Source organism: Thermobia domestica, unplaced genomic scaffold (assembly GCF_964235325.1).
Source record: "Thermobia domestica unplaced genomic scaffold, izTheDome1.hap1.1 HAP1_SCAFFOLD_441, whole genome shotgun sequence".
Classification (NCBI taxonomy): Eukaryota; Metazoa; Arthropoda; class Insecta; order Zygentoma; family Lepismatidae; genus Thermobia; species Thermobia domestica.
In genome coordinates, this window is record NW_027656151.1 from 1,362 (window position 1) to 73,450 (window position 72,089).

At 35.0% G+C, this 72,089-nt stretch overlaps 1 long non-coding RNA gene across 1 annotated transcript; it reads left to right on the top strand.

The window, feature by feature from the left end:
* Positions 1–321: 321 nt before the first annotated feature.
* LOC145676863 (uncharacterized) lies at positions 322–38,206 on the top strand. The gene is made up of 3 exons (XR_014129493.1): positions 322–404; positions 6,098–6,146; positions 38,163–38,206. It is a non-coding gene; the product is annotated as an uncharacterized LOC145676863 (long non-coding RNA).
* The last annotated feature ends 33,883 nt before the right edge of the window (positions 38,207–72,089 follow it).

Consider the following 72,089-nt stretch of genomic DNA (forward strand, 5'->3'; position numbering starts at 1 on the left):
GAAAAAAGGGGGCGAAGAAATGTATGTAAGAAGGGCGGGGTGTGAAGCATTTGTATCGCGGCAGAGACTTCTGTGTCGAGCTCTAATAATAATAATAATAATAATAATAATAATAATAATAATAATAATAATAATAATAATAATAAACTTAACAAATTTTTAAAAATCAAAATAAATGTACGATACTTAGATACGTTACAAAAAATATTAAGTAACAAAAAGACAAAATAATACTCTTTTCATAGTTATATTTGCAACAATGCATCAGTTGTCATAACAATATTTAAACTTAAATTCAGTAATCATTAAAAATAAAACCAACCGGGTTCTAGTGCCCGCGTCTATAAAGAAGGTGTATCGCGTGACATCGAAATGGAATTAAATGAAAGCAGTGTACACAGCGGGTAAGTAGGATCGCTTAATCTCTGTCTGATTGTGAACTTTTTAATCATATAATTAAGGCTACAGATAATTTTCCAACAAATGAAAAAATATATATATAATTTCTTCAAAAAATTGGGATCACATCGAACATCTAATACATTTATGCAAAACAATTTAAATTTATAAAACTGCAATAGTGTAACTTGTGAAATATAATTACATTCATTTAACATAAAAGGGTCAATCCATGCAAAGTGACCGAGAAAAAAGAAAAATTGCTGCTCGACCTTTTCAAAAAACAATTAATTATTTTACATCCCTTGGCGACATAGCGACTGCTGCCATTTTGCGTTTCTTTTTTCGATTTTAGGCGTTGACGTTGTTTTGAATATCTCAGCATTGACCTACCAAATTGAAAATTGCTTGACATCCCTAACTCGTGCAGAGGTGAAACTTTGACCTCTTAACATTTTTGCCTAAAACCACTTGAAGGGAATGATATCAGGGTCTACAGTAGCAACATTTTTGGACATTGAAGACATGTTTTTGATGAAGACATGTTTTGAAGAGGAAACAATTGACGTAGAAGTTTGAATTTGTGTGTGCATGTCGTCCGGGGTCATAAGTTAATACACAAAAATTTACAGACCTGTAGCTGCTTCCAAAGGCCTTAAAAAAAAGGGGGGGAATTATGCCAATTTGGCATATTTCACCGTCCAATATCTCCAATGGGCCTGGATGAAAAAATCTGAAATTTTGAGAATAGTTAGTTCTTTAGCATACCATGACACGCAACAAAGCGCGTTTTGTGTTTTTGAGCGGAAGGGGGTCAAAGTATTAAGTAATGACTTCGTACTCTAGGAGGTGTTTTGTTCATAAATTCAACTGGAAATTTGTTGTTGTGAAGAAAAATAAAGTAGGATGAATGGTTAGTCCAGTCCAGTCAAGGCTCTCAAGCTCGTTTCTTTCCTCTAGTTGTAACACTGTCTTATCACACCCACAGCAGCTGGTGAAGAATGCCGCTATCAGCAGAAGGCGAGGAAAGTCAAAATGCACACTTGGCAAAAAAAAAAAAAAAAAAAAAAAAAAAAATCCGTGAGTACTCCTTGCTCTTGCTGCTTGCTATATCAATGATATTCAATCATTATTATTCTTGTTTTAACTGTCAACTCATGCAGGAGACTGTTGTATAATTATATAATTTTAAGCGATGTTCAAAATATGAATTTGAAAATGAACAGAGTTGTTTTCAACATTGGGGGGACATATTTGAGACTTATTTTGGGGGGAAGGAGATGACACTCATATTACGGTAGATGAATCTGATTACTGAGGTGAACCTGTTGTATATTATATACTGGTATCAGGCGATGTAGATGAAGTAGTAGTACACATCAGTATTACAAATCAATGGCGTGAACTCATTATTTCAAATTGATTTATTGGGGGACAGTCCCATCCAGTTCCAAGATTGGGGGTACATGTCCCTTTCATCCCCCCGGGACTTGCGCCAGTGCTGCGAAGCATAGTATTTGTCACATTCTCGTGGAATATCCGGAATACTCAGACGTTAGAGAGCGTTTAGGGATAACTAACAATGCTGACCAATAATATTAGGTAGATTTTGGGGAATAACTCTGTTTTTAGTTACCATACTCTCGTTTTTGTTTGTAAGATGGGGATAGTTAACGGTTTACAAAGCTTTTTAGTTTTTACCTGATTATTATTATTATTATTATTATTATTATTATTATTATTATTATTATTATTATTATTATTATTATTATTATTATTATATTAATAATAACTGTTCTAATTTTATTTCATCTTCCTGTTTTATTAAATTTTTCATTGAGCTTATTAAGTATGTCTGTAAATATCATATTACTGATTGATAATCCGTTAAACTTGTCACTTATTGCATCGTGCTATATATATTTTAGACGGTTTCGGCTGCTTTACCTGCAATCATCAATAGATTTTTGAATACTTTATTGGAGAATCATCTCTCATCACAAAATGAAGTGACATTTTGCACTTTCCTGTGAACACTAATTGAAAAAAGATGTCACAAATCTTCAGCAAAATTCTTGTTCTTGAAACACTCTTCAAGCACGATTTCCTGTTTAAACTTGATAATGAAATTTGTACTTCTTTGACATTTACGAAGTAAAACACTGCTTTCTAATACTCTATACATATTAAGTGGAAGTTTAACTAATTATATTAACATACATGAAATAAGTACTGTTATATAATTGCTACTGATTTTTGACATTATTATGGTTAACTTACAACAAAACAAATAAGTGGGACATGAAATAAATGAAATGTAAGAAAGATACATAAATTACATTATGTTGACTGTAAAAATAAATGAATCAGTAGTTTTGAAAAGGTTTTGAGTCAGAAAATTTAGATTTTACTTTAGTCTAACGTCTTATTTATTTATTTTAGAACACCAATTGCTCACAACAAGTTCTTCATTTCGTATAATGACAAGAAAAATCTACTTTTTCAAACAAAAGTCGATCATTTCATGTCTATCAGGATTTTGAAAAATAAGCAGTTTTTGTATATCTTTTCATAACTATTTTTCTGACATGACTAGAGCAACCCAAAAGCATAAAAAGCATAATAGCGATTTACACATATGGTTGGTACCTTTTACATGGTTGTGGTTGTCTAAGGGTCCAGAAGAAACTAATTTTAAAAACATATTAAAGCATAATTTTAGAAAATAAAGCATAAAGCATAATTTAAAATATATAGCACAATTCTTGAAAAATTCTGTTTAACTGCCAGTTTAACATACTGTATTAATATTTTTTTTAAAAGAAAAAACAATATTTACAGCACAAAATTATTGAGAACATAACAATGCAACAATGAAAAGCTTATTTTTATTCCTGTAAACTTCTTTTCGGTGTAATCCTTTGATGTGGAGAAAAAAAGTAAAAGAAGAAGAAGACTTTCCACCAACAATGAATATTATACAAGAACTCCACACTGTATTGTTATGTATACCTCTTGAACTGAGCACTTTCTTTACTTTTTGGTGGCATCTTTTACTTTCCCTTTCTGTATATACGCACCTCTAAGGTGCACACAAGTAATAAGAAAAACAGACTCGAGCAGATATCTCTTTACAGTGCATTAAGTAGAAAGTTCATTAAATATGAAAGAAATTGGTTGCATAAAATATTAATAAATAGATCAAGATATTTAATATAGAGTAAATATTATACATTATACACGATTAATGTAAAACAATGATTGAAATTAACAATAAAGCATAATTTGGAAAAAATAAAGCATAATTAAACAAAAAATAAAGCATAATGTGGGTTGCTCTACTTATGACCTTTTCAAAACTACTGATTTAGATGAACCATGCTCACTAAACATACAGCATTATTAGTATATCAATGATTGACTCTAATATTTATACGAAAATTGGAATGTCTATTATAATGTAGGAACTAAAATACGAATATTTGTATTTTAATCCCTTTCCAATTTCAAATTTTCTTCTTTTTTCTTAAACACATCTCAGTCTCTCTCTTTTTTTTTTTTTTTACTTGAAATAAGTTCCTCTAATTTGGGAATACTATCAAATAGGTAGCATGAAATTGTGAATACTGACAAAATTAGAGAAGATGGAATGGTATCATATTAATCTATTGGGAAATACAGACCTGATTGGAGAAGATTTATAATTAAGAAAAAATAGAAATAGTGTAGCACCGGTCAAAAGTTTAAGACCACCTCAAATTTCAATGAACCACTACTGTGGACCTTCTATTTGGCACATTAACTTCCCAGCTGTGTATCACAGGTACTCCTGTCTAAAGCATAAAATTTGATAATTGGATTGCTGTCTGAGAGATACTGCAGATTATATGTCTAATTATATTTCTTAAAATGGACATCAAAAAAGGCATTTCGTAATAGATATTGCATAATGTAAACAAAAAGCTGGTACATGAGACAATATTTTGAATTTATTTGAAAGATATACACATAGGAGGACAATGCAGTGACAAATTTGAATGGATAACAAGTTGTAAATGTTTTGTGGTTCTTTCTAGCTTGTTGATATGTTAACGTTTAAAAAGCGAAAAGTAATTTTGAAAAGTGTTTACAACGGCCTTTATACGTCCTGTGTTCATATTGTCATTCAATGGAAGCGAGAGGCCGCGGTGGTTCAGTGGTAGAGCGTTCACCTCTGATACATGGGGTCACAGGTTCAAACCCTGCTCCCGCCAAGTGAACTTTGTGGTGGACAAACACCGTGTGCATGGGTTTTCTCGGGGTTCTCCCGTTTCCTTTCACGTTCTTCATCCCACCATTTCATCCCATTTCTCATCATCACCGTCTCCTTTAGCCTAGCCGGCATAATCGTGGAACGTAAAACTCAAAAATTTCGTTTTCAATGGAAGCGTAGTGCTCGTTGTTACTGATCCAATGAGTGACAGTTGGTCATACGAAGTTTTTGAGAGCGCTTTTTAAAATACAGTTACTTTTGTGTTTTTAAACCTTTATATATCAACAAACAAGAAAGAACACAAAACATTTACAACTTCTTGTCTTCTTAAACTGATGCCACTGCCTTATGCCACTGCCTTCTATGTGTACAGGGTGATTATAATTAAAGTCCCACTTTCAAAATGCTGTAAAAAAAACTGATCGAAATGACTCTTGAACTGAACGTACTTAAAGAAACGATATGGCGAAGAAAAAGGTTCCAAAGTGTGTCAATAGATAGTGCTGTACGACCTTGCAGCGGCGGATGGGCTTTCTACTAACAGTGCCACAAGTGTTGATTGACTTAGAAGTTATTTTTTCTTCACAAAACCGAAACATTCATGCCCATTGAACAGTACAGTTGGTTTAATGTGTAACTTATGCCAAAGCCGACGTATTTCTATTCAAAATGTCACTTGTAGCCGAATTCACTTTCGTTATGCAGCTTACAGCGCCATCTATTGATACATTTTGGAACTTTTTTCTTATGCCATACCGTTTCTCCTTTCTTCAAGTACTTAAAGTCATTCTGACCAATGGTTCTTTTTTTAACAGCATTTTGAAAGTGGCACTTTAATTATAATCACCCTATGTATATGTCAAATAAAACCAAAATATTGCCTCATCTTTCAGCCTTTGTTTACATTATGCAATATCTATTACAAAATGATTTTTTTTGGTATCCACTTGAAGAATTATAAATTAGACAAAAAATCTGTAGTACCTCTCAGACCGCAATCCAACTGTTGTCAAATTCTTTGCTTTGAACAGAAGTACCTGTGATGCACAGCTAAGAAGTTAATGTGCCAAATAGAAGATTCATAGTAGATGTTCACTGAAATCCGCAGCAGGCCCGTATTCAGGGGGTCTAGACCCCCTAAATTTTTACTGCCCCCTAAAATTTTCACGATAGGTTTGCAAATGAACTATAATATGGTGATGAACTATAATATAGTTGGATTGGGCCCCCTAACTTCTACGTGCCCTCCCTACATTTTTGGGCTGGTTACCGGCCTCATCCGCGGTGGTCTCGTGAATTTTTGACTGGTACTGTATTTTTACAGTTAATTTGAATTAGTAATTAAATTCCCAAAATACAGGAACTTGAGGATCGATTAAGTAATATACTATGAACAGATGCTGTGTTTCTATTTTATATTCACTTATTTACAACTTATTCTTACAGATTTTTCCATCTTGTGTTGGGCCTGTAGTTTACCTCTGTTGTCGTCTCGGTGAGTACTTACGTTTTTGCTTTTCAGTTTCTGTATACACATCGAAAGTTTCTGATAGAGTAGCAAATTAATTTCTCGGGTAAATCTGTAATAGTGACTGTATAAAATAAGGCTTTGTAGATCTTAAAATAGGCGTATACAGTAAAATATTAGTGCAGGAATTTTAGGTCAAAATTAGGGGTTTATACAAAAAATTCATACAAACAAGGAACTTTGCACAGTTATAGTACTTGACCTCCTTATCTACATACTAAGATTGACGTTGAGCTTTGACCGCCATATTTTAAAAATGGCCGCCGATTTTAAGTTTTTCGCCGATATCTCCACAATGAGTAGAACGTAAACTATAAAGAGTGATGATATGTAGAGAATGGAAAAACACATATTTTTGTGTATAATACATAGTTTTAAGTTATGGGAACTGTATTTTGTGCTGATAGTACGGTTTCTCTGGCAGAATTCGATCACCGTATATTATATATTTACTCAAATTATGCATTAAAATGAAGATATAAAATGAAGATATATATATTATAAGTGGCTTGTAAATCACACAGTAATAACATTTGTAAATCAAGTGGCGGTTCGTAAAGTTTAAAATAAATGTAATTAATTTGTAGTAGACATAAACGTTTATTGAGCATAGTTTATTTTTCTTAACAAATCTCTAACTTTGACTTAATATTTCTGCATCGTTTATATTGGTTTGAAAGCTGCCACTACCTTCTAATATCTAAGGATGCTAAAAATACATTAGAATACAAGAACTTATACTGAAAATTATTATTAAAAATATGTTCTAAAGCTTGTTCTTTTGTCTATGTAATTTAAATATTAAATGCATATAATCCATCCTCATTTTGTTGGAAAGTAGAATATCTGGGTAGTTATCACACAAAACACCCTGGCAATAACCGCTCATGGGCGAACAAGACAGTCCAGCGTTGAGACAAACACAATTCTTCTTACAATTATCTTTACACCCACAAGATATTATGTGCAATAACTCAGAAGTAGCAGGTTCCAGATCTGAGTAAGAAGGCAGCAATTTACCTACACCGGCCCGTAAAGTGATAATTTGTAATCCCAAAAATTTAATTTGTTGTTTAATGTGTTGTCGCGCTAGAAAAAAAGCTTATGCCTGTTACATCATTTTATTGTCAGTTTTTTACGCTACTGTATAATTCAGAAAAACGGTATGATTATAGTTAATATCCATGGCATCTTTTGGAAGCATTCGTGTTCCTCACAAACAAAATTGTATAATTTAGTTTTGTTTAAAGAAAGCATTCTTTATTCCTTACACAGGCTTATGATTGCATTTCTTGCACTTGAGGATATGAAAAAAAAGAGGAGAAAGAGAGAGAGAGAGAGAGAGAGAGAGAGAGAGAGAGAGAGAGAGACAATACTCTAAAAAGAAACACACACAAATACTAGAACACTAATTTAACATCAGCTTTATCTTCATGACGAGTTATTCTACTTCGTTCGCTGTAACTGTAAGGCTGTAGGTCGCGCATGTTTTTTTTCTGTTCCTGACTCATAGACACACTCGAAGGAATTGAAGTTCGTCTGCTGTGAAGAAACGGAGAGGGGAGAATAAGCGTACCATACCATAAACTGATAACAATTGCTGTTACTAATAACACTCTAATCTTGAATAAATACGTCTATTAAAAGATACTATCAATAAGATATTTCCATATTATATTGTTTCGGTTCTTGTTAACATGAAAATTATGCACTTTCTATAATGTTCTGTAAAAAAAAAAGATGGATGGGATGGGATTCGATCTGGTGTCAAAACAGTATAAGAACTAAAGTCCGCCGCGCTACTGACTTTTTTTTTTTAATTTCCGGAAAACATGTTACATGACCAAGCTATTTAGCATATCACATTGATGCTTTGTAGACGTGATATTGTCACTGAACAATGTTAATTTACAAAGAAATTGAAAGGTACAATAACAAAGAAAAAATCAATTGTCAAATATTACCTGTAAAAAGCGAGCGAAGAGTTGTTGTTCTTGAGATTGAGTGAAAGTCTTTTTTCTTACCCTGTTGAGATACTCTACATATAGGCGAGGATCACAATAAGGTCTGTATTGGTCTATAAAAAGAATAGTAGTACCAATTAACCAAACTACTGCATGTCGTTTCATAGGAGGATACCACTGAAAGTCAGGGAAGAAGAGAATAGTAGATGTAAAGGCGGACGCTGGACAGCGGCAAATTAGTCCGAGAAAGCCGCATAGCCTCTGCCACACAGGTTGAGTGTTAACACAAGAAGTATAGCGATGCTCCAGAGTATCTATGTGCGAACACAAGTCACAAAGTTCGGATGTACTGCGACCTATTTTAGCAAGTCGTACGTTGGTAACTACGAGATTATTCACAATGCTATACCAAACGTCCGTGGCTCGTCCCATGAGGTATGGTGCATGAATTGTTTTCCAAATAATCATCCAATTACGCTCTGGTGTTCGTTGCTGGCATAGGGGTATGACACTTTGAATAGTCGGCGCAAGTAACACAGTATAGAGGAGTTTTGGGGTCCAATGTTCCGGCATATCCTCAAAAGGCACTGTGGACCATGCGAGTGCTAACTGTAAAATATACGAAGGACACACATTTGGAAAGCGAACATATGCGGGATTGTTGTTAGGCCAGAGATGAGGCACCCAACAATGAAGCTATTGCGCTGTCTGTGGTGCCAATAGTTCAGTGTCCATATGCATCTTGGCTGTGGCCATATATAATGCTAGGCATTTGTGTCGGACACTAAAAAGATCAAAACCTCCTTGATTACATTGAAGATAGAGCACCTGCCTTTTCACACGAAACATGTAAGTTTTCCAAATGAACCATCCATAGAGTGAATCAATTTGGCGCGCATATTTTTCTGGCAATGGAAAAAGGCGGGCAGTGAACCATAACTTTGAGCTGACATACACATTTAAATATTGAATTTTCTGAGCAAGCGTGAGAGAGCGCAGGCGAGTGTCTGCCAGATGCATACGCAAAGTTCGAAGTAATGGGCTCCATACGTGATCATAGGAAGGAGTCAGGTCAGCTGTGAAAGGAACACCTAAAATAGTCTTGTTAGTTGTGTGATCAAATGCTTGGAACAAATGTTCTGGTAACAAAGTATGAAAGTTGTTTACAGAAAGGATGGTTGTTTTCCGCATGTTGAGATGAAGGCCGCTTGCGCGCGAGAACAGCTCCACTTGCTGTGACGCACACATGAGTTGTTGAGAGGTTGAGCAAGAAATAGTTAGATCATCCATGAAGGCAATGGCTGTTAATTGCCGAAAGGGATGAGTGTCGCCCGCATTAAGCGTCGACAATCGATGGAGTAAAGGCTCAAGGGCAAGACAAAACAGAAGACCTGAAAACGAACATCCTTGACGAACTCCTCGAAGGAGTTCAAACGGTGGAAGAAGATGCCCATTTATTTGTAGCTGCGAGGTCGCTCCTGCGTATATGTGACGTATTACAGATATAATTTGGGCAGGAAAGTTGTATCCTTGCAAGACCCTGTATAAATAGTCGTGTGACACGGTGTCGAAAGCTTTGTGGAAATCGCAAGCTAATAAACCTACTGGGAGTCGTTTAAATTTGAAATAGGCTAGAATATCTCGAATGGTTGCAAGAGCTGTATGGATGTTCCGTTCAGAATGAAGCGCCGTTTGAGCTGAACTGATGTAAGGTTGGACAATCTTCTTGATACGTTGAGTCATCATAGCAGTGAAGATTTTATAGTCTGTATTGAGCAGAGTGATAGGTCGATAGTCAGCAACTCCAGTTTGGTTTCCTCCTTTGGGTATTAAAATAATGATTCCTTCGTGCTGATACATTGGACCACCTTGCAACAAAAAGTTATATATATTGCATAGGGTCGGACCTAGTAAAGGAAAAAATGACACATAAAGCTGGTAGATCAATCCATCTCTTCCAGGCGCCGTGCATCGCTTGACCGTGCGGAGAACGTCCTGTATTTCTTGAACCGTGACAGGTGTGATAAGTTGTTGTCGTTCTTCATCGGAAAGGCTGTGTGGAATGCTGGCAACAAAGGGATCTGACAACGAGGTATCGCATTGCTGAAGTGAGTACAGTTGGGTATAAAATTCCTGAAAATGGGCATAGAGTCCATCAGCTGTCGTAAAGGTTATGCCAGTCGTGGACGTCACCTCTGTGATACATTGTAAATTTTGGCGTCGTAACCTATGTATGTAATGGTATAAGGAGACAGGTTCCGCAACCATTCTGCCTGGTGTCCCTTCGTGAACGCAGACACTGAGAGAATGTTCCAACTGTAGCTGTTTTAAGTGATGTTTCACTCGCATGATGGCGGCCATATTTGAAATACTGCTTGGTTGTTTCCAGAGATCGCATAAGGTGGCATATAAGAATTCAAAAGTTTCTCTATATCTCTGACGTTTTTGTTTGCCCATTCCTTGAAAAAACAAACGAATTTGGGGTTTGACAAAATGACACCACCACATATTTATATTCGGATAAACTGTCTGGGTACGTGTCCACTGTTCCCATCTATAAGCAAAGAGTTGTTGTATTACGTCATCAGTTAAGAGCTGACTATTTAATTTCCAAAAAGGACGACCATACAACCGGGGAATGTTCTGAGGAAATCGCAATATGAGCTTTAATGATGAGTGATCCGAAAAGCTCAAAGGTAAATTTTGAATGTCAAACACGCTAGAAAGATATTCTTTTGAAATAAAACACATATCTAAGCGAGACTGAACTCGCGCCGACTTATATGTGGCTTGGTGATTATGATGAGTATATAACCAAATATCAGCGAGACCTAGTTGAGTGACGAACTTTTGGAAAGCTAAACATGGATTAAAAATACCAGTTGTGTCCTGGGGGACATAATACAGTTTGTGTCCCCGAGAAGAAGGAGTGGGTAACGTGTGGTGGGTAACAGTGATACAACCTCTTCCGCATAAAAGCGCTCGCGGGCCACACGTTGAGCTGTTCCAGAAGGCCCGTAAACACAGAGGATACACAACTTGTCTACGACACAACTAATCGCTCTACAAGACGAGGAGAGTTGTATGTGTGAAGCTACTAGTCCTCGTTTTAATAAAATTGCTGTACCTAACACGTTGGGAGCCACATTCGTTATTGCTGTATAATTGTAAACAAATGATAGATCACTAAAGGTCAGTTCTTGAAGGCAATATATGTCACAATCTTGCTCGAGTAAAAACTGGGCTAAAACCTGTTTATTGGCCATGCTACTAAGAGAATTAATGTTCAAAGTCATATATGAACGTCCGTTAACACTGGCTATCATCTTATAAACACATAAGATATAAACAAAAACATGTTTTAAAACGCCTATCCAAACAGTGACCCTTGTATAGACATAGCACCAAAACGTCCAACCGCCGTAACTGGAGGCGATTAATAGTAAACAGAACACAATCGTAACTCACCTGTTTATGTGTGTGAACAAGGCAAGAAATATTGCTCGGGAGTACAGGCTGTGGACCATGGAACAATCATAACACTAACCCCAATAATAATAAGAATAAAAACACTGCCACAGTGCGACAAGAACCAGAAGCACGTTATAATCACAAACACCTTGGATTCCTTCTTGTTGTGTAGCGCTTATCTAGACACAACTTCCGTACACCATAGACTCACAGTTAACATCCTGAAGGTCACCTTGAAACTCACGTTCTTTTGTTTTTCGTTTTTTAACATGTTTTACGGATAATATTGGAGAAACACTATGTACGGCACTACTCGCGTCACTAGAAGGTGGAGGGGAGAGAGAACGAGCCGACATATCCGTGTTAATGTCATGCTCATCCGTTAGTGCCACGGTCGTCTGTTCTGGAAGCACGTTAGGAGTAGGAGATAGGCTTCTATCACGAAGGTCGTGGATGCAATCATCGTTGTTGGTATTTTGCATATTCTGGTTCTTTTCGTCGTTAACTTCCTTGAGTATGGTTCGAGGTTTTAGTACACTAGCCATAGTTTGCGATGTCAACATTAGCGGTGGAAATTCTGTGGCCGTAAGAGCGGGAGGTTCTGGGACGGAGTCCCGCGTATCATCCACACTGGGAACTAGGGAAATGGGATTTCGGGCAGGTCCCGAATTTGTTTCATGTAACGTGGACACTTTCCGAAGATCCGTCATCACTGCTGGTTCGATGTCTGGGTTCATTAGACGAGCTGGACGCCGGCGCTTTGGGCAGAAAGAGATAAGATGTTGCAAGGAACCACAAAAATGGCAAGTTTGAAGTTGACCTCCGTAAGATACACAGCATTTCACAGTATCAATAATGAGTCTGGTAGGAATGTGTTTTTTCAAGGTCATAGAAAACACTCGATTGCCATTATAGATACGTGTAGGAAAAATAGTATTCCATACTTCATGCTCAATTTTGAGTATGTCACCATAGTCACTTAACACTTGAGACACTTTCTCATCGGGATAATCGAAAGGGAGGTCCATGATCTTTACACGGGTAACATGTACTTGTGCATCCAGAATGTAAACATCACTGGTGGTCTGATCGAAATGGGTAAAAGACAGTTTTTCCGGTGCGTGGTCGAGAAATTGTTTATGTAAGGCACTAGTTTTGAATTGAATGTACATGCTGTAGTCCTCATTGTGCAATTGTAAGGCTTGATGATCCTGGAATATATTCTCGAAATGTATACATAACCAGGAATATAAATCGGCTGGCGAAGGTCGTTTACTGCGCGTGGTTTTGTCAAAAACAAATTTGACTGAGTTTTTCCTATGTTCTTGCATTGCTGGTCTCGAACTTGATTACAGTACTTCTCAAACACAAAACAAAAATCACTGAATTAGAGTGCACACACTAAATGTAAGAAAAACAAAGTCACTTGCTTAAACAAACTTAGTAACACAGGTATTCGGAGCTGTACTTCCACACGTCCGCTCCGTTCAACCGTCTGTCGACTTGACCACACAGACTACCTTTTATTGCCTGACTTTCTCTTAATAAATAAATGCTCATGGCTATAAAGCATGTCACTTCGAAACTTAAGACACCAGTGTACTACATCTTGGTTACAGAAGCTAATTTATATTTGATAGACAATTTACACCCTAGGTTTAAGCAAATAATGCAATATTTTACTCCACTTTCCAGTTCCTTGATTCAACTCTCCCCTACCAATCGTTTTATTCCCTCTGCAATCGTGCTTTGCTACTGCAAAAATTCCTCGCAAGGATTATTGCCAATATACACAAAACCGAGCATAATTTTGTTTTTTGCTTATAGTTTTTTTATTATTTTATTTATTTATTTATTTTTTTTTGGAAATGCCTTCTTAGATGGATTGCTTTCTATTATCTCCACTTACTAATAACTGAATTTTAACCACAAACGTAAGGAAAATGGAATAATTGCGAAAAATCGTGGATTACAGTATACGCGCAATTTGTTTTGAGCATGAGGGTACATTTATTAATGTAGGATTATCTTAATTTAGTGGCGTAATTAGTTTTATTGCGCCCTGGATCGATCGATCATCGATTTACTCATATCCGTCCCCTGCCCCACGCATTTCAGCTGCTGTGTAATATATAGGGGTAAAAGTGGATCTGAAAAGGTAAGGGATGTTAGGTACCTTCATGACGTCACGCTGTCCTGTCTATTTATACCCATTCTAATTTTTTAGGAACTGGGGAGACGCCGTATATTTTTTGGAGGCGGGGGACATTCCCCGCGTTTCCCTCACTTTTACCGCTGGTTATATATATAGGTGGAACCCGGAAGGGGGCGCTCATTGCAATGACTCATTATGCGAAACTTTCACTAGGCAGCTAGCTAGACAAACATTGCAGTGACGAGTGTCCGGGTATCGCCCAGTGGGGCGTCTCTCTCCGTGAGGAGTAAAATATATCCGTAGTCCGTAGTAGTAGTCCGTAATGAAGCGCTTGTTCCAAGGCTGTGGGAAAAAAGTTTCAAATTTCTCTCAAAAGGAAGATTCTGAGTGCGTTCTCCACTCATTGCAGATAATGTATGCGTTTCCAGTTCATGGTAATCCTTGATTCTTTCGTGTTGAACAACGTGGCTTTCCTCAGTGCCGCCTCCAGAAGGCGGGGATAAACACTTATTATGAAGCACTGCAGTTCATATGTTTAGTTAACGAATCGAATATCGAAAAATGACTCAAGTTTATTTTTCAGACCTGGTCCCCTCCTCAACAATTCCAGAATCAGCCCCCGGTTACCAATTAACTGCTTATAGTCATAATTAGAGGTCTGCGCGGATGCGGATATCCGCGGATATATCCGCATCAAAATGGGTATTTGCGGATATGTATCTATTTTCTGTGCGGATAGCGGATAAGGTTGCGGATAATGTTTCCTACATTTTTCTACCTAAAAATGCTGTGAATTTTCTGATAATGGTGGAAAGAGCACTAGAAACGTTCGTTTTGAATTAAGTTTTAAAACCAGTTGAAAAATACTAAAATCAAAATACAAGTGTGTTTGAAGCTTGTGGCTCAGTGACAGCGAAGAGACAAAAAATGACACGAGAGATTTGTCCTTTTATTGCTGTTTTCAATATTTTTAGAAGCCGTTTTGTAGGTGAATGACATCTCTGACCTAAACAGAAAGAAACGACAGGCCCCATCGCTACTCCTCAAGTACCGCTCTTTGCTGTAAAAAAGAAAAATAATTGCCGCCAAACCCCTCTGATAAAGCTGAAAATTTTCAGACCATTCGCCTTGAAGAGGAAGAAATGTCTTCAAATAAAGTTTTTCTAGCCTGAGAGGTCAGGAACCAAAACCCTAATTTAAAACAACGCATCCCCTTCCGTAAACTGAAAACTGGTCAGCAGAATTATCTTTGCCTTTTGTGACAAACTGGAGAAGCGCGTAGGTCACCGAAACAGTAAACAAATCACATCATACGCTCATCTTTCTCTCTCCCTCTCACTTAAAAAAAAAGAAAAAGAAAAAATATTCTTCACTGTTTCCTTTGAAGTACAGCAGATACTGAATGCATATTTGCAACCCCACAGATGTCTTTCTTCGGTGAAATGCCACGGACCTCAATGAACATTCCGAGGCATTGGAGTTTTATAACAGTAATTGTTTCTCTCTTTCTTTCTTCTTATGTGTATATGTATGTATGTTCTGGGCCTCTGGTAAAGAAAGAAAGAACAACCAATGCGTTTTTTCTCCTAGCCTAGATGTGTCCAACAATGAGTGGGGGCTGCAAAGAAAAGCAGTAAATTCTAAACCTCCTCTATTGCCTCTTCCCGAAATTAAAGTCATAGACTCCTATTTGTATTCGAAGTTATTTTCACTTCTAGTTTCAGTAAAAGCGTAGTTATGAAAGCTTGAGTTAATTTTGAGTTTAACGCCCCGTTCAGCAGCGAGGCTATATGAGACGTGGACCTACTGGTTAACGTGGAATCCGAACCACATGAGCTCCCACCGGGAATTGAACCCGGGTCTCCCACGCCAAGGCGCTTACGCTAACCGCTTAGCCACGAATGAGCTTGGTCGTGAAAGCATGCATTGTATTGCGTTGTTAGTTTCGTCACTTATTATTTTTTTTTAATTTAGTGCAATTACTGATGCTAGTATCAGTTCGGGATATGTGGATGTGTTTGCGGTCCTGTGTGTGTGTGTGTTTTTTTTTTATTTCTTAATAACGATTATTTCTATTTCGCCTTTGTGTTTTGAACAAATGTGCCTTTTTTAATGAATAATGATGAAGTTTATAAACTTAGTGACGTGCTCTAAAATTAGTTGATTGAGGCGATATTACCTACGTGGCATTATTTTGGTCCGATATCTGTATTTGAAGATCTTGGGTAAGTACATAAATCGTTCATTAATTTCTAATTTGTATCTCCACGGTTTATATTGCATTTTATTTATCGTAGTTGGTATTTGATAACAAGGAAACTGATATAATATATTGTTTCGTTTGATTCAGAAAACTACGTGTATTATAGAATATGTAAGTTGTTTATATTTGCTACCTCATTATCTGGGGGTGCGGGTGCGGATAGAGATGTTGTGGATGCGGGTGCGGATAGAGATGCTGCGGATGCGGTACGGATGCGGATGCGATATTTTGTATCCGCGCAGACCTCTAGTCATAGTGTATTTATAACAAGATTCCTTCCACTTTAAAAAAACAAAACATCTGGTTTCAATAAAGCAGTCAAGTTCTACCTACTCGAGCACTGTTTCTATTCTGTAGAAGAATATCTCGCCTGTAGTAAATAATGTTTATAGTATATATATTTTGTATATCTATAATGTAAAGTTTTATTAATTGTTATGTTGTTTTATATCGATGTATGTAAATTAGAATAATGAAAAATTGTACCTTTTTTGTTTTACATAAATTCACACTATTTTAATATTGCATGTAGATTTGAATCTATACATATGTACACATTCAATGTTATGACGTGTCCAACTCAGACGTTCACGTTGTGAACAATTTGTATGAAAAAGGATGAAAATAAATACAATACAATACAATACAATACCTTTTGAAATGTTTTCAAATGTTCTTTGCATAAGGAGAAGTTTTCCGTATTCTTTTTTTCGCTCTTGCGTCCTTTTACTGTGCGCCCTGGAGCAACTGCTCCACTCGCTGCATTGTTACGCCACTGTCTTAATTCGTTTAAATTTATAGAGAATTTACGTGTGACTCATATATCCACGAATGTATTAATAGTCTTGATGATTATGCATATTTTGACACTCTCATCTGAACCGTCATTAGGTTTCTTCACATTTTCACACATTGTAACACCATTTTATAACCTAAACATGCTTTATGCGGGCTCGTTCGCAGAGCTTGGAGGGGGGTGTTACATAAAGTTTGGGAGGGTAACACCCCTCCATTGGGGGGGGTCTGTCGGAATCCCTGAATTTTACAATTTTCTTCAAGTTCATTAATTTTAACTTTATAACAAATCACGTTTCCCTGTACTAAAAGTTTTGAAAGTTTCAATGAAATTTTGTGTATTTATATGGTCCAGATTATATAGCCACGCAGTTTTGCCTCTTTTCTGTTCTCAGCTAGCGTAGTGAATTCCTGGTCAAACCATGGTTTGTTCCTTTGTATTTCCACGTGCCTCGGTTTCTCTCATGCTGAAATTTTAATTCTATCCTAATTTCAACACTAGTGCATTCAGATCCTTTTAAAACTGATCTTTGGTGGCTAAGCGGTTACCGTACGCGCCTCTGGCGTGGGAGACTCGGGTTCGATTCCCGGCGGAAGCTCATGTGGTTCGGATTTCACGTTAATCAATAAGTCCACGTCTCATATAGCTTCGCTGCTGAACGAGACGCTAAACTCAAAATCAACTCAACCTTCTAAAACCGAGAATCTATTCGACACTTCAATCTGATATACTCCTTTCGCCTGCCTCTCTGTTAAAATAAACAAATATATAAACGTATCCGTTTTAGGTGATGAATATTTTCTTTATTTAAGAGGCCTCATCCAGACGAAATTAAAATACCGCTAATTTTTCAGTAATTATGTGATATCTTCAAATAGATAAAAGATAATAGTGAAACAAAAGCGTCCTAGACAATATTATTTTGCGTGAGGTACAGTTATCACAAGTCACTTAGTGGCTTTCCGTTTTCAGCCGTTTAGAAACGCGAAAAGAAATGCCGATTTTCAAAATGGCTCGAAATCGAAAGCAGATAAATGAGTCGTGATAACGGTATCTCATGTAAAATGATGTTGTCTAGGATGCTCTTGTTCCACATTTCGATTATCTTTTATCTATTTGAAGATATCAGAAAATTACTGTAAAATTAGCGGTATTTTAATTTCGCCGGGATGAGGCCTCTTAACGATAATCTCTCTCTTATTATCGCTCCTACTAAGTACTGTACTGATTAGTCAGCTTCTCTAAATGATCGAGCATCAATTATGCTAGATTGTCTTCTTCTATCTACTAAAACATGATCAATTTGATTGTGTGTTTTTCCACCTGATGAGATCCAAGTATAGGTCTATTATGAACGTCGTGATGTGAGAATTTTGTTCGCGATAAGGTTTCTGGACGCGAAGTTCTCGAGTCTAACGCCGCTGTCATTTCTTTCTTTATCTAATTTCATTCTCTATAAATAATCTTTTCGTCTTACCTTCGCATTGAAATTCCCTAATAGAATTTTTATATAGAATCACAGGAGGTAATCAAATCCCATTCTATTTGTTCGTATAAACTGTCTTTTATATCGTCATTCTTATCTTCTGTTGGAACATTTACAATAATAATATGACGCCACCGACCCTTAAAAGTAATAAAAGAAAGTCTATCGTTAACAAAATTCAAACCGTTTAGTTGTCTGTTCCTAGTTGGTGATCCTTATTTCCTTTCGCGTAAAAGAACGTAAAATTTTCGGACTGCATTGCTTCCTTTCCTTCCCATCTAACTTCTTGAGCTTCTGCTAGGTACCTCCTATATTTTTTTAAACTCCTTTGTTACGGATTTTAACGCGAATGCCCTATGAAGACTTCTTATATTCCATGTTCCAAATCTCATGGAACTTCAGATTATAACTCCATTTTAAAATTCAATTCAAACGGATTAGTCCTTTTTTCCAGTGATAGAGTCATTTTCATTTTTGTATATTAGATGAGTGCACGGTATAAAGCAGCATCAAAATTGTTACCGCTCTACAATAAATTTCCTTTGGCTTCTGTCATCTCCTTTATGTATGAGAAATTTAATTACCGAATGAGGCACCAAAGTCTTCGTTTCTCACTCTTTGCTTAACCTTCTGCGAATGTCAGTATCAAATCAATCAACCAGTCGGTAATACGATATACTATAAGCCAAAGACATACAGAATTACTCATCAGGGCAATCTTACTAGACCAAAATCAACGCTTTTCTTAATTAAAATATTTAGTACTTTCGTTACGCAACACATTTATTTTCTTAAGTTGACTATCTGTATTTAGTTCTTTTGGTCTGCACTGCCCAGTATAACTCCCTTCTAAAGAAAGAATCACTTAAAGACTTCTACAGTATTCAAAGACAACCCACTGGGGACAGTAATACTCCCGGAAGTAGTTTTTTCGCGCGCTACTCTATTCAGCTGTTTTAAGTTGGGGCAGTGGCGGCCGGTGGATTGTGGTTTCGAGTGTTGCAGTACGATCGGAGACAGAAGATATAAAGTGGACTCATTGACTAATCAGCATAAATTTAGATGCAAATGCTATGTGACATGTGAAATTAAATAAAATTCTGTTTTTAAAAAATAGAAAAATGCAGAACATTTAATCCGATTAATCACCTTATTTAATTAGTAAGTTCATTCTTCTAGCTAAGGATAGAAGTCAGTGGAGAGCTTTTGTGAACACGGCATTGAATCTCCGGGTTCCATAGGCCATGGAGTTAGTTAGTTAGTTAAGTTCATTCTTCTCTCTTTGATTGGAACAAATCTGCCTAATACATGCTGGTTGAACTCTAGTATTCTTATTGTCAGGTCTTTTTCGATGGAAAGCATAACCAATGGTGATAACCTTTCTTGGGACATTCAATTTCTTGAAAATGTCAATTCTTTTTGATGTTAAAAAAAAAAAAAAACTTTTCTTCTTTTACTGACGCCATAGGTACAGTTAATATTAATTTCAGAAGCTTTGTAGATTCACTAAATATTTTTTCTAGATTATTGTGAACAATTCATTCTAGCAAACTCAGTCCCTGACAGTGATCCGAATTCCTCTTCAGTGTAGACTGAAGAGAGTTCGTAGCAGATATTAATGTTATTAAAAAAATGTACATTGAACACGCTTTATTCACAATTTATCTAGGAAAATTGAAAATAAATTGTGGAAATGTATCTAGTGCACACAACATTACTGCCATAAGATGTCCTGTAAATTTAAACCTTTTTTTTTTTTCAACACTCTCCTGAATTGCACTTTGCTTGTTTTGTCTAAGCCTTAATTGTAAGTTTTTCCTCCGTTGAAAGCTGGGCAATTTTTTTGTAAGTTATTTACAGAAGTCATGGTATGCAATTCATTCAGAATTTGTAGGTTATGTACAGAATTAAAGCACACACAATAAAATTAAATCTAATAACTAATAACCAAAACAGCTGATACAAGAGATACTGGTATATGAATTGCAAATGTTACATATTCATACATAGGGCTGTAAACTGGCCGGCTTTTCATTGGCCTGGTCGGAAAAATTGCTGTTATTTTGATTAAAGCCGGTAACGGGTATAAACTTCTCACCAGCCCCTTTATAACCTTTCTTTTTTCTTCAAATTTGTATCTAGTTCGAAGTAATCATCTATCAACGATTAATATATTTTGTTCACCTGTTTAGAAAATTTTATAGAGATGACAGGGACTGTATGAGGGAAAATTTGAAATTTACTTTCAAGGAATTACATTTATTAAAAGTGGAAAAATCAATTTCCTATAGTTGAAATAGAGACTATATGTTTAAAGAGTGAATTTCATTTTCCAAATCCAAAATTGTCACGTACAGATTATTATACTTTTGTTCATCTGTTTCGATAATTTTAAAGAAATGGTAGTTACTGGTAAATACAATAAATTGATCAATGCCAATTGATCAATTTCAGTTTCTCATTTATAGTACAATATATATATTAAGCTTATTAGTGAATGTTCTAAGGACATACAGAATATAAAATATGTGTTAATGCACTTTTGTTCACGATAGTACATTTCCTTTCCATGGATAGGCCCGAACAGAGATACTTCACGCTGAGACTTATATCATAGAGAATTTTGAGGAAGTGCCGTTTTTTTTTATTTTACAGAGTTGGAAACCCTATTCATATATCAACACACACGCACACACATGTGCGTAAAAGAAAAAAAAACTACATTCCAAATCATCCGTCTTGGTTGTTACGCAATGCACGGTGAACACAATATACATCCAAATGAGGCGAAACAATGTTTATCAACGTTCTGGAAAGCAACCTTGAAACCCACCAGACATTGGAACATGTTAGCTGGGAGGGGTCCAAAGTATTTGAGGAAGGTCCAATACGTCTACGTAATAACGAACCTGTCTTATACTGCACCCGAAAAGGTAATTCTTAATTACTGTCACCTATATTTTTAGGGGGAAAAAATGATAGAACGATTTCTATAAGAAAAGAAAGAGTACATGGTGAGGTGTAAAATAAAATATTTAGCGTACATCAATCATTTCTCTGTTAAACAAGTATAGTTCGTTAGAAAAGTTTACAAATGTTAGTCAAGTTTCGAAATTTTTGGGAGGTCCGGGCCCGGTGGAACCCCCTCGTGGCTACACCTCTGAGCATTGCTAACTAGTCCCAAATTCAATGTAGCGTTTCCCACTATACAGTTTTATCAAGAGTATAAAATATACTTATTTTATTTAAAAAAAAAATGTATATACTAAAATACTATCCACAGAGGGGGGGGGGGGATTCTGCATATTGACTTATTAATATTTGGTTCACAAATTACTGTAGAAGAAACCTTCATTATCGATATAAGCTAAGAATTAACTTGTAAATGCGGATCTACTTTCATTTGATTTCTGCTCTACTACATATTTTCTTTCTTACTATGTAATCCTGCTATCACTTTTTTAAAATTGTTATTATATTGATCTGCTTCAGTATAAGTACCGTAATTTAAAAAATATGAATGCATAAAAACAAATTCCATTTGTTAATTGCTAGTGAAATAAAATTCAGAAATCTTATTTAGCGCGAAAAGCCTTCTCGTTCACTGGAAACTGTGCTGTGTTGCAGAAGCACTGCAACGACCAGTCCCTTTAACTTCTGAGATAGGGGAAAGGAGACTTAACATTTGCTCCAATTCTCGCGCTGAAGGAATCTGGTCGTTGCATGCTCGCTGCAACACAATATAAATTAGAGACTCTGTGACGAATTATTTTTCGCTTTTTAAAACGGATTAACGGAATGGACAGTTACAGAAGTAAAAAATATGCTATTTAAAGTGTATATATGCGACTATTAAAAAGTACTTTTTTCTGTTCTTTACTACTATTACTAATAATATGTTTTTCTTGAAATACTTTGGTCGTTGCGCAACGCTGCAACACTAACATTAGCCGCCACTGAGTTAAGGTGGAACAAAAGGAGCCCTGCGGGGCTACTAACCATTTCCTATTACTACTACTACTACTACTACTACTACTACTACTACTACTACTACTCATCCTACTACTACTACTACTCATCCTACTACTGCTGCTGCTACTACTACTACTACTCATCCTACTACTACTACTATTACTACTTATCTGCACAAAAGTAAGTAAATCACTATTCGAGCATTGTTTTCATATTATTTTAATATGAAAAAAGTGTTATGAATTTTTAAAAAAAGTAAAAAAAAAAACTTTTCTTGGGCTGTTTGAACCAACGCCAAAACCGATTCCTGCTACTAACTCGTATCACTAGCACGCTCGGCCACGAGGGTCAACAGCAGCATGTGTTTGATTTCTGCTATATGTGTGCTACGTGGCAAGAAACGGATAACGCCAACCAATCAAAACCTGTATTTAGTTCCTACTTCCGGGAACATTACTCTCCTGAGCTAGTCCTTATTCATAGCTATATCAAACTGTATTCAAAATGATTTAATTGAATCTGTTGTTAGCGCGCTCAATAAGAAAATTAAACAGTAATTAGAAAAATCCGACTTTTTGTCACATTAGCTAATAAGACAACTGACGTCTCAAATAAATTACAATTCTCTTGTTTATCGATGTACGATTGAAGGGATGGTGGTAAAAGAAAAAAGTTTGTATGGTTCCAAGATTTGAGAATGAAATAACGACATTGTTTACTAGTCTCATTTTAAGGTATATTGAAAATTTTTCAAATAACGGCGAAAAATATCGCTGCACAGAACAAAATGACGATCTCTTCATTACATGGTGCCACAAGCATTATTTGTTCACTGTTATGCATGCCAATTAAATTTAACACTGCTCCAAAGTGCTTCATGTATCCCTAAATGTCGTATCTCCTTTGCTACTCTTAGTGGGATTGCAGGTTTTTCACCAAATCAGCAAAGCATACACAATTTCTTGATGAATTTATAGGTAGATATTTACCACACGTCTACCCAGCACGATGGAATTACTTGTTACGATTTGTCAATACTATTTATGAAAATAAAGAGTGAGGTCTATCTAGTTTCTCTTAACATGTTGAAGCATCAGTCAAAGGTAGAATATATTTTATTTAAGAAAATTTCTCAAATTTAGAGAACTTTCAATTTCCCTTTCTTCTTGCAACTTTTCATAGAATATTTTCTCGATTTGATGATGTATTGCTTAGTTTCCTTACTGCAATATCTTCATTAAATATTCGTTATTGCAGAAGGCAGGTAACAGAAATGCAAAATACTGTGAAATAACAGAAAGCGTTTTCAAACGCTACATACAGAAACAATTTCTGATCTTGGGCTCCCAGAAAAACGAAACAGAAATCTTTCTCTAGACATTACAACCAAATACAGAAGATTATACGAAATTTTTCAGAATATCGAAACACAAGACTAGAATTACGGAAAACTTTCCTTTTTGCGCTTACTAGAATCTTCAAAGTAAAGCGCTAATATTCGCACTTTCCCAAATGATGGTTTTAAAAGTTTAAGTGAAATTTTTGGTTGCTACTTCGACGAAATTTGTCTAAAAACAAGTTAATCATAGCGTACAGTTATGCCAGATATACACTATAGCAGACTTTCCCTATCTGGGATACGCGGACTCCCAAGGGCCCGCAAGACGATCTCAGAGGGTCCGCAAGCCAATCTGAGCAAGGCAAACACAATGGTAAGAAACGCCATTTTAAGTTAAATGATCGAATTAATAATGATAAATTCTAACATGGGGAAGAAATATAAAAACTAACCGTATATATTGCAAGGGGTCCTTTACATGTATTGTAGACTCTAAGGGGACCGCGGTGTGGAAAAGGTTGGGAAAGGCTGCACAGACAAAATCTCAACGTGTATCGCATCAGATCGTATGTCATTTCCTATGTTCTAAACGATCCTATGAGATTTCTCCTGAGCTCCTTCGTGGCTAAGCGGATAGCGTTTGGACCTTTGGCGAGGGAGTCCCGGATTCGATTCTCGCCGTGGAGCTCATGTGGTTCGGATTCCACGTTAATCAGTAGGCCCACGTCTCATTTAGCCTCGCTGCTGAACGTGACGTTAAACTCAAAATCAATTCAACTCAACTCATGAGATTTCTCGTGTTTAGAGTACGCTCTATTTCGGAAAGAAAATTAGTAAGATTTCGATTTAAGTGACATCCATGTGAGAGAAAGTATGCTTTTTCCCGAGCTAGTTCTGCCACTATTCATTAAAGTATTGGTATGAATGTATGATTATGATTTTTAATATTATAAGTATTATCAAATAAAAATAGTAAGAAGGAAAAGACTTGACTACATTGCTGCTTGGATAATTCGTTCGATCACCACTCGTCCAGCTGCAAGGGCTCGAGCTAATGCAGATGCAGTGCTGCATTTAATGCTAGATGGCAATCGTCGCTCTGATTAGTGTGACCACACAGCAAAAATATTTCGTACTAACCTATGCAGAAAAAAAGTACTAGATCTGGGGGAAAAGTACCAAAATTTTATCTGCTCCCGTTTCACCCAATTTATGACATTTTATGCTATTAATATCTTATTAGAAGGTTTCCGGCAGCACCCGCTCCCCTGTGGGTGGTGACCTTCCACATTCTTGAAAGAACTGCAACTTTAAATTTTTTACAGTCAAAATTCGATACAAACCGTGCAAACCACTTACAACTTCCAAATTTTGACTTTACACCTCCAAACTAAAAATCCTGGCGGAATCCCTGCTTAATTGCAGTGGCGAAGCATAATTCCACAAGTAGGGTAGGCTTGATAAACTAATAACAGAAAATCATTTAATGTATCATAAAATGTTTAAAACTATAGTCAGCATTCTATTTTCCTTATTGAGTTAAACCAAAATAAACTACCAAACCTATTTATTAAAAAGGAAAACTTTTTTAGCTGTATATCTAACACTGTTTAAATTTATGTGTATATATACATAGTAGTTTTTTGTTTAACAAGAAAGAATAAATATTTATATAAGCAAATGGATACGGAAAGTTGCCTATTATTATTATTATTATTATTATTATTATTATTATTATTATTATTATTATTATTATTATTATTATTATTATTATTATTCAACAAATATTTACATGGAGGAAAACGCGCAATGTGTATTAATGGAATATTCCCATTTAGCTCCACTACAAATATTTTGAAGTGCAGTTCATATTTTCTTTTGTCTGGGATTTGCAGGGGGGATGAGGGAATTTCCTCCTCACTTGCTATTTTCATTTCTTGCAAATTTGAAACTGGAGGGAGAGAAAAAGTAAGTGCATTCTTAAGTTAACTATTGTCAAATTTGTTGAATAAGCATTTGTTACTTGCCTGAAACAAAATCGTAAATGGAAAACTCGACTAAAATTTCACAGAAATATTATTATTTTATCCTATACGGTAATGTTTGGTGAATTTATACGTATATGCGTTTAATGTATCAGACTTACTGTATATTCTACAAACTATTATGATCCAGGCCCCATGTAGGAAAAAAAAACAGCTACTCTGAATACCTCCTGAGAGTATATACCAAAATTAAACAAATTATCACTAATAGAAACATATAATTGTACACAGAAACTTCTTACTCCGTGTTAAGAAATCATTTTATAACATATTAGCTTTGAAATATGCCTTCAGCGCTATAACTAAACTCCCAGAGGCGAGCCTTCGCACCTTCCCAACAATGCGTGCAATCTCCAGTGATAATAGCTTCGCTCCCTGAGCAGAACCGCCCATAAACCTGTCTAGCGAGATCGTGAGGCTCAGAAGAAAGGGTCTCCTAGTGTTTCCAACCTATTTTGTTAACGAAAAAACCGAAATGTTGAAGTATTGACTTTATTTTATAGGAAACCAAATATAAAGAAAATATACGGTAGAAAACAGAGTAGGCCCGGCCTCAGAGCATCATACTACGCTTCGTCACAGCTTAATTATCGTATTACAACTCATTGTAAAACCACAAAAGTAACACAAGTATGACAAATATAGAGGATGTCGAAAAAAAAAGAAATGTCATAAAATTGGCTTATTGAGAAAATCGAGTTTTAATTACTTAATACTCTTCTGTTTAAACGGATCACCAAATATGTAATATTGTTTACTGTGGACATTTATTAGTTTTAAGCCTTTGTTCTTGGACACATTTGTACTTCCTGTTTTCTCCAATAGAATGAATTGTAAGTTGCCAGAAATCCTTCTTGTTGGAGGAGGCGATTGGACAGCACCTATGTCCCACTTCCGCTCTTGTAAATTCCACTGTTAAAAAAAAAAAAAAAAAAAACGCAGAACAGTGAAATTTTCGTACATTGCCAAAGTTTCATAATATTCCTTTCTCTCTCCCAAATGTATTTATGAGGAAAGAAGAGGAGAAAAGTACTCGATTTGTTGATGAACGTATTAGAACACTTAAAATATTATAAAAGGTACTAAATCTAGTACGAAAGTGGTCACATTGGCTCTGATTGTGATATGTAAACAATCTATCCATATTGCCTTCGAATATTTTCGCCCACTTGGAAATTTGTCCAGTCTCGAATTTTGTATTTTTACGCTGTCACATTCAGCTCGGTAGCCTATCTACAGCCATGAGCGGAGATAGGAATTGTCTGTTGGGGGAGCAGACCTTTTGGTCGGTCTCGGACCTTTCATTTCAGGAATAAAGATAGTCATGAAGTCAGGTATAAAGATGGTGAAGTTATCAAAAAGTCGGGGGAAGCAATGCACCCATAGCTCCGCCCATGCCTACAGCTCATTGAGTTGAGTTGATTTTGAGTTTAACGTTCCGTTCAGCAGTGAGGCTATATGAGACGTGGACCTACTGATTAACGTGGAACCCGAACCACATGAGCTCCCGCCGGGAATCGAACCCGGGTCTCCCACGCCAAAGACACGTACTACAGCTCATTGACTTCGCCGCATTTCTAGTTTTCCGATGATAGGGCCACTCGTAATGTCGTTCAGTGCCCTATTTGTACCATTATTTATGATTTCTATGCATTTAATTTGTACCTAGCCAACGAAACACACTAAACTTAACTTCACTACCAAACTGGTCGTGCATATATCACCTCATCCGGTGATGATTAATCACACTCGTCGAGGCCACCGTGTTGACCACAGGGTTGACAACTTTTCTTAGGGAAAATCGGGACTGGACTGGACAATCCGTGTTGTAGCCCTCTCCGACCCCCCCCCCCCCCGAGGACGACTACACGCACGGCAAGTCGTTAAAAAAATGTAAATAACCAGCTAATAATGAACCTAAATGAATGCGACGCCTTATTCTTTTATTTTCCCACCCACTGCTCATCACTAGGTATAAGCAATATATGCAACAAATTCAAACCAAACAGCTGCAATTTACTTAATATAAACAAGGTTTAGAGAGAAAACTATATACAACGAAAAGTAGCCGAAACAATAGCAAGGAAAACTAACATTTAAATAAAACTAACAGATTTTCAAAGAAAATGAAAACAATTCAACAATATTTAGAGTCGTTATAACAAAATATGTAGAAAACAAAGAAAACAATTACAATAATTCTTTTATATAACAATCTACCAGTTGCCAAGCGATTTTTTCAAACAAAATTTAAAAAAAAACGTGTTCGGTAGATTTTAATTATTGAGTATTGCGGCAAGTGGGTTTATATTAATTTCTGTGCTCATATTGCACACCGTGATTAGTTGTAAAGAACTATATTTCACTTAAAGAAATAAGCACGTACGTTGTTCGTAGCAATACCTTCAGAGAATATACACCAACCCATGCACTGCGGCATTGAAGTAAATAGGAACCCCATCAGCATCTCTTACGACACGTGAGTGTATTACCAATTCTTTATTGTAATAATAGTAATGATTCAGTTTTTAGTGTTATATTTTCATGATCCACTATACCTACTGTACATAAAAAATTCCTTTTATTAACGTTGTATAATTCAGTTTGCATTATACATAATTGAGTTGGTTGAAAGTGAATTTACTAGGAATGCATATTTAAATACCGTTTAATTGATTTTAAAAATCTTACTTTTACATTTTATGTGGTATATATACTAGTTTCATGGAAATTACAAGGTACCGGTACCTTCATAAAACAAGTTGGTTCAATTTAACCGGAAATATAGATATTCTTCATGGAATGTTAAATTTAAATTTCTTTTGCCTTTCTTTCTCTTTCTCTCTCTCTCTCTCTCTTTTGTGTGTGTAAAAATGCATTAATTATAGTTTAGAATTCTCCTGTTAGAACAAGGGTAGGAACGTCTACACATCTCTTCTTCAAACTGTACAATTTATTTTTAATCTCAAAATGCACAAAACTTTCAAGGGATCAACAAAACAAACAACTTTCCTCTCTCCCTGTATTCACCTTCACCATCACGGTATTAGTGGTGTCAGGGCCTCCTCAACGCCCATTATTAAGACCCTTCCTCCCGTCAACACACACACAAAAAAAATCACTTAACATCTCCCTTTGCACCATTTTGTGCCTCTGTAGCTTTTATGAAACTAGTTTTAATAACATATAAAAGATGTTTGTTTTTTTATCTGATTTTGCACCTCCCCCCCCAGCTCCAACATTATCCCGCTCATGTCACCAAAACTTACACGAAAACTTAATACCAAAGATTCTTATTAGGGCCAAGACACTCATGTTAGCATCAACAAGGATCTGAAGAAAACAGCCGACAATGATACGATGTTCTTGGCCAATATCATCACAGACGATGAATTTTGGGTTTACAGGTACCACCCTAAAACCAAGGTAATGTCATCCCAATGGATGTCACCTGGATCCTCGAGATCCAAAATAGTCAGACAAATCGAATCCCGGGTAAAATTGCTACTGATTGTTTCAGGATAATGCATCACGAATTTGTTCTACATGGTCAAACTGTCAATAAGGAAGTCTGCTTAGCTGTGTTACAACAGTTACTTCATTCTGTTCGTCGTAAATAGACGGACAAGTGGGCATCTGGACGGTGGCGTTTCCACCATGAAAATGGTTCTTATTGAACTTCAGGAATAGTGTAAGACATTTCGGGCGAAACCAAAATTATCGTCATCTCCTCACTCACCGGATCTAGTTGCGTGTGACTTTCGTGTTCCCTATACTGAAATCTACCGTAAAAGAGAAACGATTTGTCACCATCATGGAAATCCAGGATAGCACGAGGAAACTCCAGCGCATCCCACAGCAGGCGTTTCAGGGCATTTTTTCAGCGAGGGTAATAACGATGGAATCAATATGAAGATGAAACAAGAAAGTCCTTTAAAGCAGGAATAAATAGTAAGCCATCCCTGTTACTTTTTTACAGTGTCAGGCACGCACCAAGTGCGCTTTCTGGTAGACAAACACAATGTGCGTGGGTTTTCTCAGAGTTTTCGCGTTTCCTCCTTTCTTCATTCTCATCATCATCTCCTTTAGCCTATAGGGTTTAACTGTGAGATGAACAACTGAAAGATTTCATTTATTTTTTAAAAATTTTTTACAGTATCATTCCTTGAATTAGCCTAAATGAATATATCCTTATGTATGAATATATATACAGGGTGATTCACAAAATCCGTAACAGAGTATTAATTCAGCTCCTAGAGCATACAGAAATCTGTGAAACAAAAACTGTTAATACCACAGTGGCAGTGTAGAATCGCGTGGTGATCCTTCTGAAATTAGGGGCTCTCAGGGATATATCTGCGGAGGAACAACTTCAAACTTTTAAATAGGAAGAGGAGTTGATATTGTTGTTATTGATTTTGAGTTTAATCCCTTTCAACAGCGGGACTATGAGACGTGGACCTACTGATTAACGTGGTATCCGAACCACATAAGCTCCAGCCGGGAATTGTAGCCGGGTCTCCCACGCCAAAGGTGCGTACGCTAACTGCTTAGCCACAAAAGAGCTCATATACAAGAGTCTTAATAAATCTTTTCAAACGTCCAATGACACATTTCTTGATGTTGGCAGTCCTCTTTTTCTATTGAAAGCTTGTTTAGCCTGCGCTATTCTTGAACTTACGTCTTTTCATTTCTTCCGTCCGAGGATATTAGGCTTCCTAAATAGAGGAACGTCTTAACGTCTTCTATTTTCTCTTCCTCTACCCATACGTTTGCCCCTTCCTGTCCTGCTTTGTGCACTTTATCACTCTGGTTTTCTTATTATTATTTATCTTTATTTTGCATTTTTTTTTTTTTAAGTTAGTCGGTCAGGTTTGAAAGTATATACTTCCTGCAAATCATTTTTGTTCTCCGCTATCAGTGCTACACTATGTCATCAGCAAATCTTATTGTGCTGAAAACCTGTCCATTTACTTTTACGCTTTTCTTGTGTTTATCAAAGAATCCTTTCATAGCCTCTTCTATATAGACGTTGAACAGGAGAGGTGAAAGTCCACATCCTTGCCCTTACACCCTTACTTATTGTTGCTTCCTTCTGATTTCTTCCTATAACAACTGTCTGATTCTGTGATTTTTCGTTAGGACTTTAAATTGGAACATTCTGAAATCTGATTTAAACTACTCGTTGAGCAAAACAATACGGTTATTGTTAAAAATAAATAAATAAATAAATAAATAAAAAGTGCAACAGTCTCGCCAACTATCCACTTTGGCTTCATCAGAAAGATTTATATACATAAAAAAATGAAGCATTTAGATCAGCAATGCCGAATGATGGTTTGTCAAATTTCGTTCAGGTGACACAGCATTGCAAAGTGAGTGCCTTGAGCACATCATGTTTAGATAAGCTTCTGAGAAACACAGTTGAAAAGGGTCCTAAGAAAAGTGTTCGTGCCATTACAGATCACTGTTGTTCAGCGACTCCGTGCTATCGACAAGGTGAAAAAAGCAAAATGAAAAAGCGGACTTATGGGCACCACATGGGTTGACACTGGCAAAAGAGAATCGCCGCCTGGAGGTTTGCAGTTCTCGAGAATAACCGAGAAAATTTCCTGTATCGGATTGTCACTTCAGATGAATAACGAATATGCTACGAATATTCTAAATGATCAGGATAATGGTTGGATTTTGATCAAAGTCGAGGATGGTTTTCAAAACCCTTAAATGTTTTGCTACTATGGTGATAAGGTTGATCCATCTTGTCTTTCTCTGTATAGACGAAACCATCACTGCGGACCAGTGATAAACTCCGTAAAGTGTACCGCAACTTTGCTCGCAAGCATCCAGACATGTTCAAAATATTAGTGTTCCCATGTTGCATGCTAATGCAAGCGGAAATGTCGCTCAAAGAACGGTTAATACTCTCCATGAGTTACAGGATGAAAATCACCTTTGTCCACCATATTCTCTTGACGACTATCCCAGAGAATACCTCTCTTTCAGCATCTTGAGCAGTCCTTTGATGATCAGACCTGAAACGTGCAGTTGCGGGACTCATCTCATTGCGAACTCAAGACTTCTCTTGAGCGATGGAAAGAATGAGTGGTTACAGACGATGATCATGTTGATTAATCAGGTATTGGATATAGTTTTTATTTCCTTTTGGCCCTTGGAAATGAAACGCTTGGGTGGGCATTTCATTCACACCAATCTAAACTATATTGGAAAATCGTCTCATATCTCAAAATAAAATACCATTTTGCACTTTTGTATGCGGAGAATTTAAGGAGGACTAAGTCACAAATCGACAATTGTTCTTCAAACACACTTAAACTGGAGGACGGCTTTCAATATATTTAAAATTTCTAAAGGAGAGCTACTACTCTTTGAGATTTACGAAAAAGAACACAGCTTTTTAATGCACTTTACAGTAATGATAAGTTTAATCACTATTCAAATGCATCAAAATCTGTCGTTAAATAAGTACTGTTAATAATTACTACTGATATTCAGCATTTATATATATATTATTAACAAGTTCATTCATTCATCGTCTGGACCTATTGCGAAAAGTGCATAGTTTTAGAGCTAGGGTTGTCCAAAATCCGCGAAAAAGCCAAACTTCAACAGGCCCTATTTCGAATTCCAGAAACTGTGGGTGGTGGTCCTTATCAGTGTAAAGGGAGCCACACATATACACAATCCAAAAGTGCATATTTCGTCAATTTTCAAAAGGTATACAAGGTATTCCCTATAGGGTGTAATTCTCAGGTATGCTCTCAATAGAGTTTTCAGATATACCCTGATTTCAAGGAGGGTCCAAAGTAGGCAGAAGGTAAGCCTTGACAACAATGGACAACACAGTGCTTCGGAAGGAAGTCGGAAGTGTTAGGAACCGGCAGCTGCATGTAATTTTTGTGTTCGGAATAATGTGTGATGCGATGTATTTCGTCACGGTATATTTCATGTTTTCTTCACTTATAAGCGTAATAGAAAACATTGCAGCATGCGTTTACCAAGTACGAGAGACCGTTCTGCTGATGATCCTTAACACTTCCGACATCGAGCCAAAACATTCTGTTTTCACTGCTATCAAGGCTTATCGTTTGCTTACTTTGGACCAATCATAAAGTCAGAGCATATCTCAAAATTCAGTTGATGGCATGTCTGGGAATTTCACCTTGTATGGAGTACTCTGTACACCCACTGAAAATTAATGAAATATGTATTTTTGGATTGTGTATGCGTGGCTTCCTTTACGCTGATAAGAACCATCATACACAGTTTCTGGAATTCGAAATAGGGCTTGTTATTTTTTTTACAGTTTCGGACACCCCTAGCTCTGAAACTATGCACTTTTCCCCATAGGTCCATATGAACTTTTTCTCTTAGTTTGATGTAAGGAATCACCTCTTACAGTTGTCGGTATAGTTCATTAACACCCTGTATATATAGTATTATTAGTATTAGTATTAGTATATTAGTAATATACTAATATATTACTAATAGTGGTACTTTTAAGTTAATGCTTCAGGAGGAACATTCCTGAGAGGAAATATTTGAAGAAAAAAAGTTTTTGGACCAGAGTTATAGAAAAAATTGTCATTTATAAACTTCAAATAACTATATTTCGAAAGAAATTAATGTAGTGATGACGGTTAAAAGTGAAAATGAATGATAATAGTAGAATCAATTTATGTTGGAATTCAATGAATGAGCACTTCGTTTTTCGCGAATCGCTTACTAAACAGCTATTCACTTCTGTTTAGATGGGAATGGATTCTATGATATGATTTACATTGTTTAACACTTTATCGCTTTAGTACATTGCCTTGAATTATATACTTTTAAACGCGTTTTTCGGCGCCTTCTAAACGTAACTGTTTCCAATCCATATATACTAGACCTTTCTTTTTCATTTGATACTAGCAGCGTTCACCCCGCTTCGCTGCGGTCACCCCGGAACGCAATAAACTTTGTTACTTAGATAATTTTTACTTTTTCGCTTTCAAGTGATATGATAAAAACCATAGAAGATTGCAGTAAATGTTAACATTATATCGCCTGTCATTTATGTTAACCCGCCCCGCTTCGCTGCGGTCACCCCCGAACGCAATAAACTTTGTTACTTAGATAATTTTTACTTTTTCGCTTTCAAGTGATATGATAAAAACCATTATAACGCCTGTCATTTATGTTAACCCGCCGAGTGACACGGTCATGCGGGTTGCATATACATACGTTTATTTTTATACCTATGATGAACTAATAAAGGATTTGTACGTAATGGACACCTGAATGGTCAATTATCTCAAGACACTGGTAATTGAAAATTAAAGTGATATGATAAAAACCATCTAGGGTCCAAATCCTAATAACCCCCCAAAAATAAAAGAAATTGGTTCAGCCGTATTAGCGTGATGAGCGGACAAAGGATTTGTACGTTCTCTTTTATATATATAGATTAGGAATGAATGACTTAACGTTTCTTTTTAATGACTTGACATTAACTCAATTGTTATTTTTATACCTTTTAGAAAATAATTATGAAAACGTGAAATTATGCAATGGTGTTCCAAGATATAGATAATATTTACACTCTTGTCTTGCTAAGAAAGATTGAAATTTCTGTCACGAGAGGAAGAAATTAAAGTTAAGTATTATCTACCTTATTATTATTATTATTATTATTATTATTATTATTATTATTATTATTATTATTACTTTCAACTTGGCTTCTTTTATTTATTAATAAACTTAGTCTTATTTTTATATAAAAAAAAACACTTTAATCTGGAAACACAAACAAATAGGTGACTTGAAAAGACAGTAAAACTTCAATTACGTGTACTGCAGTCAACTGGATCGCTATCAGCAAATAAAAATCCATTAAAATATGATATTGAAATAGTATCTGTATGTGTTCATTCGTAAAAATATAACTTCTATCGAACTTCTATTTAAATCAATATTAAAATTTATATTTAATGGAATTTTCCGCATTTTTATTAAACAAAAGCAGTTTAGAGGGTTCGTTTTATCTTACAATATAACCCTATTTCAATAATTTGTCCAATTATACGGATTTGTGCATATCCCAACTACGTCTAGAACTCATTATCCAGATAATTGGAATTTCACTGTACAAAAGTTTTCATAGATATTCTGCCATTATTGGCTGGTTATTTTCCGCAACTGAGAAGCTTCCATGTAGCACGATATGTTTATGCTAATGAAGAAAAATATATTAAATTGTTAAATGAACTTGTTTAGCACTGCATAAAACATTACTTCCCAACGATCTTAAACATATTTTTAATCTTCTCTTCAAAACTGATACAATTTGAAAAAAATATAATGTTATTAAAATGTAAAGAACCTACAGTATCATATTCTGATGGGTCAGATCAAACATATATATGCTGTCTTAACTTCATCGTGCACTTAGCTTCGCTGTAAACATAACCATAGTATAGCAAATTATACTATATTTTCATACTGATGATTGTTACTAGTAAACTTCACTTTTAGAAAAAAGTACTGGTATATACTCAGTTTATTTTCACATAAATAGAAATGACAAGACATAAATAGTTTCAAAATTTGGAAACAATGGGGAAACTGATGAACAGCACATTGCCTGACTCCAAAATATATCGACCCGTTCGTCATCTTTGCTAACACATTTCCTTAAATATTCCAATGTTTCGTTGGGTTCTTTTCAACATGTGAAGATCTAGGGCAGCCATTCTCTCCTGCAAATGATTCAGATATCGGATTTTCACAATAAAAGTTTAAAAAAAAAAAAAAAAGATTCCCTGTTCGTATAAATGTATCATCACCACTGCTACCACCTCTTCTCTCCATTCATCAACATCATAGATATTCCGCCATTATTGGCTGGTTATTTACCGCAACTGAGAAGCTTCCATGCACCACGGTCTTCAGCTAACCTATTTTTCTTCGTATGATTATTTTTCTTTTAAATTTTGATATTGCCCATCAACTAGAGCCTATTTCGTCCCTCCCTTTTTTCCTGCTACTGTTCCCCTTTGGCATAGTCCTCATAATATAGTTTCTTCTTAGGCAATGTCTCAACCAGTTTCTCTTCCTCTTTTCATTTCAAATTTTCTTTTCTCCCCTATCATTTTGTAATATACTCTCATGCGTTTTCTCCTTGACCCAAGCAATTCTATCCGTTCTTCTCTACACAGTACAATACTCAACACAAAGTATTTTATGAGTCTTTTTCTTAATCTTTATTCACAGACCCACAAAAAATACTTTTCTTCCTCTTAAATGCCTATTTTGCCATTCTTATTCTTTTTTTATTATTTCACGGTCGCGCTTCATACCATCACTAATAATACTACCCAGATATCGAAAACTAGTCACCCGTTCCACCTAGGTATTTTCTCCCCTCCTACTTCTATATTTGGTAGCAACCGCTTCGTTCCAATCACCATGATTTTTGTCTTTCTAAAATTTATTTTTATCCCAAAGCGGTACATAATCTTTATAGCTCTTCCTCAAATTATCTGTTTTATTATTTTTTAGACCATGTAGCAAGCGCCATATCATCTGCAAACCATATACACCTAGGAGCTAATCATTCTAGCTCCTACCGAAATACCGTCTTCCTTATATAGGCTCTTTTGCACTATCTCTTCTAGATAAATATTAAATAACATCGGTGAAAGACAACATCCTTGTTAAACAGTCCCTTCGAATTGAATTCTTTGTCATTTCTTTCCCTATTGTAACACTTACTTTTTAGCTCAGAAACTTTGTAAGTTTCTTCTGGGTCTTCGATCTTTCCATTCCAACTCAGCCGTCTTTAGAACTTCCAGTAACAATTCCCAGTTCACCCGGTTCTAAATCGATAAATACAACATACAAGTTTTTTCCCTCTTTCTATACACCTTTCATCAATTATTCTTAATAAGCCAGTGGCATCTCTTGTGCCCTTATCTCTCCTAAATCCGAACTGTGCCTATTTAACTTCCTTATTTGTTCTTCCATACTACCTTTTATTTAGTATTCGAAGCATAATTTTTGCTGCATGTAATGTGAAACTAATATTTCTATAGTCCTTATATCTTTCTGGGTTCGATTTCTTAACCAACGGTATTCATAAATTCATTGAACTCTTCAGAAAATCTTTTGGCCACTCTTCGTTTCCTATATTTCATTACATGGAACAATTCTTTCTGGTCCTTGTCTCCCATATTCTTAATGAATTCGATTGGTATCCAACCCGATTGCCTTTCAACTCCTAGTTGCGTGTAAACCTTTTTCAAACCCAGCCCGAAGAATATTAAACCCTGTATCATCCTTGCGTACTTCATTTTCCGCTTGAATATCTAAGTCACGCGGTTTATCCCTATTCTTATACAAGTGATCAACATATTTCCAAATTCCTAAGACTTCACTTCTCTCCCTTACTATCTTCCCGTTCTTATTATCTACTGCATTGTAATACCCTCTTGTTTCCTCTGAATTTCCATAGACTTCACCTACTTGTGTATTTCCTCATATTTACCAACTTTTTTTATATTCTCACATTTTCTTTTGTAAAACTCTTTCATTGCTCTGTCCGTTTTCCTTCATAACTCGTTAACTTCCTGTATATCTTTCTGCCCTCTTTTATATTAACCTGTTTCCACGCTCCCCCTTTCCGCATTTTCTGCATCCGTTCTGTAACCCATGGTTTCTTAGCCGTTTTCTGTTCATGGTAACCTACTACTTCATGTAAAGCTTGTTGTTTGCAAAATTTAATATGTTCCCATCGCGTGTTCTTAATCTGCACCTATCTTTTCCTCGTTTGAGAACTTTTCTTCTAGGTTTTGTATGAAAAGATTTCTTACTTCCTCATTTTTCAGTTTTCAGTATTCAACTTATTGTTACTTGCTTTTCTTCTGGCTACATTTTTCAATTAAATATCCACTTCAGCCAACATATGGTTATAATTAGAAAAAATGTGGGCCCCTGGAAGGTTCTTCATGTTCTTCAACCTATTCCGATAACCTGTCCTAAATCACAATATAGTCTATTTGATATCTTAATTGAGAATTTTCATGTATATCTTCTCTCGTGCTGATTAAACCAGGTGTTCTCAGTTACTAGTGAATTCTACCAATAGAAATTACCTAATCCCTCTCCCCGTTCATTTCTTTCGCTTGAACCATATTTGCCTACTATACTGCCTTCTTGTCCTTCTCCAACTACTGCATTGAAATCTCCCATTACAATTACACATGCACTCCTCTTCTCTTTGTCTATAATTTCTTCTATTTTCTCATAATTTTCCTCTACTTCTTCAATTGTCTGTGAAGTGGACGGTGCGGTAGTTCTCTCCATTGCTAAGAGCATTTATTTATTTATTTTATTATTTAATGGGAAATCCAAATTAGAAATACAAATACTTGGATTGGTATTATTTTAGTCTACTTACTTACTTAATATTCATTTATTTAAAATTTATCATTGCAGATTTCAACCCATGGAACTTCGTTGAGGACCTGAGTTCATCGCTGTTGTCGTCTTGGTGAGTACCTATGTTTTTCTTTTAAAATCTTTGTGTGTGCACGTTCAAAATTGCCGATGTCTACTGTAGTAGATAAGTTAATTTCTTCGGTAAATTACATTAACAGTGGCTGTATATCTATATTATAAGTTATTATAAATTCTATAATTTCACAAAATACCGTGATGAAATATAGTAATTTAACCGAAACCTTCTTACTAGAGATGCAAGGGCTCGGGAAAAAACCGGCTTTTTTGGAAAAAAACTCGGTTTTTTCTGCTTTGCTTTTTTGCTTCGGAAATTTTGGGCTTTTTTCAAAATACTGCTTTAAATTGATAAAACAGACTTTGTATCGCTTCTCTATAACACAAAAAATCATTTAATTAGTGGTTGATGCTGATAATAATATAAAACATCGAAAATAAACTATGAATTTCGAAAAAATATTTCAAACAATTTTTCTTCAACATATTTACATTATGAATTCCACAGGATTAACCAATGTATATAATAAGAATTTTTTAACCTCCTATATACAAAAGTAAGCAGAAATGGCAAGAACCGTGGTTGTTTTTGAAAATGCCAAAAACCCGTTTTTTGGGGGATGTTTAAACCAGGCTTTTTTGGTTTAAACCAGGCTTTTTTGACTTAGATTTTTTGCTTTATGTATTTATATTACATATTCACAGAAATAGCCTAAGTTTGTTTCGCCTTGATGTTATTATGTAACAGCGGGGTTATGCCGGAAGAACTCCCATAAGCTTAAAGAAGTGCGGTCAGTAAATTTCTTAAGTTGAGAATCTCCCGCCCTAGCCACTGGGAAAATCCCGTCATTACTTGAAATGTAAGACAATAACGGGAAAATCCTGTTATTGCTTTGCATGTAAAATTTAAAGGTCAACGTACCATAATCAGTACGCTAAAACTGAGGTATTAAATTACAAATTTAGTACCGGTACGTAGATATCATTGAAAGTCCAATCCAAGCTAATGTTGGAAGCTACGTAGGCAATCGATAAATTTTACCAATTTCTATCAATATATTTAAGCAATATTGGCTTCTTTATAAAACAACACGCATTTAGGCATGTAGAAATATACAATTTGGTTTGTTTCGTATATTTAGGCTTAACATCCTTACGAAATACCGAGGTTATCAAGGAGAAGACTTTCGCTTAAACTGACATCCGAACCGCTACTTGGGTTACGCATGAAAGAAGGATTGTGGTTCGATCGAGAATTGAACATGGGACACCTTGATTAAAAGGTGAAAGGGAAATAAAACTATTGCAGGTGGTTTGATATCTGGAAACGTTACCATGAAGTTCACACGATTCGCATTTTTCATTCTTTTTATTTTTGTGGTTTAAACCAGTTATTTAAAAAAAAAAGTTGGTGTAAATCAGCCAACCCTAAAAGTAAACACTTCTTTTTAAAGAATACACAAATAACTAGCAAAATAGTATGTAGTATTTTTACTTCAAAATATTCCATACCCTCTTTTTGAAACAAAATAAAATTAAAATAAAACATAAGAGAAATACTTAGATTTATATGATACACTTAAAGACTGCACATCTAGAGCTTTTGGTTCTGTATATTCTTGAAATTCTACAGTTAAGTTTTATAGAACCACCATCACAGTTTACCCAATCCTCAAGTTTTCTGAATTTTTAACAAGAGGGATTCAACATATCATTACGGAACTCCCCTCCCCCCCAAAAAGAGACTACGGAATATATTTAAGTTAAGCTAAATACAACTGCACAACAAACATGACTGAGTGATTAGCTTTTGCGCTTCTATCGGGAAGTCCGAGATTCAACCAGCATTCGACCATTCTGTCAAAGCTTTTCTTCATTCCATCTGTGAATGTAGAAATAGTGCGTATACTGTGAGTTGGGCGACTTCCTTTTTTATTGTTTTTAAATCGTTATTATTACTAATTACCAGCAGTGACGGTTTTGCGAAGGTTAGGGGGGCGGTCTTTCGGACTGAAGCCCGTTCCCCAAAGTTACGGAATGTCTGCAACAAACGAAATATCTATTATTTATGCCTTTACTCATAAACTTTAAGCTTTCGTCAAATAAAAATTACGAATGTTTTAAAAAACTAAACATTAGTAAGAAACCCTTCCCAAAATACTTTTCTAAATCCGCCACTGATTCTCAGTATAAAATGATTTTTAAAGTTGTATCCGGAAGATTATTGCTAAACATATAAACGAAACGAAATATTAGTTATGCCTGTACTCATAAACTTCAAGCACTTCCCAAATAAAATTAGGACTTTTTAGGAAACGAAACAATCAGAAAAAACTTTCCTAAAGTACTTTTCTAAATCCGCTACTGATTATTTGTATAAATTGGTATTCAAGGTTGTGTCCGGAAAATTATTGCTAAATCATTTCACAGCTACAGTATAACAGAAATGTGGAAGTACGGTTTGACATATATTGAAAAACGTACGCTTTGACGGATAAATAGAAAAACGGGCAAGTATAACTTTTGCGCTAGAAGCTAGAGTACTAAAAGCTCTTAGAAATGAAACACGGATGACAAACTAGAGAAGAAAAAAGATGTCGATAACTCAAAAGTTAAAATAAAGTTAAATAGCCTCTAAAATTACCCTCAAATATTACATTCTTCATGTTAGCTTTAATTCGTAAAACATGTGCTCCATCCATCTTGATGGTGAATTTCAGAGCGAAATATCACATTCAGGTCATGGAATTCTTATCTAACTATAGAATATACTATAAGAAAGCTATTTAGATAGAAAAATCATGAAGTTGAAAAAAGCCAAAATTTCCAAAATTCTCGTTTTTTTCCCAAAAAAGCCGGCTTTTTATGTGAAAAAAACCATCGATTCAAAAAAGCCGGCTTTTTTGCATCTCTACTTCTTACAGTAAATGTAGTTTGTTGTTGATTATATTATATTTTCCTTTTTCGTGGAGTAGTCTTCTTATATGCTGTGTGCAGGTGTTCTTCTATTTGAGAAGAATGTACTTCTTTATATTTCCATATGTGGAGAAGAGTGTACTTCTTTATATTTTCATATGAAAATCTTACGTGTTAATTAGAAGTGTTTTATTTTATTATTTGACGAGTGAATTAACCACATTTTCTTGTTTTGTGGGAAATTAGCATTCTTGGAAACGCTCTTAGAGAAATTCTTAGGCAGTAGTGAAATGACAACATTATTACTGTGGTAATCGATCTTACTTGTGGCATCTGACATGCTTGGTTTGTGAAGTTTCACAAGTCTCTATATGCCTATGGGTAGTGTTGAACATCGCAACTGCGCACTTGGTTCACATTGATTGGGAAGTGTACGGTAAACCAGAGGACAAAGCTGAAAAATATGAAGGGAAAGAAGATTCATTATCATAGTGGCTCTGTATTAGTAATATGAGTATGTAAAAACAAAAATCTGGGTATAGTAATGAAATAATGACTAATATCGTATCGATATTGATTAGGCAAGTAACAAAGTTAAAAATTAGCAGAAAAGTGTCTAGCGACAATATGTGCTGAAGTATACAGCAGTCACTCCAATTAGGAACTTTAGATATGTAATCCATCGAGGTCATCGTTTCAATTCTCTTGTTCTATCAAGTTAGCATAAAAGGGATGGTAGGTAAGTTAAACGAAAGGTCCTTCTTACGTGAATTTGCCCTTTGGGTTGTAAATATTTAGGAAAGAATGGTTTTAGCAAGGTTAGGATGCCATCTTAAAAGGCGCTTATAGATCGTGAACTCATCATACTGGATCTGTTCGTTGTGTGTGTAGCGGTACATGATGGCTACAGGCTTGAATCTTTCAAATTTCAGTTCAAGAATATTCAACTATTTTATTTACCTGGTCGTATTCGACATTCTGTTGATTGTAATATTTTTCCAGTTAGTTGTAGAAATGAGGCCTTACGATGTCATTGTTGTAAGTTCCGAGTTCAAAGTTCATTGTTGTTCAATTTTGGTTTCGATTTTTCGATGATGTCTATCGATCCTGAAGGGTGAGAGATCATCGACCCTTCCCCGTTTTCTCGTTGTTTGTAAATATATTTATACTGTATTAATTACTATAGTACTATAGTATATTACTGTAGTTAATGAAGTTATGCAATGTGTGTAAATAATTGTTGTTTTATATGGAATGTTGTAAACACGCGTGCATCAAGATGAGTGATTATTCGCAACTGCGCTTGCTACCCCATCTTCTCCTTGGAAAAGAATTCTTAGGAGCGTCCCTGTTTGCAACTATACAATAAAAATTGTTTTGTTCCATATTTCCATTTTGTAGGAATGTTTTACTGCGAAATTATTATTATTATTTAAATAAGATTTTGTTTTATCCCATTTTTACTTGTTGAGATTGTGGTCACCTTAAATGTAATCTAAATATTTTAACTTGGGGATGGAGAGGATATAGATGTTGCAAAATAAATAGATTATTGGAGATAAGGGATAGAACAAGAGAACTTGCGTCTTCTTTGGGATTATTTCAATTCTTCATTTGGAACATCATCATTAAAAGTTATTCCTTGTATTCCGAACCATTCCATTTGCAGTATTTTCCAGGTAATTCGAGCAATTGTCGAGAATACCGTGTCGACTGTAATACAACGCCGATTTACACTTGCTGTTTGGTATTATCTGTATGTCGTCCGCTTGAAGTATATAGAGGAGGAGTGCTATTGTTGACCCCTTTTTTGGATATCTATTTCGTTTCAATGATTTTATTGAAATGAAAGATTGTTTCCTATTAAGAAGTGAATATTTAATCTCAAACTTAAAAAGTGAATCCTACTTTTGTCCTCTTCGAAAGCGCATACTGTATATACTGTATATCAGCTGTCCGTAAATATTTACCCCGATAACAAGACAATGTAATTCTTAATTGAATACAGTAAATGGAACACGCGTTATATCACATATGCTTCTACTTATTAAGTTTTGAACCATACATTAACATTTAATACAGTTATTAATACACTTCAACATTTAAACCACTTCAATCCATGTGTACCCCAGGTAACACGCAAAATATCAAGCCGGTATTCAATCTCTCGCCACACGTTCAGCAACGTGTCTGGTGTGATTGTGTCAATGGCATTTCTGATGCGTTGTTGCAAGGTCACAATAATATCAAGAACTGCTGTTTTTTACACAATACCTTTCACATACCCCCAAAGAAAGAAATCTAAGGGGTAATGTCAGGTAATCTCGGGAACCATAGAGTTGGACCATCTCTTTCAATCCATTGGTTGGGGGAGGTTTCATTAAGAAAATCGTGGACTTCAGGAGCCCAATGTGGGGGAACGATATCTTGCTGAAATATGACAATGTCTTACATATCCTGTAGCTGGGGAACGGCACAATTCACCAAGATATCTAGGTAAACATTACCATTTCCATTGCTTCCAAGGAAGAAAAATGAGCCAATCACTCGATCACACATTAACCCACAGCAACGTTAATCTTTGGACTGTACCGAATGTGTTCTTGTACGACATGAGGATTTTCTGATCCCCAAATCCGAACATTATGGTAGTTAACTGATCCAGAAAATGAAATGTAGCCTCATCGAAAAAAAACACATGCTTCAAGAAATCATTGTCCTCATCCAATCAGTGAAGCATGTCTGTTGCAAATTGTTCACGTTTTGGGCGATCATCTGATTGTAATGTCTGAACAATTTGGACCTTCTACACATACAATTTAAGTCGTTTGCGAACCACTTTATTCACTGTATTCCTTGGTACTTGAAGCTCCCCCGAAGCTTGTTTAATCAATTTCTGTAGTGACCACGTGAATGCGGTTTGAACTGTCTGCAGTCCCATCCGAAACAGATGGTTTGCCGCTGCTTGTGCGTTTCTGAGCTGGCCCCCTTGCTAAAACAGTTTCCATTCATGTTCTGAATAACTTGACATCAGGTGCTTTCTTTTCATAATGGAACCTAAACTTTCACTGTACAGTGATTTGTGATTTGGTTTCTGCAAGCCACACAACACATTGGGTTTTCTTCTGAGGGGAAGCTATTTTTACGATATAACTCACACAGCGCTCCTTGTGGCGAAAGTGTTGAATGCGACACAACTGTACAGAAACTTCATTAAAAAAATAAATAAAAAAAAAAAGAATCATAAATATAATTGTTATATAATCCTGAAATCAGGGTAAACATTTATGGACACGGTGTATATTAAGCATATGTTAATATCAGTATACTTATATTTTTAAAATAGTAATAAATAAAATCACCTTAATTTTATATTAGTATTAATGGAAGAGATTACTCGTACATATTAGTTTTTAAAAAGCATAATTGAAAGTTAAAGGGGAAAGTGTAAGACGCTTGCATAATTCAAACTTTGAGATTCTTAACTACAGTGTGGTTCGCAGTTCAATTGAATTTTATATTATTATTATTATTATTATTATTATTATTATTATTATTATTATTATTATTATTATTATTATTATTATTATTATTATTATTATTATATACTAATGTTCAATCTAAGAGGATCACAAGGGTATATCTCGAATACTACAGTTGGATAAAATCTACCATATCGCATTAAACATATTGGTAAAGTCCATGAAGAATGTCTCTTCTTTTTGTTAGTGCATTAATGTTTTTATTAACCTGGCAAAGTTATCAATTGAGTATCTAGACGAAAGTTTTCTTCTTCTTTTATGGGTGTGTTATTTGGTTGCTTGCTGTAAGTATATGAGTATCTCATTTACAATTATTTTTTCTAGGAGCTTTAGGAATTTGTTAATGAGCACTTATTGGCCTGTAGTTACGAGGGGTGGCTGAATAGTTTTGGGACTTCAGGAAACTGTTAGAGGTACAGATTTGATAATTCCCTCAATTTGTAACATAATCCCCTGACAGATCAACACTCTTGCTCCAGTGATGCTGAAGTGCCTTTATTATCCAAATAGAAAAAAAAAATCTTGGCCTGGAGCATTTTTGTGATGGTAGAAAACTTCTCTGGTTAGCATTTGTGGCTTTTTTCTTTAATTTGAACGCTGAGATTTTTCACAGGTTCAGCATTATATTGTTCTGTGATGGTGCAATCCTCTTAGTAAAAATCAATAAGTAGGGCCTACTACACCATGGGAATCCTAAAAAAATAATGCTATCACCGTACCAGCGGAAGGGGTAATCTTTACCTTCTTTGGGATGGGGTGCTTCCACTGTTTGGATTGTTGTTTGGTTTCGGGCTGGTAGTAATAATTCTAACATTCGTCTATAATGATGAATTGCTACAGAAAATTTGTCCACGTCAGTTTCAAATACTTTGAAATTGTTGAATGACGTGGTCTACCGAGTCGCTATTGTTCAGAGTCAGAAGGCGTGGGGTCTATCGAGCTGAGACTCTTAACAAACCAAGTTTATTTTTTAAAATGTAATTTTTTTTTTTCTGTGCTATGCCCAGAGTGTCTGCTATTTGATGAACTGACAATCGTTGATCTTGTGTAATTATATCAAGTACGAGGACAATATTTTCTTGACACTCTCCCTGACCTCGGTTCATCTTCAACACTTTTCCTGCTATACTTGAATTCTTTTACCTATCTTTTGCTGATTGGATATGAAGGGATAGATCACTTAAAGTATTGACCACATCCTGGTGGATCGGATTCTAACATTCCTTTCAACTGCAGATCCTTTTTCACAGCCTTCGAAGTATTCGATTTTATTATTATTATTATTATTATTATTATTATTATTATTACTATTTTCCCACTTCAAGTATCTACCGAATCCCTTAAAACCGTGAAATTTGTAGAATTTACTAACATAGATTCAACCATGTTAAAATACATACTAAATCATCATCATAGATTCAACCATGATAAAATCATCATTATTTTAGCTTACAAAATTTTTGAAGTCCCCCCTCGTACTTGAATTCATTTTGTCTTTTTCTGGCTTTGGTACAAGGATTGAATTAAGTTTTCCTTAAGATGTTGGGATCTATTCTATTGCTAGGCTGGCAGTGTAATGTTTTGATAAAATATTAATAGAAGTTCTGGAAGTGTTTAAATATTGAATTGAATTGAAAATGCCTTTATTCATGAGGAGAGGTTCAGTCGTAGGCTGCTCTGCCATCTAACCTAACAAAAGCACAATTAGGAATGTTACATGGAGTAACACTCTTTGTTGTCTATCTGAAAGATATGATCTGAACCACTGGATCGACTTGGGGGAAAAGTTATAGTATTTCATTTTAGCTAGGAGTAAGTCGTGATGAACTGAATCAAATGCTTTAGTAAGATCTAATACCAGGAATAATATTTGGTTGTTATCTAATGCTCGAAAAATGTCGTCAGTGATATGAAGTATGGCTGTGGCAGTGCTTGTGAATTGCGAAAGGCCTGATTGGTGTAGGCTGTGATACGAAGATATTATTATTACTGACGTAATCATCGAGCTGGTTAAGCACTAGTTTCTCCATGACTTTGGACAATATTGGTATTAGACTAATAGGTCTAAGGTCGTTTAGAGATGATACATTTGCTTTTTTGCTATAGGCATTACAACAACTTCTTTCCAGGATAATGGAAAGAAGCATGTGGTTATGGAATAATTTATTACGTGTTAATGGTGATATAATGTATGGTAAAACAAGTCTAAGCATCTTTCATGTAATGCCTTAGTGCCCAGCTGCATTCGAATTTAAGTTTTTAATAGCATTCTGAACATCAAAATTGCTTATATTACCGAGTTCGAATGAATTTATACTTGAACAGAATTTAGTATTACTATACACAGTTATGCGGTTTTGAACTGCATTCTCGTCGATATTTCTATCATTACAAATTTCACCAAAGTGCTCATCATTAATCTCATTGCAGATTTTTTTTTCGACTACCAATACTGAGGGTTCTTAATTTATTCCATACATCCTTGGAGCTCAGATTATTACTATTGAAAAACTGTGTGAAATATGCTCTTTTCTCTTGTCGTATCACAGCTGTAGTAAAGTTCAGTAGTTGTTTGTATTCATTCCAAAGAACATCGGTTCTTGTCCTTTTGAATTTGAGATATGCACTTTTTTTTTTTTTTAATTTTATTAGTAGCTTAATGTTGTCAGTTAACCACGCACTGTTGTTTTTCGTAATTCTCGAAGACATAGAGGAGCATATTTATCAAAATTGCTAACTATTAGGATTATATGCTACGTATAGGATTTCATTGGGACTAGGGACGTCGCACTTCTTTTCTTTTAAATGCGTCTTTAATTTACTGCGGAGTGATTCTTCAACAAAATAATCAGGTCTGTGGGATAGTGCTTTGGGGTTTTGTATATCTTCGTTATGGTTGTTATGAAGCTACGATTTATATGATTGTTTCCATGGGATGTTCTTTGGAAACTGGTGTTTCTGGAATTTATTACTTTTTTTTGTAACCTATTCGCGATATGTTCTTACCTTTTTACTCTACATGCAATTTTACAGGCGCTCAAAGTAACCTCCTTTCCCCATAGTAATATGCTTGTTCTTCTTGAAGATCTGAACTAATACTTCTGTCTTTGTTTCTCGAAGTTTGGTGTCCCTTTCCAGCAACAAAACTACATGAGATATGGATCTTTAGTTTAAGGTGGAATCTGGAGCACTGTAATGGGTTAAATGCTCTCCTACCGAGAATCGAACATGGGACTACATGAACTGAAGCGAACACCAGCCACTAGACCAGCGGAGAAAACAATATTTGAGTTCTTTGCAGACACCTCGTTTTTTGTACTGATATTTGTAACCACCTCATTGCCATCAAAGTTGGTCCTCTTAAGCTCAACTTTCAGATTTGCAAACTGGAAATAATGAATATCCCAATTTCGGTGAGAATGCGGCAATAGTGGCACTTTGTTTTCTACCGAGAAATTGACTCTCTGAGCAAGTGTGTGATGGATAGCGTTCTAGTAATGTATCAGGAGCGACTAAACCCTGTCTTGAGCACCATTTGCAAAATTCCTTGCAAACTTGAAAGAGACAAGACATCGTATACTGAAGTGCAATCACCATTTTTTGTCTGTACAGAAACCGTTTGCACCAAATCTGAACTTAAGAAAACAAAAACCATCAAAATTCTTTTCCCACTAGTGAACGTCAATCTTTCTCAATATAGAACTTCTCTTCTGGACCGAGAAGTCGATTATCGCTTTCTTTCAAAGTGAAAACGATATGTCCATTCCATACTTCATCATCTATAACAATTTTAGACAGCAGTTTTGATTTTCCACCGATTCGGCAGATTAAATCTGCTTGAATTCGAACCGATCCAACCTGCTTCATTTGTGTCGGTCAACAGATGTGTTCATGCAGTCATTTAGAGTAGTGTGTTCAAGACTCTGGCATACGGCAATTCCGAGGGAACATCTGGATGAAAAATATCTGCCTACAAGGGATCCTTCAGCTTGGAGAAACAGACAGAAGTCCTGAGAGAAAGATCTGGGGAATAGAATGATTATGGGAAAGATTAGATGTATTGCAAAAGTCGAGAATAATATGCGGTGCATTGTCCCAATGCAAGATAAAGTTTAAACTTGAGAGCTGTGGTCGATTTTATTGCAATGCATGAAGAATTCTCTTCTCGAAAGTTTACACATAATAATGCTCAGTAATTGTATGATCTTTTGGTACAGGATCAGCAAGAAATAACTCTTTTTTATCCCAGATATACTCCTGTTTCATCACATAGAGAACTCTTTCGTTTGAGAGAACCTCGCAAATTTTTTGGGTAAGTTGAGTTGAGAAGGAATGTTTCCTGAATTATGATTGCCGTTTTGTTTCGGGATTGAACTGGGGGAATAAACATTTTATCAATATCTCGTACATTTTTTTTTTTCAGGTAGTTGCTAATCATCTTTTATTGATAGCCTCGCTACTCAACGGGACGTTAAACTCAAAATCAACTCAACTGAACTTTGTTCGATTTAATTTCCCGCATTAGCATTATATCCTGAAAGAGTTGAAGTTTACCTTCTATGGAACAAACAGCTTGATTATCAATTTTGTGTCTGGAAATCATTATTCTAATATTTTTGTCTAAGTAACTTCCAAACACTGCTGGATTGCTTTTCTGATATTCCTAAGCTTATTCCAGATGTTTTCTAGTTTATCATGTTATTTAATTATATCATTTTAAATTTATTTCTGTAATTTATTTATGTTTTGTTGACAAAAGTATTTGATTGTTTTATGTGCAGTCGAGGAAGAGCTCTTTTGTATTTTATTTTTCCAATGATGTATCTTGTTTGCCTTTCTTTAGTCGTATTTATGTTAAATTTTGGAATATATTTGACAAGTGAGATAACTATTTGAATATCAGTTCTAACTCCTTGATTTACTTTTTCAACTAAGTCTGGTGAGTTATTAACCTGTAAATCTTGTATCAATTCATCTTAGAGTTTTCTGATACTCTTCCCAATTACCTTTGTGTGTTTGGTAGATACTTTTGTTCTTGTTGTGTGTAATTCTAGCTTCTTCCTTAAGTCTGATTGTGGCACGATCTGAATACAGTGCAAAGTACGGTTTAGAAGTCGTCATTACTGGAAACCTGACTGGGTGCACCAACATTTTGGAAGGTTTAGTGTCGTTCCTATTTGGTATTTGTGATTTCCTAGTAGGGTCTAGTATTTTGACTAAAATCCAAAGACAGTGGTAGATATTCCAATAATTTGTACCATCCATTTTTGTTCGTAATGTATCTTACGATGATAGATGTTGACTGTTTAAATCTGAGGTAATTAATGCTTTTGAAAGTAGTCAGAAAATTTAGAAGTGGAATAATATGTTGTATATTAGGTGAAGCAAAGTTCTATAACGTAATTAAATAGAGAGCTTATTTGTGTGAATGTATAGTAACAGTGAAGTGAAAATTGGATTGTTGGGTTCTTCAGATATTGGACATTGAGTGAAATTTATATTATATAATTTAGCCGTGATTCCGACAGAATTTGTGCTGTCGTTTCTGATTGTTCTGAATCATGGTGTACGTACAAACTCTTCTCCTTTGTTGGCATTATTTCGTTGAGAATAATCTTTAGTCTGTGTTTTAATTTTTGAAATTTCATTTAACACCGTAAATGTTTATGAATAGTAAGTTCAGTTTTTTCGTGACCTTGATTGTATTCGTATTGTTTATCTTCTGTTGCTTCTGTGATCATGGAGGCTAAGTGGTACAGCGTTTATCTCTGGTGCGTGGGGTCCCTGGTTCGATAACAGCTCGTGCCAAGTGGGCTTTATGGTGCACAAACACCGTGTGTGTAGGTTTTTTTCTGGGGGTTCTGTTTCTCCTACTTTTTTCATTCCACCATTTCATTCATTCTCATTATCACCATCTCCTTTAGCCGTCACGGTATAACTTTAGGACGTAAAACTGAAATATTTCATTTTCATTTGTACCTTTGTATTTGTCTGTTATTTACTTTATATTTACCTTCGCGTTCGATTCGGCAAAGGCCTCGACAGTTATTGTTTGACAACGATGATTTCAGCCTAGTTCATAACTAACATGTATATATCAAACCTAAACTTCCCGCGAAGTTAAAATTAACTTCCAAAAAATTTCTAAAATTTTTACGGGAAAACCAATGGAAATATTTAAACCTATCGCAGTTCCCACTGCAGCACAGTTTGTTGCACTGTACCTGGGATATAGGTTTCGCTCCTGCTTGCGGACTTTCCAGAGGCTATTTACCGTGCCAACCTGGAAAGTGAAGGCACGTGATGCAAGGTGCCATTTCAAAAGACCAAGAGCACAGTAATCCACCGTACTAACATCTGTATCCTTAACGGGAACATCCTCAACGGAGTAGCACGGATATCAGTTTCAGCTGCCATGCGTCGGTGTAAGTTCAATGATATTTTGGCCATGTGACTTGAAGCATTGTCCTGGTGCAGTTTCATACAATGAGTGTCATTGATATACAATGCTGTTATTTCGCCTATATAAACGGGGAATATGACGTGTTCTTTGTGATACGCAGTAACATTTTGAAATGTTTTTTCTATCTTATGAATCTTGAGCTTCTTTCTAAAGCAAAAGCCAGTAATAACCATGAAACATTTCAAGAAACTTTCTTTGCATTGATGCACAAGTCACATTTGTCTTTTTCATGAACATTTCTGTAGCTAATGGGCGACATTTTCCAGAGTCACTTAGATAGCTCCGCTTCGCCGCGGTGACTTAGTGATAAGAGTACTCATTTTTGGTGCGTGAGGCTTCTGGTTCTATCCCAGCTCGTGCCTAGTAGGCTTTGTGATAAGCAAATACCGCAAATAACGTTTGCTGGTTTTTTCGGGTTATTCCACTTTCATTATTCCCTTATTATTATGTATGTCATCATCACTATCTCCCTTAACTAAATTGCATAAACGTGGGACGGTAAACTAAAAAGGAAAGACCCATCCATCATCCTTTCTCATACTTAATTTCCAGCGATTAGCAGCTAGTTGGTGTTCGTACAGCTTTCTGTCCTTGCTCTTTCGCTCCGCGATATGCCGGGGTGATAACGCATCTACGGTGGCCTTGCTGGCAGTTTGCACCTTAATTTGTGATGGATTGTTGATTGACTCACATTAATCGTTTGGCCATAATACGCTGTGGTAATAGATTCTCACACGCCGCCATGTCCCGGATTTTTTTTTTTTTTTTTTAACATAGCTTATGATGAGTTCACTGACGCTTTTATTAGGTGATTTTGTTAGCAATGCGGGTTGCGGAAGAGGCTGCTATGAATAATGTTTAATCATAATACTAACAATAGCCGTCCTACCGCAAAGATATTATTCGACCCTATTCTACTATGCGGGAAATGCTAAAGTTTGCATGGGACAGTGTTGGGAAGTAACGTAACGCAAGTAACGCGTTACCTGTAACGCGTTACTTTTTAAGTAACGTTTCCTAGTAACGCGTTACATTTTTTCCAAAGTAACTGTAACGGTAACGCGTTACAAATTTTTAAGTAACGTACCTAGTTTGCGTTACTTTTTTCGCGTTACATTTCGGATGAGTAACTATAATATATGTATATTTTTTTTCGGAAACAAATGTTTCTTTCCTGTAAGTGAATTTCTCAGAGTGAAACAATCGAGCATGAACTACGTATGTCAGTGACCAACAGTCACAGACACACAGAGAATCAGATAAGTTCCTTGTGCCACTTGCTGTTTTTTGAAGATGAGGACAGCCTTAGGGAAATCACGTGTACTGATTGCAGGCACCTGGAAGATTTTGTCGTAGATTTTGACAGCTTCAAATCAAAACATTCAGTGAGTGAACTAGGAGAGCAATGATACCGGTAGTCTATTTTACTTTGATTGGTGTTGTTTTTATAAAGATGGAGAACGAAAATATTTTAGCGTTCGAACATTTTACTCAGCTCTTAAGAATACTTTTTTCTTAAGAGCTGAGGATGATGGTGGACAGAATTTAAAAGTAAAGTGTCTGAAGTGACCCGGCGGAAAATATTTATCAACAACTAGGGTGCCATAATTAACGATTTATAGTAAGGGGTTAATATGAATAAACTGTGTTCTGATGAGCAGGCCTACTTTATTACTAGAAAATAGTTTGCTGATGGTATGTAATATTGGAGTTCTTTCAGATCAGTTTGCTTATCCTAGAGTCCCGTTGATTATAGAGTAGTGTAATGTTTCTCTATATTATTTATTTTTAATTTTACATAACATTGTTATTATTATACTCGTATAATTAGTTTAGCAGAATAATAATAAGCAACCATTTTTTTCTAACGCTAAGGGATGAGCACGAGTCAAGCTAAAACTCGACTCGAATTTCGAGTCAAGTCAAGGGTAATATCCTCGAGTCGAGTTCCGAGCCGATTCAGTTTTTCGCGTCGAGTTTCGAGTCCAGTCGAGTTTGATAAATAGCTCGTTCGTTTTAAGTCGTCTTGAAATCATGGCCTGATTACACTGGAAAACGAAAGCCATGAGAAATGTAAGCTAAACAGTGATATGGAATACTTTTAGTGTTGCTCACGAGAGGGGACACTGCTTGCATCTCGTCTCGTCTCGACAGCGAGATCACAAGAGATTTTTTATAACAAGCTCAGCTCGGCTCGGCTCAACTGAGAAGATGTCTCGAGCTGCTCGAGTCGTTGACAATTCTAAGCCCAAGCCGAACAGTTTTGAAGATATTTGGCCAGTGCCCTATAACTTTTAACAGTGTTTGGCTCGAGCCCGAATACTCAAAACCCTCAACCCAAATTCAGAAGCTCGTGAACAATGTCCTTGACTCCTAGACTTCACGGCTACCGAGGTTGGCAATCAACTAGTTTTTTAGTATTCAAATACAAACCTCCTATCTTTCTTTTTATATACAATGTTGTTATAATTCATAATAATAATAATAATAATAATAATAATAATAATAATAATAATAATAATAATAATAATAATAATAATAATAATAATAATAATAATAATAGCGATAGTAATAGTAGTACGGAAAATTGAAGCCATATTTTTTCACATTTTTAAAGTTTCGGACCTAAAAGTAACGCGTTAGTAACGCGTTACTTTCGAAGTAAAGTAACAGTTACTTTTTGGGGGAAAGTAACGCGTTACTAACGCGTTACATTTTAAAAGAAAGTAAAGTAACTTGTAACGCGTTACATTTTTACAAGTAACTTACCCAACACTGGCATGGGATAGACAATGGTGAACCACGATAAAAGCGATCTCTTTTTCGGTGGTGTTTTGCACACTACACCACCTTCAGACTGCTACACAACAGCTAAGCGACTGGTACACGTACGCGTAGCGTTTTGTTGCTCTTTGTAACCCGGTTCTTGTCTGTAAGTTCTTTGGATGGAAACGGATCGGCTTCTGTGAATTATATGGGAGACCATTCACCACTCTGAAAGTTTTTTTAAAAAAAAAGAAGAAAAAAGAAAGACAGTGTGAAAACAACATCATCTCATTTGGTGTTAGTTGTTTTGTAGTTTCTTGTTTCTTCCATGATTCCGTATGCATTTATCACACTGTTTCTCATACGTGTTTATTACACTAACACTCACAACTCTGACACACATACAATATTAATAAGCGGTTATAGAAATAAAAACGACACAAAGAAATAAATAAAAGAAACGTAAGTTTGTACTATAGTTCTGAGTGCTTGCCAGGACTTTGAATTTGTTTGTTTTAGAATTCAATATGTTTTATTAACTTGTGTCTTTTCAAAGTGTTATTTGTTCAATTACTTTCTTTGTTGGGCCCGTTAGCTCTTATTTTTTTTAAAAGTTGTCGAATTTTGTTCTATCCTGCCGTAAGCTAGTCCAATCTTCATCACTAAGTTCATCTCTGAGATTCCTTATTTCTTCACTAGTTAGGTATTTTTCACAATTCCTTATTACATGTTCAGCTCTTTGGATATCTCCACATGAACACATTTTATCATTTTCAATATTTAATCTTTACAAATGTGTTTTGAAAGGTCCATGTCCCGACAGTGCTTCTATAATTTCCTTGTTTATTTCACCAATTCTTTCCTTATTTCAATAGTTGGAATGTATTCTTTGAGTTTTTTCTCCTTTTGTTGTGATGTAACATTCCTCCTGCCATTTCCTTTCTATCAGCATATTTAGTTCATCTTCGTTGTTCTGATTTATACCTAGAATCTCTATTATTTTTGTAGTTTCATTATTTGTTTTCCATCATTTTATAGCTTCTCTTAGTATTTGGTAGCGGATTGGCTCTTCTAGTGCAAGCATCTGTAAGAATTCTATCGGTAGTGTTTTGATTATTCCTAGTGTTCTAATTAAAACTCCTCTCTGAACTCTGTTTATTTGTTCCCTTAATTTTTTATTTGGAAATATTCTGTGAGCCCAGATGCTGGCACAGTATTATACTGTTGTCATTATTACAGCATTATTGTACGTTTGTAGAGTCTTTTTGGGTATCTTATAATTTTTTCTTGCAGTTGTGAGTATTTTATGTGTTACTTTCTTTCCTTTGTCAGTTACGTTTTCGACGTGTTTTGCGTAGCTCAGTTTATCGTCAATCCATACTCCCAAATACTTGAATTCTTTCACTGGTTCAATTTTTTGTTTGTTAATCTTTAATATTGGATCTCTTTGTATAGATTACCTGAATATCATATATTTAGTTTTATTTCCTGAAAGTTTCAGTTTATTTATTTCGCACCATTTTTGAAGCGTGTGTAAGACTTGATTCCCTTTTCTCTCAATTTCGTCTCTTGATCGTGCTGATACGACTATTGCGATGTCGTCTGCACAGCCGACTACTCCTTATGTGTCTTCAGTAATTTCCAGTGTTTTTAGGTAGGATTCGATGAGGATGTCCCACATCGTTGGGACACATATGGATCCCTGTGGATATCCCTTTTGTTGTATATGTTGTAATGTTATTATTTGGTGCTTTGTAAGTGACCTGTCTGTCGTTGTAGTATTCTGGCATTAGTTGGTATACTGATTTAGGTATTTTCATTTTTTAAAATTGTTTGAAGAGTGATGGCCACTACAAATTGTCAAAAGCTCCACTGATACCTACATACATTACTACCTGGTACTTGTCTAGTTTTCCATTTTCTGTTAATTCTAAAAGCCTCCTTATAGCTGTCTTCGTACTTTTCTTCTTCCTAAAGTCATGCTGTAGCTGGTCTCTTTCTATGTCTGTTAGTGATTACTCTTTCAAATATTTTTCCTATTATATTTAAGACACAGATCGGTCTATACGCCTTAGGGTCATCATTTCTTTCATCTTCGCTCTTTTTTATTATTACTAAGTCTGAGTGTTTCCATATTTTAGGTATGCTTTTCGTCTTGAGGCTACTGCATTTTTCAGGAAAATTTCTGATTTTATCATGTCTGGAGTGGTGAATGGACTGCATCCCAATCATTTATACTATCCATTAATAAACTATTTTCTTTTTCTCAGGTTATTTTCTGTGCGTAAAAAAGGGATAAATAAAGAAAAAAAAGAGAGAGATAAAATAGTATGGTTTTAAATATTAGGTGCCATGCTGAAAAGAAATGTGCCTCACCTCAATCTGCTGAGGTTTGATAGCCGAAAAGACAGGGAGATAATAAACGAAACATCAAAGTATAAGAGAGAGAATAAAGGCAAGAGGCAGTTGCGTCTGCCATAAATAAGTCCGAAATAATCGGCCAAGGCAGGGGAAAGTGGAGGCTTTAAAAAAAAAAAAATACTAGTGTATTCCCGAATCCCGATACAAATTAGTTGTCGTTATTATTATATGTTATGCAGTATTCAAATTATGTATTCAAACATATAGTCCCTATTAAGATGTGGAATGTTGAACTCCGAAGGACCAACAGCTCTGTTTTGGAGGAAAAAAGAGCATCATGAGACTTTCGTTGGTTGTCACTATTATATATCGTGCAGTATTCAAATTATGTTTTCATGTTGAAGAAAATCTTGTTGTATAGATTTTTCAGTATGTTCGTTGCGATGTGCTGAATGTAAGTTTATTCATATGTGCTTTTCGCTTCCGTGATTCATCTTTGTGCTACCATTCCTTCTGATTTCGTTATCAGTTTTTATATCTGGTTCATGTCAGCTTTGCTTTACTTAAAAACTTCACAAAGGCAAATTTTAATTAAAAATAATAATTTTGTAACAGTTTCACCAACTAACTAAACATCTTGTGTTCACCAGGCACACTACAATACAATAGAGAGATAACTTTTAATATAACAAAATCCCTGAGACTGATTCTGAACACTGGTTGGCTGATCAGATTGACCTCAGCCAATCAGAATTAGAATTGAAAAAGGAGCAACTAAAACCATAAATCCATTTCCTCCCAAATTTCCTTACTTACCAAATTTCGTGAAAGAAATTAAGGATTGGGAAAAAGGCATAGAACTAGAATTAGAAATAAAAAAGAACGGGGCAATTGTGTTCCTGGATACAAGAATAAGGAAGCAAGAAGAGAAGTTGGTTACGGAATAATACTAGAAGAGATGTGCATCAGGGAACTCATGTCATAAAGGGAGTAATGCTGAAGGGAAAAAATCAGAAAGAACCTGTAAAACAACAGAAAGATGATGTATAGTTACAAAAAGAAAGGAATACCACTTACAAGCTTATGAGAGACACGGGACATAATATCAATTAGTGCGAAATTGAAGTTCGTCTGTCTGGTAAAATGGAAGAACTCGATCTAGCATCGATTAAGCATGTACAGAGAATATCTTTGTATGTGTTAAAACAAGTCTTCTAGATTGCTACCTACAGCTCGTTGGTATTTGTATTTTAGTCGAAGCTCTTAGTTGGGATTGTCCCTCTTTACCTTGTCTGATATTTTCTCTTTCGGGATAACGTTATTGACATTCGATGATTTGGAACTCTCTACACTGTTTTTGGGGGCAAGTCCAGAGTTTGGATTAGATTACTATGAAGGAATATCCTACTGTTGATAAGTATTTGAAGTTCATGACGGGCTACTAATGAAGTACGTCACCAATTTGCTGTCAATTGTTATACCTAGGAATTTTCCTTTTATATATTCAAAACTTGTATTATATAATGTGATGCAAGGAGGGTGATGTATGATCTACCTTCCAGAACTACAAACAGTGATAATGGTTTTATCAAAGTTCACCATTAATTTATTTTCATAGAACCAATTTCTTAATTGTCCAGTAGTAACATTAATTTTTCTTTGAAGTTCTTCTTTACACATATCTGATACTATAATATTTGTATCGTTTGCATAAAGTATAAGGTTCCTTTGTGTAATGCTAGAGGGAAAATCATTTATATACACAAGGAATAGTAGAGGGTATAGTACTGATAATTGAGGGACACCGTTGTCGTTAGGTTATGGCCTAGACATAATACTTTGGGTACGTGATGAGAGGGAAGTTGAGATATTATTTTAACAACCTCTTATCTTTGTGACAAACATGATTCGAACTACAAGTTGGCTACATTTCTTTTGCCATACTTGTTCAACTTTTCTGGAAGTATATTATAGTTCACACAGTCAAATCCCTTTTTTAGTATGCTTACAGATGTGCGCCGAAATGAACGTATCACCATGTCTACACAAGTTTAAAGTTCACATCACCTCTACACACACACACACACACACACACATACACACTATGTTTTAAGGAGCACCTCTTCTCTTTTTTCCGTTTCTTCTAATCGTTAATTCTATCATCACCAGATGGCAGAAAGATAGGAAACAGAACACTGTTAAATGGCAACTTATACAAGGACTTTGTAGAAAAGCAGTTTGGTTCACAGAATTTACACTTTTACAAACAAAAGAAATTTTGGTGAAAATCAGATCAGTTACAAATTTCAGAATAAGATCACGTGAATGTTGAGTGAGGTAGAACTTAGAACTAAAGAACACTGATATTCGCTACGCTGCAATCTGTATCTAATTCTTCCGTAGGGTCATTTAATTATTTGGGTTTCTTGTTTACCGATTTCGTGCGCAGCAAGATTAACAGCAGAACTTCAAGTCAGAAAAAATATAATTAAAAAAGTATAAAACAATAAAGGACTGTATGCCACTTAACATAATCTGACAGACTCATTCTTATTAATCTATTTGTTGTGAAGAGTTTTCAACCAGATGCGAATCTTTTCTTGTTTCTTAACAGCTTTCCTCTTATGCACAAGACTCTCCTATCTGCTGGATCTTCATCCATACCATATTTTTGTGATTAGGGGCGAATTTTACAATGTAAATCAAAAGAATGGAAGGGCAAGACGTGTTGGTTTCACATTCTGTTTCTTTCATTTTGTGTTGTTTTAGAAAATGTGAGAGTTTATAAAAGGATTTACTTATGTTTATTCCTTAAACTGGATTTAGGATTTTACGAGTATTTCGTTCAACATAATTACTAGCTATTTTCTCGGGTTATTCAGATATAAAACGTTCGTTTCTGAAGGGTTTTGTGTACAAAAGGAAAAAATAGTTAAAATGGGCCAAAAGATCGAAGTAGGCACTTTCCAACAAAATAGAAACTTATATTTTTTGTCATAATTAAGCATACATTATTCGTATTCGACTTTATTCAGTGATAACATGACTCATCCTGGTGATAAAGGGAAAAACTCTCTTTAGCATAAGTTCTGCAATCTGATAATGTCATTTTTCTCTTATTAAAAAAGTGCTAACGCATGGCTGATAGCAAATAATGAACCATTAAACAAAGGGCTATGAACAATCTAGCCAACAATTGTCGGTCATTATAGCCTTATGCTATACGATTGAAAAAATTTTACTCAATAATAATTTATAAGTTTATTGTGGCTAAAATGTTTTCCCTCTACGTTTAAAGATATATAGCGGGTTTTTTTTTCTTATCTAGCATCTAAACTTTTTATAATACTAGACAACTAACGTAAGACCATTAACGATAAATTCTGGTATTTTTTCTTCACTTTTTTTCTTTTTTTAACTTTTAGTATTATAAGTAAATATAAGTTATTATACAGCCACTGTAGCAAAACGTTAAAACTTCACGTAATGCGTCATTTGATACTAAATACTGTAAACATTTAGCATTTATATTGCGCGACAAATGAAATGGAAGTCATTTTGAAGTGCATGCATGAAGATAAAATCAAAACTTAATGGAACTGACATAAACCAATTTAAGTATTCATAGAAATATATTTGTGTTATTTGATTAAAATTTGTAAATGTTAGTGGATCAATTCTTCCATTAGTTATATGTATTCCTGTATGTCAATAATATTTCTTATATTTGGTTAGCTTAAAACGATGATAATAACACACTGTAATTGAAATGTATTGTTAACCTGAATTACAATTTCAGCATTGAAACAATTCAAGATAATATATCTGAAGAAGCTGTTCAAAGCTAAAATTATAACACAGCTTTCTAATATATCTTCTTCAATTGTAGTGATAACCTTGGATTTTTTCTATTTATCTCAAAAAATATAGAAAATTAAAGTATAAATTTTCAGGTTTAAAACGTGTTTAGGAGACTTAAGTGTCTTGTAGATTTCCATGCATTGTTATTTTCAATTTCGGTGCTTACACATGTATGAGCGTATTGGTATATTAAGTTGCTAAGAATTGGTTGGTTCTCTGGGAACCAATTCCTGAAACTGGGAAGTGCAAAGAGATTAGAACATTCTTTTCCTCTTATACATCAAATTTCATCTCTTGAAATAAAGAATTCTGGCAAACTGGGTTTATCTTATTCAAACTGTAATTTGAAACTTCATATTCCTGCTGAAAAGATAAACATTAAAGAAATAATAAACACTTCTGACCAGAAAACTAAATTCCCGTGTAACAGTTTCAACAACGTAACGTTGTCTTCATCAGACACTAACTGACAATTAAATTCAGCTTTTAAACATTATATTCAGTTTTTTTCCTGAAAACTTGGTTTTCCGGTGCTAGTGTAAACTTTGTTTTCTTTTCTTTTTCTTTCTTTCTTTCTTTTTTTTTTTTTTTTTTTTTGTGTGTGTGTGTGAAATAATTTGCAGGTGTCATTGTACTTATGTCAAATAACAAAATTGGCAAATACTTAATAGAGCTGGTGGTACTGAAGATAATAATAATAATCATACATTCGTACTACAAAAAATACACCCTGAAATACATGACAATACAAGATGAGAAATGTGGAAGATGTCAGATATACGATAGCATGCTGAGAAGTTCCTGTGTTATGCAGAGAGAATAGATGTACACAGATGGATTAAACTACACTGTTAATTTATTCCGTTTTCTAAAATTTGGTGATCTTAATGTGATTGGAAACTCCAAGGAAGTTGTTTTAGTTATTTTGCATAAGAAAGAAAAAAAAAAAAAACATGGAAAGTAAAGTAATATGTGCGTCTTTCACTCGTGTATACATTCTTATTTCATGAACGCTTTAGAAAAAGTTGCAAGTACAAAATTTACCACATTAGAAAGGTTGTTCGGCGATTTAGAACAATGAACAGGGATGATGATTGAATTCTTTTCTCAAGATTTCACAAAAACATAATCTTGAACAGTAATTTGGTAAGACAGAAGAGTATCGAGTAAAAATGGACACTGCTTGTATTTAAGTGAAACTATTTTTTAGTTCAAGTGCAGTGTTGAACAAGAAATAGTGTTGTCAAGTAGGAAATTTAAATTACCAAAACTTGAAATAATAGAATGCAGGATGATATAAAATCTGGTTAAGCTTCTGGAGGTAGTTGAATAAAATTCATGATAACAAAGAGATAGAAGAAGACAAGTTCCAGTACTTGATCCAAGTTTCGGTGGAAGAATTAAAAGCTTGTAAGATACTCAAACTTTGGTGAAACAAAATGATTTTGATGTAAAGAGTAAAAAGCCAGAAACTTCCATTCATGTAAAATCATATAATGTAATTACTGTAGACTTATCAGTATTTAACCAACATAAATATGATCAAGAGATAGCTGATAGATTTACAGACGAAATGAAAAACTGTGATCCTTATTTGCATTACTTGTGTTAAAATATTAGTTGTAGTAGGATAAGTGTGAGATTTACATTAAACTACCTTATATGTCCCAAAAGGAAAATATGAATAAGTGAAAAAAGAAAAGGGGGGAACAGAAAAGAAAGTTACAGAACAAAATGTATATACATGTAAAGTGTTTAAAGTTTTGTGTGTAATTGTCTATGTTGAGATTCGTGACAGCTATGCGACGTCCGAAATACTTTTTTTTTTTTTTTTTTTTTTCATGTTTATGGACAAACGAGAATTTGTATATTCAAGTTTATGGGATGAGAAGCATTCCAAGTTATGGGACTTTCATATCATTTAACGCATCTGCGAAGCTATTTTTGTAAACTCCCTCTATATTCTTTTTAACATGTAAATCTATACTTCGCCTCAGCCCGGAGGTAGGATATATTAATAGTACAATTAAGTTTGTGGTCTTCAACATTGTAACAACGCAAATCTTGTCGAATAGTTAGAAATTGACATATACATGAATCTTCACAGTTATAAATATTTAGATACGTTATGTCGTGAGAATTGTAATCATACTTATGACAATATTTTCTTCGAGTATTTTGTAAACTTATTTAGTACATTAAGTTCGAAAAGCGTACTTTTATATGTTTGATTTGTCTATTGTTCTTAGAAAGTGGATATCAAGAAAATATAAACAGGAATTTGTGTTGAAGAAAACGTTTAAATATTTGAGAATGTAGACGTGAAAAGCATAGTCTGTAACTTTTTATTTTTGCCTATGATGCTGTAATTATATGTATTATAATAAAGAAAAGAAACTAATGTAAAAAGTGACCTATGTATCGCTTCTGTATGTTCCATGTGTGTTTGACTTTAACGATGACTGAAATTAACAAAGTTTTTATGTTGGACGTTTGATGAACTGTGCAGCGAAAGCACTTACTGGCAAAATATAAAAGTTAAAGAAAATTACTTGAAGAGTGTTCTAATTGTTTGTGTGATGTTATACTATTTTACAACAAATGTGAAAAATTAGCTTTGCAGTTTAACAAGTTTTGTTATTGTATCTGAGTGTGTTGTTCAACGAACTCAGTGAATATTACTATTTTGGACCCGGATTCTTGAAAAAATGTTATGATTCAACATTTTCCACTCCCGTCAAACACCATTATAACTCGGCCATGGAATAGGAAAAAACTTTCACCGAATCTTCCATAATTATTTAATATCACTTCGCAGTAGTGATTGTTTATGGAAATCCTTCTATGTGCTTGAAGCTGGAAACGTTGTCGTCGAAGAGAGGAAACAAAGTAAGCCAGTGGCGTTTGAAGGGAAAAGGAGAAAAGTGAACAAAATTCGCCTTTGTTCAAGATGAAGCCAATATTAACAAAATAAAAATCGTCAACACAACTTTATAGAAGCTCAAGTCTGGATGACTCAATGAAAAAGTGAAATATGTGTGAAAATTACTAGATTAATCTCTGTTATATAATAGAACAAAAATGAATTATTGAATATATGTGCTACAAGACCTTTGCTTAAGATTACTAGTTAGTGGAAATTTTAGTGTATGGACAACTTTGTTAACTCAAAGATTGAATGTTCAAATCCTGGTGAATATTTATTAGTAATTTATGTAGTGTACATATAACGGGGAAGTTCGTTTAATTGTTACCGTCGTAAAAAACGTTGTCGTTTCTTTCAAAAAACCATACATGGGACACTCTGGTTAAATAATAGTAAAGGTATTGTTATGCACCATTAATATTTGCTTTAATGGAAACTCAAAACGATTCAGTTTCATCATATTTTACAGTGAATATATAAAGGAAGAAAAAATGTCCTATTATAAGTAGGTATACCTATACAATGATACGTTCTATTGCTTGTGATCCTCCATGTTGTGCATGTTTGCTTGAGAAGAATACGATTGAAATCATAAGCTGTCTCCAAATTTAGAATTTGATTTATCAATTTCTATTGACATGATTAAAGGTTACTTATTGTAGTGAAAATGTGGGAGCCTCAGTGAGCGTAGTCACGAAAGTAGGTTATATGTTAATTGGTATTAATTTTAAGGAATGATACAGTCAATATAATTTGATTGGCTTACTTAAGAAGTATTTAACGGGGCTATCCGGAAGTAAAACTCTATTGAAAGGGAATTATAGTACCTTTGACGGGCTTTACTTCGAGATAAACTCGTGAGACTTATCGAAGATTCATTCTCGTAAGGAATCTGTTAACGATATTTTTTGTCTTATTTTGTATCTAACATTTTCTTCGTTGATCAAATTCTTCTACCAAAAACTTCTCGTTTACGTATAGAGTCCACAGGAATTAATTACCTGAACTGGGCTGCCCAATGCAGTTATAACCTCTACCAGCATTGCTTCAATCCTGAAAAATGTATAACAGTTACCGTTACTTTACAATACTGTTACATTAATCACAACAAACCTATATTTACATGCACGTACATTACATATTAGACTTTCATTTGAATCTATACTCAAGGTTTCATGTGGACAGCAGGGGAATAGGCCAGGAACTTTTCATCACTCCTTGTATCCAGACACTACAACGTACCTTAAGTAAGTGCCAACAATGATGACATAAACTAAATACAAGGAAAGGCACAACAAAGTGGCAAAAATCATACACCAAGAAATAGAAATGACACACACAAAAAAATTACATCACAAAATAAATTAGAAATATCAACTGAAAAGCGCAAACAGATAAACACAAACTTTACTGGAACAGAATAATACTAATCGACAAAGAAGTACATCATCTGAGAGGCCAGACATTGAAGAGGTACACATCACAATACTAAACATAATATACGTGCAGAAAGCACATAAAGAAACAATAGGAAAATACATAGAAGTAGTCCTAAATATAAGAAAGCAATCGAAGACCAAAAATGTGAAGATAACAATAATAATCTTCAACCTACTTTAAGTTGGGTAATTAAATTAGCTGTGGATTTATGGTGTCTCTTTTTATTTACGTAAAAACTAAAGCAAAATTACATTCGTGATATTCCTTCGTGACTTCCGACGTGCCAACTAACACAACAGATAGCTACCACAGATTACCAAACTTCAGTGTGTTCTTCTTCTCTTTACTAATCCGTCACCACTGTTTACAACTGTTATCAAACATCATAAATGTATATCCTCAAGTACGGTGAGCTTATACTTCAATAAATAATAATAATAATAATAATAATAATAATAATAATAAGAAGAAGAAGAAGAAGAAGAAGAAGAAGAACAAGAATAATATCGGATACTAGAGTAGGACGCAAGACGTATAAAACGGTATTTAAAACAATTAAAATCGAAGAAAAAATACAGATAAAGCAGATATACACTATGAGATAAATCCTAGAAAATATCTTAGGATTTATCTGAGGAAAAATGCTACGACATATCTCATAGGGAATCCTACTCTTTAGTGCTATACACTGCACTGCACATCCTACTGATATTGATACCAAGAGCTATATTGTTAAACTGCACACCTGTAAGCAAAGCATAAAAATAAGACTATAAATTGGCAAAACATCCCTCATCAGCTCCTGAACCACTCTTCGTTTTGTCGAGTATTTTTGCTCTTTCACCCACATACGGCTAGCAGGGAGGAAACAAATTTGTTTTCACTTTCTCTCACCTGATGTCGCTTAAATCGAAATCTTACGAATTTTCTTTCCGAAATAGAACGTGCTCTATATAAGAGAAATCTCAGGATCGTTCAGAACATGGGAAATGATATGCGATCTGGTACCATACAGATTGAGATTTTCACTCTAGGAAAAATCGTAAGATATTTCCTAGGATCTATCCCAGCATTTCCCAACCTTTTTCAACTTGCGGCACACTAAGGGTGTAACTTGAATTCTCGCGGCACACTCATAGATATTATTATTAGTATTATTTGCAAATATAAAATACCATGGTAATTTTTTTCTGTGATTACTGATCTCCTTCTCACAAAGATGAAAGCTCGATCACTGGTTTTCCCCTATGCTAATTCATTATTCTTATTTTTTATTCTAATTTTAAAATAAAAAACAATTGCAATGAAATATAGGACTCAGATTTTTTTAAAAAAAATATGCTTTCTTTTTCGAAAACTGTGTCCAACCTTTCACTAAGAACGAAGATCACTAAATAACGAACGAACAAACAAATGTCTTGTACTTTTAACTTTGCTGTTTTAACCAAAACCGCACAGCTGCACAGCTTGCAAGTCAAAACACAGCTGTTGAACAAAGTGTTGTTCTGTCATTCACGTGCGAATGAGTGTTCTATGAACGTTCACTTGACGCGTACCATACAAGTGCTTCCATTTCTCGGTGATAGTATGACTCTCAATTGAAGCGTAACATAGCAGCTAACTGTGGAAATGTGTACGAGCCGAAATACTGTTTGCTACACAGTAATAGATGTAGAATAATATCTTACAATTACAGTAATTTTTTTTATGATAGAATTTCATAGTAATGTGAAATAAAAAAATATACATTTTTTCCTATGTCTTGCAATTTGGTTGCTATAGAATTAATAATTTTGTTTCGATTTCCTCGCGGCGCACCAGCGTTCCATTCTCGGCACACCGGTTGGGAAACGCTGATCTATCCTATAGTATATAGCGGGCCTAAGAGTGTAATATTGAACACATATTGAATTATAAGGAACTTTCCGCAAATCACAGAATAAAGGAAAAAAGAAAGAAAACATACAACAGAGTCAGAAAGAGTAATATTCTCGTGCTTGGATGGCCCGTACAATCCTGAATTGTACTTGAAATGCCTGCATATTACTATATCGCCAGATGAAGAATGGAGAAATTACAAAATAATAATAATAATAATAATAATAATAATAATAATAATAATAATAATAATAATAATAATAATAATAATAATAATAATAATAATAATAATAATAATAACAACAACAACAACAACAACAACAACAACAACAACAACAACAACAACAACAACAACAACAACAATAATAATAATAATAATAATAATAATAATAATAATAATAATAGCTATTTAATCAACTAAATAATGTAAGGTTATAAATAATATAGTATTACTTGTAAAAGGAGAAAGAAAGTCACGATAATTTCTTATTCCTTAAAAAGTTAATGTATGTAGATAATTTTCCTAATCAAAATGTGAGAACAGGGACAGGAGTTTAATAACATATTGTGCAATATCCCACAATTATGTGTGCTACTCCTATAAAAGTGTTAAATTCAATAACAAACATTTAAACAATTTATTTCAATTTCTAAAAGCAAGTTACATCAAATTCGTTACTATCTTCAATTCAATCAATACAAAACATTTATTTCAGATATACATTCTCAAACAACTTATGTAAACTTGTATATTCATTTTGTCATTTCAACAACCAATAATAACAATAAAAAAAAGTTACCTTTCCTTCCTTATACATTTCTTTCCGCATAGCCAAAAACTTCCTCGTTAAATAAACGCAAATGTCATTATCCGCTTTCGAACAAAACCACAAACACACGTATCATCATGGCAGTCGTAATTAAGTTCGACTAAGAAAACGTTGAAAAAAAATACGTACAACTATACATTTAGAAAACTTTACTCAACTCAGCTTTAAAGTTCATTGTCCCAGATACCATTAAAGAAAAGAAAACTTCCTAAATCTAAAAGCAATCCGCTTAGCGCCTATCTTTCGCCTCCAGCAGTTTTAACAGAATTTCATCCATATCGACAATCTTGCTTAAATTCTTCAATCTCCAGCCAAAAAGTAAAATAACATCAAAAGAACTCAATTCATCATCGTAAAAGTCAACAACTTCAGCCAAAACAACAACACAGTCAATTTTCCTTTTATTTAAATCATCCCTTTACTGCTCTACCTACATCCCTTGCAAATAAATATAAATATTTATATTTTCAACCTAAGCTTCATCTCTCCTAGCCCCGCCACTTGCTAGAAATTAGCTGGGTTTCAATCTCTGTAGTTCTTCTTGAATTTTCAATTTTGTTACGACGCGCATGGCAGCAATTCTGTGACTTACACCGTTTTTCTGTGTATTTACAGTTTTTTTTTTTTTTATAATTGTATTCTTCGTGGTCACAATCATTAAGTAGAGGCAAAGTAACGAAGATATAATGAAAGTAGCAAGTTAGGCTAGGTGTAGTAATGGGACAAAATTTCGCTAATATTAAGGTTCCTATCATTAGGGAACTCAAAAGTTGATGGAGATATTCAGAGACCCAGGTTGGTTACAAACCATTCATTATGTTGTGTAGGAGAGAAGAAATGTTCGGAATTTTCCAACTCTCAATCAAACAATTTATAAAAATTTATCCTATTTCGTACATCATGGAATTGAATATCTTTCGTCGTCTTTCTCTTTCGGGGTTAATGTCCAAAATTAATGAATTGAGTGACACATTCATATTGAGTTTATAAAAAAGTCTCGATGTATCAACGTTTCACTATATCACAAGCATATATTTGGCTAAATGTTCAGTTCCATTAAGTTTTACTTGTTTTAGATCACAAACTTGTAGTATTTGTAGTATTTTTCCTAGTATTTGTAGAAGTAATTTAGGAAGTAGTAGAATAGAACACGTAGAGTAGAACGGTAATAGTAGAATACAACACGTAGAGTAGAAAGGAAGTAGTAAAATAGAACAAGTAGAGTAGAAAGTATAGAAGTTCTATAAACATTTCTCATTCTCTGTGGACATCCCGTGATTTTTCTCTCCTGTATACTCTTCTGTTGTATAAATTTCATTTGTACAATAAAAGTGCCTACTAGAAGAGAATATTCGCGGATGCAGAGAGAATATTGTTATGGTGTTCCAAAAGTCTTGTAACATATGGAAAAATAACACCTCGAAAGATATACGTGCTTCACTATACGACACTCTCCGAGTAATCAAAAACTAGTCTCGATTTACTCGTGTCAAGATTCCATGGTTACCCGTTGGGTTGACTCTATGAACGTGGCATTCAAAAGAGGTATAAATAGGATTTTTTTTTCAATACTTGCGGTTATTTGTGTGTGTGCGTGTGTTCCCACAGATAAAAGTCGAATGAATGAGATCAGAGAGAGCTTATTACCTGCTTCATGACGAACAATCTATTTATGAGGAAACTTAGCCTCAGTATACTATTACGATATAAGTCAAATGTGAGGGAGCTTAAATGTGCGGAAACAGCGTGGAAAACAGACCTTTTCAGAACAGTAGCGACATATTTTGAGCCAACATACAACGGTTTCTTACGTACCATCGTTACTTTAAAAAACTAATCGAATTAGCCTCTCAATCGATAGACCAGACCCCAACTTTATCCCTTTGTTTTCCTGTTCCTTGCCTCCAGTGAGAATTTTCAGGTCGGCAATACTAACTGTTATGCCGATTCATTATAACTGTCATTGAATCCTGCATTATCAGTGAACGCGATTTCTTCTACAAAAACATAAGTAGCACTAATGCGAACAAACTTTTTAAAAAGCCCCATACGCTGAAATGGATTTTCTTAATTAAGTTGGTGTAGTAAGTGCTGTTTTTTGACGCCACTTCTTTGAAAGAAGAATACGGTAAAGGGAACTGTAATGTTCTCAGTAGAATCACACGGTGAGAATTTGCGAAGTCTTGATTCAATCTTTGTTATTACTACATTCCTCATCGCGTCGTTCATAGTAGTTTTCGATCATAATGTTAGCGTCTTGTCCTCCAGGTGCACACTTTTCTATCAACTTTCTCACACTGTTATAAGAAATTAATCCCCAGTGGTTAAATTCTCCTGTCATCTCCCGTTTGTGTGCATACTTACAAAGATGGGTTCAGTGAGCTCCCCTAAGGTCAATATTCGTGTTAGTTTTCTATAAACGAATGAAACTGTCCATATGGTGCGTAACTTTTGGAATACCCTGATTGTGTTATTTATTAATTCTCTGTGGACTTCCGTGGTTTATCTATCTTGTACAATCTTGTATTGTATAAGTTTCACCTTATATAATGTAAGTTTGTATTAGCAGATAATATCTGCGGAAGCAGAGAGAATATTGTTGCATATTTTTGTATACACATTGCGGCAGTTAGGAAACAAGAATTATTTATTTCCTGCAAAATTAGTTTCCACACGGAAGTTTCCATAACGGTGTATCTTGCATGTGACCTTGGAAACACGAGCAGATATTTGCATCTCGACTGGTAGCAAGCTGTAGCGTTTGATGCTCAAAATATAAACTAATATTGTGATGCATCGTAAGTGTTTCAACAATGAAACAGAGTGAATATGAAGTTCTGTTCATGCTGAAAAAAACTCCGGAAAATTTTAAAATGGGCTAAGCAGTTAGCGTACGCGCCTTTGGCCTGGAAGACCAGGGTTCCATTCTCTATGGCAGCTCATGTGGTTCGGATCCCACGTTCAGCTGTAAGTCCACGTCTTATTTGCAGAATCAAATTAAAAGACAAGACACTAATTTTCCTTTCTTTTTTCTTTTTATTTTTTTATTTTTACGACAGCTAAGTAATTATTCATCGGAAACTCACACGGAATGGCGAACTTTTCATTGAGGCCTTTTGTATGAAACTTCCTAAACGTCTACTGCGAACAATCTCAAACGTGAGGCCTATATTGAAGTTATATCCACTGAAGGCTACTAGATGGAAATGTTCCAACACACAACACAATGATTTTTCGTGAGTTTTTTGTGTGTTACTTCATTCAGCATACTCGTCAGACTTATTCTCCGTAATTACTTTCCTTCCCCTATATTAAAATCAGGACTGAAGATTTACTCTTTTAACTCTTCTCACCCGGAAACAGTGACAAGGACCGTGAACACTATTAAAATCCACCACTTCCAAAAGTCCCTTCTATGACTTACTGAATCGTGCAAAGCTGTGTGTGGAGAAAGGAAATTCCTATAATAAACGGAGATAGGTTCATACTGCTTGTTTTTCATTTATTTTTTACAGACTACGTCTCGCTTCCTGATTGCCGCATTGTGTATTCTCTTTTTACTTTTATACTGTGCTAATTCTCTGTGGACTTCTGTGGATGCTCTCTGCTGTATGCTCTTGTATTGTATAAATTTCCTTTTGTACGATAAGAGTGCGTACTATAAGAGAGTATCCGCAGTTGCAGAGAGAATATTATGATCATTTACGGTGTTCTAAAAGTCTCACATCCTATAGAAATATAATATCACGAAAAAGACATACTTTGATGTACATGCATCAAAGTCCTGATACATATGTGTTAAGATGTCCAGGCTTCCTCTTGGTGAGATTATGTGATCGTGATCTTCAAAACAGGAATGAACAAGATCTCCTCATAATACACGTTAACGTCGAAGGGACCTAATCAACTGCTTTACAACGAACAATCTACCTATGAGAAAATTGTTCGTTCTGGTGGACAAACACAGTGCTCGTGGGCTTTCTCGGGGTTCTCCCGTTTCCTCCCACTTTTCATTCCACCATTTCACTCATCTCTCATCATCATCGTCTCCTTTAGCCTAACCGGCATAACCGTGGGACGTAAGACTTAAAAAGAAAGAAACTGTTCGTTCCTATATGCCAGTACGTAGGCAAATGTAAGCGAGGGAGACATCATTATGCAGGAACAGCATGGAAAAACAGAACTTCCGAATTCAGAATTATAGGCAGCATGTCCTAATTTGGTATGCAACCAATGACTCCGTTTAAATAGTCGGATATGCAACAACATTTAGCTTTCATTGCGTCATTTAAAAATATCCACCTGTGTGTTATTCCATGGAGAATATCATGTTACCTTGTTATTTCCCTGTTCTTTGCCGTCCCAGTAAGGGTTTTCGGATTACTAATATCAACTATTGTGGCCATTCACCACACCTGCTAATGTAGGATATTATTATAACTAAATACCTTTTTCACAATGTGAGTAGTATTCTAATGGAAGTAAGTCTACTTCAAAAACTGCATAATCTGGTATAGATTTTCCTCATTCAGTTTTTGTAGTAAATGTTGATTAGTAGATGCCACTTCTCAACAGGAGAAATACAATTCCATTAGTATCAATAGGATAACGCGGTAGGAACTTGTGAAGACTAGATTTCAATGTCTATCATCTTTACATTTGTTATCACATCGTCTATCACAGTTTTCGACCATCCTGTTAGTGTCTTGTCCGTCATGGTCCATACCTCGTTAAACTTCACTATCAAATGATTCACACTGAGATGAGAAATTGGTCCCCAGTGATTGATTTCCACTGTAACGTTCGTGTTTGTGCTACCACTAACTATCAAGATGAGTACAAAATACTCCTCGAAGGTTAATGTGCCGTATTACATTCCCTGCAAATGGATCAAGATAAACTATCTATATGATGTGTAACTTTTGG